The sequence below is a fragment of the Electrophorus electricus genome, chromosome 14 (assembly GCF_013358815.1).
Source record: "Electrophorus electricus isolate fEleEle1 chromosome 14, fEleEle1.pri, whole genome shotgun sequence".
Taxonomy (NCBI): domain Eukaryota; kingdom Metazoa; phylum Chordata; class Actinopteri; order Gymnotiformes; family Gymnotidae; genus Electrophorus; species Electrophorus electricus.
Genome location: NC_049548.1, coordinates 11639285 through 11710421, shown reverse-complemented (window position 1 = coordinate 11710421; position 71137 = coordinate 11639285). Strand labels below are relative to the sequence as shown.

The window sequence follows — 71137 nt, the reverse complement described above, 5'->3', positions numbered from 1 at the left end:
GCAACCTGAAAGCAACACCTTCACATTTTAGTGCAGTGATCCAAAGAGATCAATCTGATCAATTCTCAGAAACAGTGGGAGGACTCTGCCATGTTTTCTCATACATGTCTGCCTGCATAACTTATTCAGCAGTGTTTTACCTTTTTGGAACCACTATACCTATTATCTGTAAGAGAACAGGTGTGACTGAAGAGGTGACAGATAGAACACACCAGAGCCTTGAAAGACGATGGATATGTAGAAACTGCAAAAAAAAAAAAAATTGAAATACAATTTCATGTAATTCCGTAAAGTTCACCTGTTTGATTTCATGTTGGTTTGATCTTTGGTCTGATAAAATCATATAAACATTATAAATTATTATAATGGTCTTATAAATGCTGGCATAACAGATAAAATCTTAAATACCTCACATTAAAAATCAAACTAAGATTTACAGACAGTGTCAGTATAAAGTTGTGTTTAACAAAACAACACTGTAATCTAAACATTTCTATATAAAATAAACACGTTTAACAGTAGTGAACACTTTGCCCTGAATTATATGCCCAAAAGGTTCTTCCAAATGTAGAAGAGGAAGTAGGATAACAATGCAAATAAGATTAGATTTGTAGAGGCTACACACAGCCACAGTCTGTCACAGATTAGATTAGATGTCAAACAATGTGTCTATTTTCTTGCTGTTGCCACCATCCAGTTCTCTGTGAATGTACAGTTTTTCCAAATGAACTCTGCTTGACAAAATGGAGTCACTCGAATCACTGAACACGCCAGAGACAAACATACAGTTGGGGAGCAACGTCCAAATGATGACATGCTTCAGGTCCAAGGGTTTCTGGGTGATATTCCCGGAGGACATAGATCTGCCAGATCTTAATTCAGGCGGAACCTGTGTCCCCTCTACAGTATTACCCTTCAGACCCAGTCTGTCAGCCACAGTACATTGAATTAATTCTAAACCATATGGAGTCTCATTACAGCTGCAAGGTATGGGAACAACCTCGAGCAATATGGTTTACAGCACCACAACCAGAACATGCCTTTGTGAAGGATGTCAAATGAGATAACCCTCTCAAGAAAACAGTTTTACAGGTAACATCCACTACATCCACATGGGTCAAACTATACATGTGTTTATATTGGGAATTCAGAAAAAAAATGCCTTGTGAATCAATAATCTGGCCTTTCTGTATCTCTTGGCCACAACAGCAAGCAAGTGTTGGCTGAATATAATATGTTTCAGTCTGTTGTTCTTATTTTTGAGGTTTTCATAGAAAGCCACCTGCCAAGAAATAGCTATACAGATTAATAAGAATTTTTGATTAGCAGATCATGTATGTTAACTTTTCCCAAGATGGCAATTTCATGTTCCTAGCAGTCAGCACAAAGGTCAAAACTTGGCACCATCTGTCTCATTTTCTTAAACAAAACAAAACAAACAAACAAACAAAAAAACATTGTGGATATGACACAAGAAAGATTTCTATATAAAACAGCATTTGATGGATTGATGTTTGTGCATTAAGAAGGTAAGTAAAGTGAGCAGATACACACCCATCCTTACAGTGCACAATTAGGATGCCTAAGGATACAAATAAAATGGATATGACTCATGACTCTATTATTCATATTAGTTCAAGGAGAGGCAGGGATGACACATCACAAATTGCACTGCACAATAAACTTTTAATGAACCTCAAACTTTAACAAATTCACAAATAAAAACACGCATACCTGTATCACCAGATTTTACTAATTAGTTCACGCACATGACAATGAAAGGGACCTAATTAGCAAAAGCAGGGTTAAGTGAGGAAAAATCTGCAGAAGTCTGCGAATATAAGCAGTTCATTAAAAATGAGCAAGTTATAATTTTATTTCCAGTATATTCCATTGTAAAATGACAAGGGTTGATGTAATTTATTATTAATCAGTTATCAGTGCTTTGAATGTGATAATGATAGTAGAATTTGTTACCAGTATCTTAAACTCCAAAAGTTTTTTGTTGAGTTTTTTTGGTTGGTTGGTTATTGTTTTGCATGAGAGGTCAGTGGAATTTTAATGGCACAATGCAGAACATACATAATATACATCTGTCTGGTCTTTAGCCTTTGAATTCCTGACAATAAACAACAAGAGAGCTTTAAAAAAGCTTTAAAATGCTTCTAAAAGCTTCTAATGTTTCATTTCATCATCTGGTGCCAACATCAGCACACAAGTAAGCAGAATGGGACATTTAATTTCTTCTAAATTTTGAAGGCACTGTAAACATTTTCACACGTTAGTGAATTACAATTTAGAAAATCAAAATCGACAGATGTTCAATACATTTTTATTGAACAGCTCATAATTGTCCATAATTGTAAAAATAAAAACCACAAATGTTATAATCAAATGCTGGTCTCACCTCATTTTTGAATGTAGTTTTGAAATTATTACAAAGTTTTATAGATTCATTCGTTTTCCCAAGACATTCTTGTTATTATTTTAGAAAACAAATGGCACGGATGTCTATACTCTTGTATGAGTGAGTTGTAGTTCTAGATGAAGCTTTACACTATGTACTTGACAGTGTAGCATAGCAACAATATATCAGAAAATCTCTGTCTTCTTATCATACAAAGCAAGAAAGTTATGGGAACTGAACTACAACATCCTAAAAAGACCAATCTAGTAAATAAAATTAAGTGTGCTTTACTTTGTTATATCCATGGCACTTTCAAAAACCATGCAGGGTTTCACCTAAAATTGATACCCAAATTATTTCAACTGGTTTTATATACAAAAGACCAATTTATGTGATTTGTGTTAATGCTATTTATAGTAATAAATTGTACAATGCCATTCTTGTAGGGCAGAATGACTGTACAAAAATCATTATGGCAATGAGTTAGAACTGAGACATTAGTAAGACTGGGTGTTAACAGAGGCAAGAGTCCATTTAATTGTTGAGGCGCAGTGTTGGAGAGCACTACTGACTCCCAGCTCCTCCATCAATGACACCCCCTATAGCGAGGGTCATTTCCCCAACACAGTTACACTCTCTTCACTCTCTCTTGCACAACCAACCAGAGAGGCCATTAATGAATAAGACACCCCATACTCACAGGGTTGACTTTGATTCAGCAGGCAGTGAACACCCCAATGAAGGCTCTACAAACTATTCACTTCAGTCCCCAGCAGCCATTTCCAACCTATCAGTAGCCATTACTCTGAAGGGTCAAGGACAAGCAAAGAAACACTGCTTGTTTATTCCATCTGTGTACTCTGCAGAAAGTAGGGTTTTGGAGCAATAATCAGCCCTGTGAAGTGAAAAGTAGACAAACATTTTAGATAAATGTTCAGTTACCATCCTGGTTGTGTTGAGCTGTACGTGAGTATTTTCTACTGTATGAACCCTATCCACAACTGCTTCAGTGCTGTCTGATAAGACAGCAGTAGGAGATCCCGTCATCATGCTGGTTTACACTCTGGAGCAGACCTGCTTGATCACTTCACAGAAATTTGTGCTTTCCTGGTATAGTGATATCTAGCCTTCCCCAGATTTTATTGCACACGTCTCATGAGCTCTTAATGGTTGCCAGTTGGCCTCATGAACCCCAAACCTGTTCCACTGATTTCTGTCTTGTATTCACACTGAAATTTTATCCATGTTCTCATATCTTGATCATACTGTATAATCAGTAGTGTAAAGGCCCGAGTGCCGCAGGGCAAGGAGCAGAATGTTCAGATTCCCTCGACGGTGATAGACGTTTATTGTGAAACACAGACCACAAGGGCACTGACATAAAAGGTGTAAACGTAGTACATGCAACATCAGGAAACACAAAACGCTAACGAGCAACGATACACGTACGTACACCTCCACATCCAATGACTGACAACACAGCGCACACCAACGTCAGTTTAAATACACAGACAATATACACACCAAACCATCAGCAGGTGTGCACAGACACCAGAGGCATGGCTACAAACAAACACAATTACATTGCATTCCACTGCACACGGTGGGACGAACCACGTGACCAGTGGAAAGAGGAGCAGTCCGTGACAAGTAATATCTCCAGACCCCAGACATAGTTCTTTCTGTAAGGTGATTAACAGAGATTAATCCTACTCATATAAACTTCATTTCTGATAAACCATCACTTGGTTCCTGTAATGGATGTAGATGTGTGCTGATCATTAAATAATTTATTAATAGAGGAACAATCCAAAATCGTAGTCAAAAACCAGTGCAAAAAACAGAACCAGAGAGAAATAGTCCAAAAAGCAACCAAATACAAAAGGAGAAATAGCTAACCGGTCAAAACACAGGGAGTACTAGACACAATGAGCACTGCTCAGTACGCTCAAAGGACAGCAGCAATACTTCACAAGGAAGCAGCTAACATACAGGAATTAAATAGTGCTAGAAACAAGAGTTTCACATTAGTATTCAGGGGACGATGATCTCCCCTGGGGATTCTGGGGAATGTAGTGAAGAGCCCTAGTATTAGCATCGTTGGTTAGGGCTACTGGACCAGAGGGCTGCGTGACAGTTCCACTTTTAAGTTTTCGTTTAAGCTTAAGGTTTGTTTTCCACTGTTATGATCAGCTTGTTCACTAGAGGTCTGAACATGGACATAAAGCTGCACTGTGACCTCGTCTATTTTAAAAGTACAACATAAATAATGTTCAACATAATTGTTTTTCAGCACTCTTTATTGGTCTTCCTAAAATCCACAGTTTTGTCCTAAAGATAACAGGAGCTGCAGTCAGTTGCCCAGTTTTAAAACATTCATGTATCTGAGTTGTGAAGACTCCTAACTAATTACTGAGGCTTGAGCATCATTATGTTGACATATATTTTATATGGCAAATGTCAATGTTGCTCGGATAATGACAGAGGAAGCGTTACTCTCACACCATGCCTTCTATACCTCATTCCAGAGCTCTCATAAAATGATCATGAATGCGCTTGCCCTTGCTTTTGAAGTTTATTTACTATTTGGCTTTTCCAGGCTGAAAAATAACCCTTCCAAATGCAGAAGCAGTAAAAAAAAGAAGGAGAAAGGGAAAGAAAGGACAGAGTATGCTGGCAGAAGCCCCTAGAAGGAGACGCCTCGGGGTATTTCAGAGGACTCCTCTAACTTCAAAGTCTCTGTTCTTCCATAAGAAAGGCCATAGGGGATGTGGCATCAATTTTAGATGATGGGCAGAGAACGAAAGTGAGGGCAGCTGAATGTATAACGGAGTAAAAACCATAACCCATGTGATGATTAACATTGCGGCTGTATAAGCTCCAAAAGCATAGCGTGTGGCACATGGAGTGATCTAGGTTGGTTCTGCAACTTTATCGCAGGGAGTGAGATACAGGCATCCATAGGCCCTGGCATATCAGCATACCCATTCAGAACTTCACAGAACAGAACCCTAAGGCAGTGTTTCTCACACACACACACACACACACACACACACACACAGAGAGAGAGAGAGAGAGAGAGAGAGAGAGAGAGAGAGAGAGAGAGAGAGAGAGAGAGAGTGCATATAATAGGACTATAATACTTGAGATAACTTGTTTTTTAAACCTTAGCTGACTGGATGTGTATTTGTATGTGGTTTAAGTTTCAAAATTAGTTTTAATGTGATATTCTTTTTACTTTTAGTCCTTTTACTAGTGAAGGAAAACATCCACATCATCAATGTGCCAAAGAACTCTAATTTGACTCTCTCTGTAATGCTGCCAAAAAACCACAGAGGCTATTGCAGAGTACCGGTCCCATCTGGTCCTACAACGGCTCGTGTGCAGTCGATTCCTAGACCTACCTTCTTTGGTTCCATAACTAAACCTGGCAGTTATAAATACATGTATCATGGTCCCATTGCAACTACAGTGAGCAAATAATGCTATCGATTTTGAACTTTCTCAGCTTACCGATGGCTTTCCATTTATTCATACCTTAACAATACCAATATAGTATAGAAGGCGATCTTCATAAAATGTCAGAGATATCTTATATACAATGCAATAATTTCTTGCTCAGAGCAATAATTAGGCCAAACAAAAGTATTCACGTGACCTGTAATTGTGCCCGGATAAGGTACTGTAATGACAGATATGCAGGACACAAGAGAACACCTGCCAGCACCATTTAAACACCGTATTTAATCTTCCTCCTTCTTAGCTGACACAGAGCTCAATGGAAACCTACTTGGGGAGGCAGGACGTGGTTCAGTATGAAGGGGAGCAGCTACCAGCCGCCAGTGAAGTTCAGAGCTCATTTAACAAAGTTGGAGACCTGTTCACCTCGCCACTGCATCCGGTTCAGGATGACAAACGAGCTATGGAAAGCAGAGCATATCTTGGCTACAGCAGCCCCCATCCCTTTCCCCTACTCAGCCATATATCGCCAACATCCCTGCCTGGGCAACAACAGCAGCTTCTTACAAAGACCCTCCATAAATAACAATCTAATCACATCACTTTGAAGATTTCTAAAAAAAAAAAAAAAAAAAAAAAAAAAGCATGCTGTATATTATAAAGCTGAAGATGTGATGTAATGTTAGGGGATGTTGCCACAAGCTAAGTAGGCTATTTCATGGACAGCTAGCAGCCAATGAGATGACAATATCATGAGCACAGATGCTGTATCCATAACTTATGTTCCAACAAAGTACACCCTTATATTTATGGTACAATTTGTAAAACAATGTTGTGGGAATGATTTGCATGTTATAGCCACTAAATACTTGGTATCTCAGTTCACTGTAATTAGTTGACCTTATGCAAGATATTGGACCCTTTCTATGTGTTAGTGAGTATTATTAATGAGTATAATATTAATGAGAATAGAATGAATGTAAGTGGGGGTTTTTTATGCAGCTGAACATAGAATAAGGAAGAACTGACTAATACAAACCACCTTTCAGGCATTAAAATTAAAATCAAACTAACTTGACTTAACTTGACTTAGTTAGTCAATAGCCATAGGAATTATTACCTACCTGATTGAGAATTAGGATGAAATAGTAAAATAGCCTGGCTACACTGTCAGGTGTGAGCAAAATCTTAAAATATTAGATACATGCTGCCTTTAATCATCGATGTTTATAGTATGGTTTAGCCTACCTGTCAGCAATAGCCAAGCCTTTCTTCTACAACAAAAAGCCACAACCACTGCTAATTTGGAAAGAAAAAATATATTAATATGGCATCTGTAACTACCATCAACGGCTATTTTACATATTCTTGTACATTAGCTGAACTGATGGGAATATCATATGCTATCTATTTTTAACATGTCTATCACAGTGGTTAATGGCAGGAGTTGGGTAGCTTAAAAGCCACTGAACCAGAATGCCATTGAAGGGGAAATGGCCTGTCTTAGGGTCCCAAATTTGAACAGGTCTCACATTTATCCATCAAATCAGCTTTTATTACTAATAACCACATAATAAACCTCTCTGAACACTGCATGATGTGATATTTCACATAGGCCTGCAATTTGGTCCCTGCAATATGGACACCTAGTTGAGGCCTTTCTTTAACTCAACACATGTGATTGTGGAGGGATTTAAAGAATCCCCTAAGCAATTTGTAAGCAATTTGTCTATTTCTAATGAATAGATAGCGTCAATTAGACAGAGGTTGTTTTTCTTTGTTGTGCTTATTTGTTTTGATGTTCTAAGTGCACATCTTGTTGCCCAATATTATTAAGAAAAAAACAACTTGGGAAAAGTAAAGAATAAATAAGCATAGGAGAAATCACTGACACCACACTACATTATACTGTCCTCTCTGCGGGGCCGTCATCTCCCTTGCGCTCATGTAATTGTAAATGTTAATCTAGTCAGAGGCCAGATAAAGTGCTCAGAGCTCCAGAGAGTGGCCATTGCTTAACAAGCTAGCCTTCTCAGAGCAAGTCTGCACCAATGTTTTACAACTGGCATCTCCACCCTACCATGACCTCTAACAGCCCATTGTAGCCAAAATTGGTATATAGCTTCATATCCTTGCTTCTTCAGAAATGACCCTGCTATTTTTTTGTGTTCATATCCTTTTCTTTTCTATGATTTCTAATAATCTTACTCTTGTTCTGGGTTTTGAATACAAAGTGAATATAAAGTGCATATATATATATATATATATATATATATATATATATATATATATATATATATATATATATATATATATATATATTGCATATTTCACTCAAGCTTTTGAAAAAAAGATTTAATAGCTTTTCTAGCAGGCCTCAGTCTCAGTCTTTGCACATATGGTTCCCCCTTCACTGACACTGCTGACACTGCTGATACACAGGTCCCAGATCAGGCCTCAGTTGGAGGTGACATGATAGTATTCCTTCTAATAATTTGCCTGATTTTCACATTATTACAACACATACCTAAATAAATGCAAAGAAAACATTGAAGATGTTTCAAGATTTCTTTTAATTTAGGTAAAGTCTCTAATGAGGAGATTATTGTCAGAAGAGTCTTTATACCAAAGGCTGGGTCTCAAAGGGACAGATGAAGAATACAAGCATTCCATCCATGATGCACTTTTATTTAGGTCTTGAACTACAGTGACCTGGTGCTAAGGGGGAAAGAGGTTGTCTGTGCATGTGTGTGCATGTGTGTGGGTGTGTGTGTGTGGGGGGGGGGGTGTATGTGTGGGAGAGAGAGAATGTATGTAAGAGATTTGGCCTTGGTGTGAGTGCTGTTCTCAAAGCAATTTCTCAGAGCATGAGTACTTCCTCACAGGGATCAGTCTGTGGATGATTACTTCTGCTTCTTACCACAATAGAGAGCTAAGGAAGTCCTGCTTGTTTGGCTCCGTTTCCTGCCCTGTGCACCTGAGCGCAGCTGCTGCAGCATCACTAATGCAAATTACAGCCATTTAAGCACCTTCTAGGGTGAGAAGCTTGCCCCAGCCAAGTTGCTAGCTAATTAGAGGTTAAAGGACAAATTCCTGCAGTTTCTAATCACACAGACTACACAGACAAAACACTCCAAGTGAAATAAGAAACTGCAGTAGGAACCAAAGGTTATTCTCTCTCTCTCTCTCTCTCTCTCTCTCTCTCTCTCTATATATATATATATATATATATATATATATATATATATATATATATATATATATATATATATAAATGACTTTTTTCCTGAAATCATCGTTTCTCACATCCAATATGTTGCTCTTCCCAGTCTTATTTGACTTATGAGTCAAAAAGAAGGAATAACATAGAGATGAGAAGGTAAACAATAGATGTGGTATTGGTGAAAGATCTTAGGTACCTGTCATGGGACGCTTCACTCCCCCCCACAAGTTACGTGGTATGGCCTGCTGTGTGCAGGGGGGGGGGGGGGTTCACCCATGTCTGTAGCCACACCTCCGTGAAGGCACGCACCTGTACGGGGTTACGTGTTAATGTGTGTTTGTCTATTTAAACCCCCGTCAGTGAGTGCCTCACCATTGGTCATTGTTTGTTTGCTGATGTATGTTAGTGCGTGTATAGTCATTTGTTAGATGTGATTGTAGTCTGTGTTTAGTTAAATGTATGTCATGTCTGCCATTAGTGGTGTGTCTGTATGTGTGTGTATGTGTGAGTGCCATTTTTCTACATGTTTTATGTTAATGAATGTTTCACTTCGAGGGAGTCTGTACGTCCTGCTGCACACCCAGTCGGCCCAGCGACAACGTAACAGTACCAGGTCTATAGTTTGACTGATTTTATATAATGGCCTAGTTCTCAGTTCACATAATACAGCAAAATCTGTAATTTTGCAAGTATTAATGAGCAGAAGGGAAGTGTTATATATGGGTTTCAGTGGGTAAACTGAACTCTGCCCATCAGCAAATTGAGTATGTGGAGGAAGCAAGATCCTTGAGTAAATAACCTTTAACCTCTGATTTCCTGTCAGTTGGGGAACCCAAAGGCTGAAAGAAAGCATGTAAATTCAACAATTTGTTTTAGGTTTTTAAAGAAAACCTATTTCATTGCACAGTATGATGTCAATTTTTACCATAAAGCAGGTTGAATGAATTATTTTGTCATGCTTTGATTTTATTCTGAAGCTTCTAACTGCTAAAGCAATAGTTAGCAATAGTTAGCTCCTCTGACACACAGACCTGCTCATCTCTGCGTTCACAGTGCTCAGCCAAGGATCGATTGAGCATTTGAATTTAATGGATTTTTATGTATGATAATAGCCTGATCATCTTTTGGCCAAAACCATTAGTGCCTACTTTCTTGAGTGATTGTTATCAAGTCTAACATAGTTTAATCACCCCTCTGACGCATCGATGCATTTTCACACACCTAGGTGATTGCAAAGATATTTTATTTAATTAAAGAATAAAGTTTAAGATTTCCTGTGTGTGTGTGTGTGTGTGTGTGTGTGTGTGTGTGTGTGTGTGTGTAGTTTGGCACTTCACTATATTAAGAGAAACCTTTTGGTCATCAGCTGTGCAAGCAAAGTGCTCCTGAATTAGTAGGAGGATGAACCATCTTATATATGAAAATGTAGATATTGAACATTTATTACATGCATAATATTCATCCAGTGGGGTTCTAAAGTCTCAAGAGTATAGATCAGTTCTTTTTCTTTGAGTTTCCTAATTTCATTGCTGCCATAGTAATGAAAGTATAGAGACAACTCTAGGAGTAATGCATGAGGAGAATTCTATTTTATTACTGTATATAAGTAGTTGTCTACTGTATAACTTGTAAGAGATGTAGTCAGCTTGATATTGGAAAAACCAAGAGAAGACTTGCTGATCAGTTTGTTGAATACCTTCAGGCCATCAGAATTAAGAATTTGTCATTTCCAGTGGCAAGGCATGTTAATACTATTGGACATTCCATTAATGACATATATATATATATATATATATATATATATATATGTGTGTGTGTGTGTGTGTGTGTGTGTGTGTTTGTGTGTAATTATAATATATAATTATTATAATATATTATTATTATTATTATTATATAAATAGTCAACCGCATGCCATTTTCTCATCTGTATGTCAGTGTGTGACAAGACTCTCAGCCTAGAAACAAAGGTCTTTTGAAAGGAGGATCTTCACAGAAGAAGGACAGCTCTCAGGAGGAGGAATAAGATAGATGAATAAGGATCCCTCTGAATTAAAAGATTCATAACTAAAAATGTAAAATCTATGAAAAAGTTATATTCAGAGAATTTAAGAGGCAAGAACTGAAAAGGGATCAATTATTATTGCATTCTCCAAAGGAAGACATAGCCATGTTTTTATAAAGATTTCTTCTTAATATATTTTGTTCTAAATATAACTGCCAATTGACTAATTTTCTCAAAACTAACATTTCCATGGTAAAAGTGGTTATAGAATTCCTGGTATCAATATCAAAAGCAAATTGATGAGATTCTGGCTTAATTGAACATTTGATCATTCTTACACGAAAACAGCAGTTTGAGGGCAGCAAGAAACAGAGACGACACACACAAGACTGACAGCCCTATATATGGCCCTGTCAGAATGAACCTAACCTGCTCCAGGCAAGGCGTTCAATGCAGCTTGCCTAATGAGTGGATTGAAATGCATGCTCATACACTGAATATCTATTGGCAGCTAATTGAAAAGTAATCTCAGTCTTTTTCTCTCACTATAGCCATTCATTCAGGGGATGGACCATTCTCAGTCTGCTGGCCTCAGGCCAAAGCTAGCAGTTATTCTGAAAAATGAAGAGCACCAGAAAATGATATTTAAACCTACATATTGGACTGTCCTTCTCTTTCTTTTTAGAATAGAATGTTAATTATGATGATAGTCTTATACTTGGGCTCCATGTCTCAGCAGGTAGTAGCTAATACATGAGTGCGGCTTCTCATCACTCTCCTCCCAGCTATGAAATCACTGTGTATTAAAGGCTAAAAGTCCCAGAGTCACTTTAGGGCTATAAAACTGCCAACAGCTCCGTCTGGCCCTACATTTTCTCTCTCAATTCGCTCCACCTCTCCACTGGCTGTGGGCTTCTCTTACCCAAGCACCACCACCCCATCTCCCCTTCCCCAAACAGATCCCAATCACAGCACTGTACACTTGTAGGAATGTTCCTGCGCCAACAGCCCTACAGCACTCAAAACCAAGGAAAAGGGGAAAGAAATATGGAGGCAGTGGGGACCTGACCTGATTTACTGTTATTGCATTTTAATACAGGCGAGTCCCGGATCTCCTACCGAGATGTCTCTGGGAACAGAGGGGTGATTCTGCTGCTGTGTATTACCATTTCATCATTTATTCATGTTGGTCTCTAAACAGACACTGAGGGTGGGAGGCTGGACTCATTGGCAGCTCCAGTCAGAAACAGATGCCTACTGAGGTCTCTGATGCAAACAAAGGCCTGGGATGTCAGATGCTTTACTACAACAGTAAATTGATGATGATTTATTTCAAAGATGAACTTAAACTGTAGACACGGATGTATTTCAAATTGCACAGGGGGGCTCCTACAAGCTACACAGTGGGTCAAGGGGCTTTAGGATTGTATTTCAAACCCACACAAACAGGCATTTGGCACTGGCATGTGGGTTAGGGTTACACTGGGCAGTTTTCAAGGTCTGCCTCCCTCCTGATACATGCACTATAACAACTGGAAGGAATCTTAACTTTCCACAAGTCATTCTGAACTGAAGGTTTGCAATTAAGTAATTAGGAACAATTTGGCTTGGTTATTGAAGTAATGTTAATTGGTTTTGCTCAGTGCAATTTAAAGCTGTCTGATGCGAAAACCAATAAGAGGTAAATTAGGTATAATGGTGCAGACTCGTAATGGTATAGACCCAAGTCTATAGCCTATCCTCCAATGTGACAGTCATTTATCATCATTTGAATGGCATACCTTATACATCTGAAGACGAGCTAAACTTATTTCAGCTTTTACCTTTCCACATGGCCCCGGGCACCAATAAGGAATTGCCTGACTGTGAGATGAGGTTGCTTTTATACTTCCATGACTGTGTTTTGTCAGTGTGGTTTAACAATGTGATCAATTATGGCATCCCACTGGAAGAATTAGTTGGATAAGGCCAGAACGTAACAATGTCAAGAAAATCCGGTTTAGAGACCATTCTTTTTGTGGATACCACTGAAAAGGATTTTTTCAATTTTAGTTCCTCAGTTGCTCAGCATCACAAGAGTTAATTCGGCTCTGGATAGATAAGAAATGAAGAGTGAATGATGGAAAGGGAATAAAAGATTTGTCTCATGAAAACATGCCATTTGATCAGTTAAGCTCATGCACACTCTTCAACAAATCAACCATAATAACTTATTTTTAAATCTCTAATTTGACACAGAACATTAAACCTGACACAAAACATAAAGCCTATGTAACATAACAACCACAAGTAAATTAAAACACCTAATTCTAGTATTGTCTGTTCAGAGTAATGAAAAACTGGAGATGTTTTCTTTCATTTTTTCATAGGAAACAAGGGCACATACTCCAAAAAGGCTCCATGGACAAAAATATTCTGCTATAAAATGAAGGATGTGAAAAGAAAAAAAAAGTTTGCCCCATGTGGTACACTCAGAGGGTGATAGAGGCAATTCTCTTCTTACTTCCTATCTCATCTGAGTTCAATATTAACAACGGGAAGCATAACTAATTGTAGGTTATTTGTATACCCAGAAAATAAAAGGGAAAAACTCACTATTTTAACTGAATTGGATATGATGTATAACCTGCTTTTTGAGACTTTCAAGAAACAGGTACCTTCTGGATAGTAGTTATCTGTATACTCTCATATGACGAAATTAGGAAATGCTGTCTGGCCGCTTGTTCTCTGGAAATTAATACAATATCCATACGGATTAGTATGAATTTCAGCCTTTCAAAACTTATATAGTAATTTTAACCATAATAAAAGCACCAAATAATGGTGATTTGATTTGTATGCTGTTTTTGTGAATGCTCTGCCCTACAATTTGTTAAGTTCATTATCTGATTATATATGCATGCAGAGTGAGGGTAGCCTCCAAAATCAATATTAGACTAAACCTTTGAATATTATCTGACAAATATTTCACTCTGCTAATTGTAATAGAGCAACATAACAGTGGCTGCAGAGCATGACTATAATTTTGCATTTTCCTGTAATATGGGATATGGGATTTAACAAACTTTGCATAAAAACATAATGATAATTCAAATAAAATATAATTGCATAATTTGTTCAGACAGTAAAATTTGAGAATGTAGCCAGAGGTGAGATAATGTTGGTTAGTGATTTGTGAATTCTTCTGTAAATTATACTACCTTATATCTGATTTTACAACTGAAGCAGTTGTTAAAAATCTTCATCTCATTATTGCAAAAAACAGAAGTACTGTATTGAACCACATTGCCCTCTGCTGGTTATTCAAAGGAAGTATTAGATTTACTAAGCATTTCAAATCCTTGAATTATTATTTTTGGACATGTGCACTGCTAGAACATTATGCTCTCATTTTTCTGAAATAGTCAAACTCAAAATATTATGTTTCATAATATGAAGCAGAATTACATTTTTAATCTAAAATAGTAGCCCTTTGTTCATGCACTAATTGCACATTAATAGAGATCTTTCAAGAATGCACCTTGGCGGTAGAGATGCTTTGTCTGCCATAGCAGTGTTGGATACATGCAGTTCTGTCTATCTACCAAATTGCTGCAATGTTGGCACATGAGCACTGGGCCACTGATGAGCATTGGCTGGGGAATAAAAACAGCAAGAAGGAAAAGCATAGCAAGCAAAAGATCCTTTAGGAATTATTGAAGAGTGGTGCTGGATTTTAAATAATGGATGAGCGCCTCATACAAAGCCAGAATTCCACAGTTACAAGGACAGCAGTGTAGTGAATACTAAGCAAGCTCCAGTCTGCTTTCATACAGTCTAAAATGCAGTTACACTGGCTTGGCTTTGTGGTGCTCCTTCACCAGCTCAGACACAAACCACACTCGTCCCACCCCTATGCACGGCCTTGCTTCCCTATTCTCTCTCTTCCGCACCCTGTTTGCTCAAATGATACAGGCAGAGTGTGTCAGCGGGTATTGCCTTGTCCCTAGATCCCCTTGCGATGCAGGACGCAAGGACAGCAAGAGGAACTAACCCACACGTCCAGCTGCTAAGACCAGCAAATACAGCTCACAAAGTCACAAAGTCACCAACATTAGGAAGTCTCGGCTGTGAGTGGAGAAGAGATGTATTTTTGACAGCTTTGCCAGACCTTGTGAGAGATACAGGTCTCTGTCCTGTCCACTGCCATCTTCATTACACAGCAGCTCTTCCTGATGATGCCCCCACAGGGGTATGAGAATAGAGGCAGGGGTATGAGAATTGAGACGGGTGCTGTTCTCTGACTCAGCGGACAATACGCCAATAGACTGCAAGTCTCACTTCTTGAAAAGTGGCTGATCCATTCCCATAAAACCCAACTCACAGCTGACTCGTTCCCAAGCTGAAATTGGGCTGGTGACAATGGAGCTGGTGTGTTTATTAAAAGACCTTTTCAGGCCCTTTTCTATCTTTTGTAGGAAGAGTTTTATCCCAGTGTGAAAGAAAACAGTTGAGCAGGAGAAGTTGTTTCCGGAAGGGGTGGTAATAGAACACTCTGCGCCATTGAAAGAACTTGTCAGGGTGTCTAATGAAGACAAAGGCATGGGTTCGGGAAAGGAACATGTGGGTAAAGGAAGGTTAATGTTCTATTAATGAAGACCTCCACTGTCCTTGGCAAATCATGTGGGCTCAATAGCATTATAATAGAAAAGTCAAAGCATTCCACAGGCAGTTATCAGTGCTCTTCTTCTATTATGAATTGGTAAAATGTCAGGTTTGTACTCTATACACTGGGTGTCTCATCTATTTTTACAAAGTTTTCTAGGAGACTCAAATATGTTTTGCATGTGTCTGGCCTTGTGTTTAGCCTTTACACCAGGACTTATTACAATGACAGAATGTTTTCACCACTGTCCCTTAACATCACACTTTTCAGGATGTTTTCCTGCTACAAGCATGTGAAACCCAGGAGGATGTGTTAAGTCATATTTTAGCATCACCACAAAAATGGGCAGATCAATTATTAGCTCAGTTATTACAATTTTCATGATTAAACTGCCTAAGAATTATTAACTTCTAATAGCATATATACAAGGACTTTTGTCATCTGGTGTTACATTTCTAAATGTAAATGTAGTGCAAGTGCAGTCAATAGATAGATAGATAGATAGATAGATAGATAGATAGATAGATAGATAGATAGATAGATAGATAGATAGATAGATAGATAGATAGATAGATAGATAGATAGATAGATAGATAGATAGATAGATAGATAGATAGATAGATAGATCTATTTCCCACAGGACCTAGGCTGTGGATGATAAAGAATGGAAACTATTGATAACTGTCAGGTCATGACAGCTGAGTTGCTCATTCATAAAGTCCTGAAAACATCATAGAGATGTGGCTGCTTTCTGTTTTTTGACAGTGAACAATCAGTCATTCTCCCAACAGCAATGTGTGCCAGTCAAAGAGATTAATCGGATTTCCCTTTTCCACCTTAGGTGTAGCTTTATAAGATATAGTGTGGTCTTTGTTGTTTCTAATATAAGACAGCATTCCTTTACATACATGAATAATACCTCTTTACTGTACAGAATATATGCATCACATGAATGATTCAGAAATGCTGAAATAAGGTTCAGAGTTCTTTATTTTCTGCCATTTTTGAACATAGTAATTCCAAACTTTGGAAAACCATGGTTGTTCCAAATATGTAAAGCATTCATTTCCCACACTGTGGATACTCTGACAAAGATAGACTTAGATGTGTAGACACAAGTATTAAAGATATCCTGCTGATATAAAAATGTAACAGAGATGCATTATATGATTCAAATTTCAGAAAGTAATTCATATTGAACATCAAAACAATTTGTCTTACTTTTCCAAAATTTCTGTGTTGATGTAATATTTTAATTATACTCTAATGTGGAAATGATGTAAACTTGAACCATTCCAGCATAATGCTAATCAACTTTGTCTCCTGCATTTGGCCACATGTTCTCATCCACATCCCACCGTATGCCGTGTGGAGCAGCGCACCTGGGAGAGAATCTCTTGGCATGCCTGATCCACTGCTGGCAATCTGCTACAGTTATATCCTAGCATCCAGCATGTACTGCAGCAAGTAAAACCATCTGGCCATGTGGGTGGTGGTCATACACCTTCCACCTCCACAAGGAAAAGAATTCCTCTATGGGACTGTGAAAAGGAGAGTAAGATGGGAGAAAAATATATATTTCTTGGATGGCCTGCGAACCATTGTGTTGCTACAAAGGCATGGTGAAATGTCACATTGTGCGAAACAATTACAAATGTCTGCATATGTTGCCGCACTTGCACTCTGTTCTCAGGTAGCATAAACCTCCCGTACAGGCAGTGCAAGAATGCTAGGAGATGTTTGTGTGTTGTATCATCTGATTAGTGGTTTATGCATCATCAATCCATCTGAGGATATTGTTGCACACACTGTAATATCTGCTCCCCTCTGGCTTGGGATGTTCAATGTTGCTCTTTCCCAAATCACATTCTTTCCTCCCCCATGTGCCAAGCTAAAACCACCTTCATCCACAAAGATGAATACAATGAATGTTTGACTGGCTTCAAGCTCCCATTACCCTCTTAAGTGAATTAAAATGAATAAAAAATTTACATATCCATTTATAAACGTTATACAAAATTATGGATGTGTGTGCTATGCCAATTTTTATTTCATTTTTCAAAACCAGTATTGATTTATATAGACATCTTAGCTGGACATAATGATACCCAATTTACTTAGCATAATAAGATTTCCTCCCAAAAGGGACAGTATACAACTGCTTCATCCTGATTTTATGCTTTATCAGGACTCTTGCAATAGTCGTCGCACTTGCATCTTCAATATTTTCAAATGTAATGTCAACACTGTATCCCAAATCTGAGTTTTATGACATTGTTTGTGATGACCATGTCAACTTTTGCAGTTCTCCAGTAGAAATCCTACATCTTCCTTTTCTGTGAGCTAAGTTTACACACATGGTTCTGGAGTATTTGACCAGACTACTACTCAGTCAAATGCCTTGCTTTGTGTGAAAATTCTGACCACAGACATCACTAATGAGTAGGGCAGATCTTTAATCATTCCTTCATCACTTGCTTCAACCATACCTACTATTCATTCCCTGTTAGCCACTTCTCTGTTGGTTTGTTTCAATGTTTACACACAAAGTTCAAAACAAAAGTCAAAAACAAAACACCTGCGTTAATTAATAATTAGCTGTTGCTCATCGTGGGTTGCTATTTGGAAGTTATTTATTTATTTCCTTTAAAATATCATTGGAACAGGAATATTTGCTAGCAAATTCTAATTTATTTTGGTCTTGAACATAGTTTGAACCATTTTGAAGAGCATATTTAAATATGTGTTAAAGATGTAGTAAATACTAGTAAATCATATAGTAAATACTAGTAAAATACTATGTAAAGATGTAGTAAATACTAGTAAAATGCTCTGCCGGTGGTTGAATTTGAGTGAGATATGAAGTATATATGAACTTTGAAAGATGGGGTTACTGAAAGCATTTTGTGCACAAGCAATGAAAATGGATATACAATTTAGCCAACATACACCATTGTTGTGCTAGGTGTTTTAAGTGTTTTGTAAAAGTAAATTCAGTATAGATGAATGCATGGAACCAACGGAAAAAAAAAAAACCTGTAAAACACAGTTCTAAAGAGGCCAAATGTCACCATGTCGCCAGTAGATGGCAGTATGTACAGATAAATAGCATTTTTAACCAATTAACAAATTTTAAAGTTTCCCAATTTATGAGGAAAAAACACCAAATGCCAAATAAGATTATTGGTGAATACCTGATTTTTGTAACCTTTTCTATGTCTTAATTATCTAATTTTTTTAAATCTCTCAATTATGTTTTTATTTATAATTTTTTTTTTATATGTGGGTGAAGCCACTGAGAGTGGGATGATGTGTCCAATCCCTCCTCATTTGAACACTAGAGTACTGCTCCTCCCTCTGGGCAGGCCTTCTCGCACACACCACTAGACCCTTACATCTGATCCAGAATGGAGCTGCGTGACACATCAGTCCTCTCAAGTTCACACAAGCCACTCTATTGCTGTGATCCTGTACTCGCTTGCATCAGATTTAAAACCCTGACACTGCCCGGCAAAGCCAAAATGGATTTGCTCCCTCCTCCCTGAAAGCACTTGTCTCACCCTGCACTGTAACTCACACCTTTGTGCCTCAAGTACTGCACCCCTCAAGAAACAGAGAAATCTCAAGATTCTTTTCTGTACTAGCACCTAGATGGTGAAATAACCTTCTACTACCTGTTCAGAAAATTCACCTCCGTAAAAAGCATTTGAACGATTGCTTTGCATTTCAAGGCACTGGATTAATGATTAATCCTACACTTTGTTGCATAAATACTGTGGTGGTGATACATTTATGTTTCATTCATATAATATTTTACTCATGTATTACACTTTATTTGTGTTTGTAATTAATCTATTAAGTATTATGAAAGTTTATGCTCTGGCTGTGTGTGTAAGAGGGCCTCTGTTCCAGACTTTGCAAGGGACTACACTCAAATATGGTAGACCTGACCCTGACCTTCACCAAACTGGACCAGATAATGCAGGCACTGATAGCCCATGAAAGAAGCAACAATCCACCTGTTTGTTTAAATGGAGTTGTCCTATGGCTCTTCCTGTAGATAGTTGGTTACATCATCTTTATCTCAACAAACATGTCAGGACCTTTAAATTTTCATATATATATATATATATATATATATATATATATATATATATATATATATATATATATATATATATATATATGAACACTTGCCTGTATTTCCTTGTGTGCATTCTCTCTGGCAGGTTTCAATGGGATCCTCAATGGGACCATTAGACTCTGGCATAATGTTGTGGACCTAGCAGCTTAAACAGCCACTCTGGACCCATTACGCACAGTAGCTGCTGCCTTTCCAATTCATCCTTGCACTCCTAGAATTGAACAGATTCACTCTCTATGAGTTCACTTATTCGGGGGAACTGCAACAGTGGGAACAATAAGGCCATTGTTCTAGGGCAAGACAGATGTTGATGGTTGGGTGACAGAACTGCCCAAAACCTATCATGCCTCATTTCATTATTTTATATAACCAGCTGGAACATTTTGGGCCTGCTAATACCTGCCCCATGTTGCAGCAAACCTATTTGGCTATAAATTTAGAGTGACAGTTGTGCTTGAGTTCAGATCTGTGTTGAAAACAAAACCACTAAACAAAAGTGCTATGCTGTCCCTAGGACACCGACCTCAAATCTATTTAAATTACATTGGAACACTAACCCTTAGTGGTGTTTATAAGTAAACATCGGTGATTGTATATTTGTTCTCCCAATAGGTTGAGGCTTTTGCTTGTAAGTAAAGTGATGAAAAACATTAGGTAAAAGTCTTACATCCCATATCGCTCTCAAAAAAGTGGAATTATAAAATCTCAGTATAAGTTTCTCAAGTCCAGTAGAACAATTCGATCAGCATGCTTCTACTTAGAGCATGCACTTAGGAAATTTATAATCTATGCACCATTCCTGTAATGTACCCTTAGATCTCAGCCCCTTGGCATCACACTTCCAAGTAAAAACCAATAATATTAACCAAATAAAGAGTGCTTATACTAACACTAACAAGTTAAATCCTGCTGCTACTAACAGTAACCAGTTAAAGTCTGTTCATGGTAACACTAATCATTTAAAGCCTGCTCATATTAACAGTAACCACTAGTCATCATATTTAATATCCAAACAATTTTTATGACTGTATCTGGTTCTACCATATCTGTTAATTCACCAATTTAGAAAAAAATTATATATATATATATATATATATATATATATATATATATATATATATATATATATATATATATATATATATATATATATATATATATTTGCCACATTTTCCAAGAATATTGCAGTAACATTAGTGAGGTATGGTGCTCTTTGTAGTTCTACTTACTGGTAAATTAGAGATGAGTAAGAGCAGAACTGATCTCATCATAATCTGCCCTCTCTGGTTAAGTGGATGGGAGGGGCAGTAGCTCTCAAGTAGGTAGTGTCTCATGAGCAACAGCTCTACTTTCTACTCTTCATTTCAAATACCATTCATGAGCACCACTAGTTATGCCAACAATATGACAGGGGTTTTTTTTAGATATTGTTTTTCCCACTCTGTTTGACTGGTTCATTTTTGCAGAGCTTTTAGACTGTAGAATTTGTGCAAAATGAAATACATTTAATCAGCTACTCTTCTGACAGTATCATTATTATCAATGAATACCAACTTCAATGTGCAGTGATTAAAATATGGCTCAGGCTTTACTATATACACACTTACCTAATTTTCTCATTTCTCCCCAGTTGCCTAGTACCTGCTTGTCTCTGTGTGTGTGAGTGTGTGTGTGTGTGTGTGTGTGTGTGTGTGTGTGTGTGTGTGTGTGTGTGTGTGTGTGTGTGTGTGTGTGTTACAGTGGACAGCGATAGGATGTGGGGATGGTTGCACAGTCACTGAGATAAATTTAAACCCTAAACATCATATAAAGATTCACACAAACAGCTAAGATTTTCTGAGTGGGAGGGGCACAACTCCAATGGGAAGCGTGAAACTCAGACTTGTATCCTCTCTGTGACCTGTTGTCTAAGTACTACATTCAGCTTTATAGCAAAATCAATTGTGAAACCAAAGCATCAATACGACAGCAGGCATAGTGCACACAGGGCAGTAACATTAGTTTAAATGGGAGATGAGCTATAGCCGATCTTGTCACGGTAGCCTTTGCCTCCCCTGAAGCAACGGCTCTTGCCATGAGGGTAAGAAACTAAAGCTTAGGGGAGCAGGCAGCCTTTCTGAAGGGGATGGGGTTTTTTTTTTAATTGCATTAGAACAAAAATTCATTTTTGCTATATTTTGATATATGTTGAGAAATGGTATGCTTAAATAATTTCCTTTAATTGTTTAATTGTTGGATTCAGTGCAGGTGAATATATATGCCATTATGTTGCCATTATTTGGCAGTATGCTGGGGCGCGCACTTAAATGCTAAGTCTAAAGACTAAAAAAGGTCAGTGTTGCGAGCAGTTTTTGAATATGCTATTTGCTAGTGCAGTGCTAGTTGAGATAGATGCCACTAATAATATTGCCCTTGTGTACTTTGATGATGTGTGCTGGACCTGTGATAATGTGTGTTTATGCAAACTCTGAGCATGAGCATTCAAACCTATTAGTAGAGTACTCAGATCCACTGCACATTGGTCCATAAATGTTTACTATAAAGTGATCAGTTTCTTTATGTGGTTATACTACAGATATAACCCTACAGGTTAACCTGTTAGTGTTGTAGTGTCAACATCCAAAAAGAGACAAAACATTTCCACGTCTGTCTCTTCTTGGGAAAATGGGAGGAAAACAATCGACAAGAAAAACACTTGGGGGGTGGGGGGTACAACACATTTATAAAATGCTAATATAACAATTATAAAGGACACTACTAACTAAAATAAACACACATAGACAGTATAAAAAAATTCTAAACATTGATGTTTAACTAATTGACATTGTGCAGGGAGGCACACCAGATTCTCACTGTGCCCTCCCCATTCTCTTTCTCAAGCTATTGGCCTGCCACCACATAGCTCCTCCCGCTCCCCAAGCGTCAGTCATCCCTGGAGACCCACATAGCCCCAACACAGCACCTGAACCTTTCCTTGGCAGCAGGCAGCCCCAGTATAGAGCGAGGACAACAGCAACAGTGCTTCACTCACCCGCCTCTGCTACTCTCCATGTTTTCCATCTTCCCCTTCATCTGCAGAATCGTCAATACTGATGAAGGTGATGATGATCATGTGCGCTGCCCCCTGCCCATGGAGTTTCGCCAACCAGAGCTCTGGTGCTGCGAGTTCAGTTCCTCCAGAACCAGTGGCTTGAAGGCTACCAATGAAGGCCACATTGCCAGGAAGCCCAAACTTTCTGCCTCTGTTCTACTGCTCAGCACCACTGCAACTGTGCAGAGTATATATCACTATAGCGTGGTAGGTGGATGTGTGCTTTCTTTGCCATTCCCATTGTCTCTGTCTTGCCAGGAGCAAGCCCAGCTCCACTATTGCGCTTTACTATGCTGCTTTCAACGCCATCCTCCCCAGTCATCCTCCTCACTCATAGCTGGCTGGTCACGTCAGGCAGAAGGCAGGCATAGTGCTCAGCACCTCTTCCTCCAGGCTGTGTCTCCTTCACCATCCTCTCTCAAGTTCTTTGATGAACCATTCAGTTTCATCCAGCTCGGCAGCTCCATGCTTCTTCTGATTGAGAGTGTCAGTGCAAAAGAAGAGATAGAAGACATTTTTTGCTTGCGAGCAACTGTTTTATTGAGGCTTACACATAGAAAAAAAGCAGAATGGGACTAAAACTAAAATGCTAATATAACAAAAAAAGGACACAACAAACTAACAATTAAAATAAACACATATGTACACAAATCATTGACTGACTAAATTAGTACTTATTGTAGGCTATTGTTTATGTTGTTTAACAAACTAGCACTTATTGTTTATAGCACTTATCAAGATAGACCTTATGTATTTTGTACTTCTAGGTATCAGCATTCATCCATGTATTCTACAGTATTCTAGTTCATTGGTATGTCTGATTCTAACCTACTGTACTAGGATATATTGTATGAGTAAATGACAAAGCACTTTTGTAAATCGCTCTGGATAAGAGCGTATGCTAAATGCCGTAAATGTAAATGTAAATCAACAATTTTAAAACAATTCTAAATATTGTTTTTTTTAACCCATTTGCAGTCTCTGGGGTGCATGGCATACAGTCTCACTATGCTTTCTCTCTCTCTCTCTCTCTCTCTCTCTCTCTCTCTCTCTCTCTCTCTCTCTCTCTCCCCCAATCTCTCTCCCCCACTCTCTCAAGCCAGTGGCCTGCTACCATATAATTGTTTCAGGGATTTAGCTTGGCCACATGACTGTCTTCACAAGAAATTGCAGTTTATCAACTAGCTGTCACACTATTGAGAAAAATAGCAAAACGTGCACAAAAGCTATATCACAGAATGTGTGAGGCACATGAGGTTTGCTATAATGTTTCTCATGTATCAAATATCACCACAGTCTGAACAGTTAACATGGCTAGTCAGTTAGTGGGAGGTGTGCACTCCTTTACATCACGTATGGTGACATTTGTGTGAAGTCAGCATTAGTGTGAATGTACAGCAGTAGGGGGTGCTGCCCTAGTAGTGCAGCTGTTTGTCAAGCTGACGGAGTTGTTCCATGAAGCCGGTGTTTGGGCAGATATGCCTGTTCTGTGCTATGGCTTTGATGGCTTCCACAAGTGTCATGTTCTCGTGGATCATCAGGTATGCCAGCACCAGCGTAGATGACCGACTCAGACCCATCGCACAGTGCACCAGCACCTTACCTGCAAACATATATAAAACATGACACAAATACCTGCAAATAGCTCAGCTCAGACATTACATAAACACCAGCAAGTAGCTCAGTTTAAATACATCTTACCTACAAAGTAGCAGAGATCAATCATGATTCAAAGACTACACAAATCTACAACATAACATTTCACAAATACCCTTCCCAGCAAACAAATTTAAAACTATACAAACACCATAACTACAAAAACTTGCAGATCCAACAGTGCAACAACACCTTACCTACAAAAATATGAGCAAATGCATCTTGCCTTAAAATTACATAGAGATCTAATCCCTCACAAAGCAACTCAGTGCTGGAAAATGGATGACACAGCAAAGCAGTAAATACTAATGGCAACTGTTTATGTGGGGCATGCACTTCACCTTTACCTTGGATGGGTTTAACACAGAGATTTGAAAATGAATGTATTTTACAGTTAAAGGCTAGATTCTATATGCACATGAAATTTCTTCTCCTCACCTCTTGGAGTGCTCACAGCATTCTTAATGAAGTTAGCAGAAGAGTAGAAAAACGGGCTCATGTCAAAGGACGGCATGTCAAAGGCCTCCACACCATGGTAGGCAATGTTCATGTCTCTGTAGAAACTGGGTCCAGTGTTTATGTTGTATTTCCCATGGGCTGCATTCAGCACATGTGAAATATTCAGGTCCTTTAGCATGTGTTTGTCTTTCGCTGCATACCTGAAAGACGGATCATTTAAAAGACCAGTTTGGCTGAAATAGTCTAACAATATGACAGGCAGTGTTTCTTGTGCTTCTAATCTTCTATTTATTGTTAGTTAAATGATCAAACCAGTTTTAACCAACCATCCGGAAGATTTACCCTTCTGTTGGGTTTAACCTATATGTAGCATAACCAGCTAAATAGGTGCTTTGTAAGACAGTAATTAGTTGGATCAGGTGTAGTCATAGTTGTAACCAAACTCTGCAGAACACCAGGTGCCTAGAAGCATGTTGGTGACCTGGTAGTCACCAGGAGAGAACTGGTGAGCAGTCTTACATATCTCCTATGTAGATCCCTGGTCTGACTTCATCGAGATGGCCGCTGGTGCCAGGTTTAATCCACAGTAGTCTCTCTAACTCAGAGGCAGGTGGAGTCTCATACCTGCCCTCCCCCTGACCGAGGTATCTGCTCCGTGGCATGGCCGTCACCTATTTCACCTTCTGTTACTGCTTCCAGCTGATTCTGCTTTTACGTTCCTGGAGCACATTAAGGTACACAGTAACTCTGTGAGCTTCTAATTATAAGACGTTGCCCTTATGTCAACAGATGCCCTTTCTTCTAAGAAGTTATTTATTTGTAATTGCTGTGTAACAGTGAGGTTATCATTCTTAATGCCCCACCATAATCAAACTGTGCTTGACTTTTAAACATTTTTAAACATACGATTATTTCCTTTTATGCAATCACAGGAATATCCAGCACTCTGTAGCATAGCAAGATCAGGGAAATATTGTCCATCCAGGCAAACTGACCAATAAAATCATTCATATTTTTAAAGTGTTTGAATTAATTAAAATCTGACTAAAACAATTTTAGAATATAAAATGTATGTCCCTTTGCATTGCAGCAAAACAATAGCATTTTTTTTCCCAGCATGATCAGTCTTACACAACTCACTGTGTAATGCAAGAAGTAGCAGCTCAAATATCTCACTGTCTCATGAGACAAGATTTTAGTGCATACAGGTATCTAACATGTTTGTAAGTTACCTGATTTTTTTTTTTTCAAATTCCAGAACACGTTAATGCATCATCTCCCAAACAGACCAAGTTTTTTGAGAAGGAAAGAAAGTTGTGAATCGGTAATGTAGGACCTGTGGTAGGAGCAGCATGTCTGCCAGGTCGTTCCTGTGTGTGTGGCTATGTGTGTATAGTTGTGAGTGAGTAAGAGAGAGAGAGAGAGAGAGAGAGAGAGAGAGAGAGAGAGAGAGAGAGAGAGAGAGAGAGAGAGAGAGAGAGAGAGAGAGAGAGAGAGAGAGAGAGAGAGAGAGAGAGAGAGAGATCTAGCCCTGTAGGAGAAATACCCCATGCTTCTCAGGACAATTGAGTGCCAGAGTGAGGTCCAGTTGTGTTTATTATACTTTGACTTGAACCATTTCCTGAGCGTAGTCGGGTCACTGCTTGGCTTGTTGCTGTTGTTTTAAAGTGTCGTATCTGAAAGACCAAGCCCTTTGCATGTCTTTTTCCGTACATGCGCCGCTATTTAAGGCTGCTTTCCTGTTGGTTGAGGTATTTGGGGCTGCTTTCCTATTGGCTTAGGTATTTTGTGACAGCCTTGTAAACTAGCTGCCTTCATTCCTATCAAGCAAAGCTATTTATAAATAAGTGAGGTCTCTCTCCATATGCAAAATAGCACATTACCTCTATGTACTCCTAATCTCTAAATAAAGTATCATATATTTTTACTGGAGAAAAAAACTGTTCTAGTGCAGTGAATTTTATCCAGAGCTTTATTTTAGAGATAAGAAACAATGGCATTTATTTTTACTCACATCTTTATTCCTGTTTTCTCAGTGATCTTTTCTCTTTGGTCCATTTTGAGTAAGTTACAAAAGAATGTAGCAAAGGTCATACTTTGTCTTAATTTGCCTTCATATTGCTATATCAAATTGTACTCAAGTAAATGTGTCTCTGTGGTCTCCAGACAGTGTCTGCAGTATTGAGTACAATTCCCAAAACACTTCAAATGAGGCCAAATAGACTGTTTTACTATGATATGATCAACTTGCATTCACAATTAACCATACTGCAGTCTTAAAGAATATACGAGCATTTTTTCAAACTAATCTTCTGCATCCTTGTTAGACAATTACCACACAATATCTATTTCCCTGTACATGAGGAAGAATGGATAACTCAGAACACACTTATAATGGAAGCATAGAAGCAGTTGTGGAGACAGCTGCTAAATGTGAGGGAGGAATCTGTGGTAAGACATCATTGCTAGACTACTGTATACAGAGGCTCTGCCTAATCACTCCACACACCCATAAGGAAAATTAAAATATGCAGAATTATATAATTACTGTGTTGCATCAGCATGTTAAAGAGAAATAAAACTACAGCTTTGGTAAGTAATTTACTCATGTTTACGTTATCCTAAGATACTTATCATTAAAGTGTAACAGTTGTTGCTTTAAATGTTTGTTATATGGTCATGCATTTCAAATGTCTATTGAGGAAACCAACAACTGCCCTTGAGATTCCATTATAAATATCAATAGGCTTTTAATTATTTCCTCAGCACACAGAAATCCATCAAATTTATGGTCCATGATAATTAATACGCTGTAGATATTGTCAGTAATAAAGTTGAAGAATGATGGAATATTAATTTAAGAGCAGTATCATCAACTGACACTGAGCACAATCATTTGGATATCTGATTCCTATAACTAGTCTTTACGTAGAGTGTACTTGGCTCAGTCTCCATACTGTGCTACCCAAAGACGCAGATGTTTGTGTTATAGTGCATCACATAGAAGACTGTGACATCTACATTATGTCTTAGTTTTGAAGACCTATGTAGTTAATTTTATGTTTACTATTATAACAAGCCCGTGCTTCTATTATATTGATTCAGCTAGTTTTTTTGCCATTATCTTATTGGCTAAGTTATTCCATGCATTTATCATTTTTCCACCAAAAGTTGATGCTGCTGCACCATTGGCTCATCCATTTTATGAGACATTGTTACGTCCCTCATAAATCATAATGACTTCTAAGAAAAAGGTATGCATTCCTTGTGTATGCAAAACCATGAAATATTTGGGTCACGTTACCATGTAGATCTATTATGGTCTGTATTGTTTGTTTGCTTACAGTAAGAGCTTTCAGCTTCAGTCCTGCCTGGGACTAGTGTCAGGTTTTCATAACCGAGCATACCATATCCAGCTTTTTAAGGGCATGACAATGAGCCTGATGAGCTAGATTAGCTGGGTTAGAGTATGAAAACAGAAACCATACAGAACAGTGGGACTGCAGGACAGGAGCTGAAAGCCCATGGTTTACAGCAGAATGCAGGTCTTTCTCTTTCGCTTTAGCTGGAGATCTAAGTCCAGGAGCAAGGCCAGGAAATTCCTGTTGGGGTAGATGGCTCGCTTCTGGATGATGCGCTGGATGGCTGATCTCAGGGGCATGTGGTGGTACAGCATCAGGTACGCCAACACCAGGGTTGACGAGCGGCTCATACCCATAATGCAATGCACCAGCACCTTTCCTGGAGAAGGCATTAAGTACATAACAGTTAAATTCAGTATTTTGAAATTTACCATATATTGAGTTACCAGTGTATTAGCTATTCCTGTCTAGATAACATCAGTTTTGGTTATGCTAGAAGGGGTTAGTGACAGCTATCATACCACATTCAGAGCCACTAAGGTCACTCTTCCCATTCAAGTACTCAATAGATCAATAAATGATCATGTGATATGACTTGTTAGGATGTACAGTCAGTGTGAAGATTGGGTGTGTAAATAATGAAATGGTAACTCAGTTTATATTTGCTCCTATTACTGTTTGTGATTTTAATGATTAATATCAAAAGACAACAACATAATGAACAGTGACATCTCAGCACAGTGGTCTGAGCTTGTGACGGATGACTGAAGGGTTACTGCTGATTCCAGGAAGACACCATAAGCAGCTTGCCCGGGTTTACACTGAAACAGCTCACTGAGATAACTGAACCCCATGTTATGCCATGGTTATGATCGTAATCACCTCGGTCCTCTCTGCTAAGATGTATACTCTCACTGCATCTTTCTGGGATAAATAAATGGTTAAAATGACTCAGGCGTCTATTCTATAAATAAATAAATAAATAGCAGCCTCTTATTTAAGGGGTCAGAGTGCAAAGTTTAAGCCCTGAAGTTTAATGCAATAATAATAATAATAATATTATTATTATTATTATTATTATTATTATTATTATTATTAATAATAATTCATTTTAATTTTCTTATAAATAACCCAGTTTCTAAATTGTATCATTGCACTTTTATAAATAAAAAGAGCAATATCTAACAATCCAAAGAATTCATAGATTTGTGTCTTGATCATACATTGAGTGAGCACAGTAACATAGAAATATACTACACACTTCAGTACCCTCTTACTGTATCTCTGATTTTAACAAATGGTTCTGTTATTAGCAATTATCTCTTAATTTTAAAGATATGGGGATATGACTCCGGGTTAGGGTGATCCCCTTCATTTCATGTCCCAATATTTAGAATTAGGGCATTTTACTGAGTTGCTTCTTTACTGTAGTGGGTAGAACTGTAGAAGGGTCTGTGATTCCCAGGTGGGATTCTCTCACCATCAGGCGATTTCAGGCCTTTGTGGATAAAATCTGCTGCCAGTCTAAAGTAAATGTCCAGGTCGAAGTGAGATGAGTCCTCTGCAGGAATCCCACAGTACACGAAGCTGCTTCCATAGAACTTCTGGTCCCCAATGCTACCCAGCTTGGAGTGGGCGGCGTTCAGGACATGAGTGATCCCGAGGCACTGCAGTGCCGTCCTGTTCTGGGCGATTCTTCTACAGATGGAGGGGAACCATTTCAGAGGAGAGAGGAGATAAATGGCTCTGCAGGACAGCCATGTTCTGGCCAGCTTTATAGGAAAGTGTGTCCACACTGCTCCAGCATATGGTTGAGGAGCAGTGAAAGTTTTAAAATATCAAAATATCAAACATATTATACACTGTCTACTTCATTTACCAGATTAAATAACCTATAGAATATTTAACCATCTAAGAAAATTATTCAAATGCATTCAGTTTCAGATTACAGTTAACCTGCATAAAATAATAGTCAGTAGAGTCGTCCAAGTCCACAATCTGAGTACTTAAAGTTAATATTACTTTCAAAAGCTTATATTTAAGTTTTATTTTGTTGATGGCCTTTTTCACATAATCAAAGACCTACTAACGATCAGTGTTGTTCTATTTTATTAATATTTTATCTTGTTCTAAGGAGATATATGCGAGATTTTTAATCATTTTCAGATTGTTGCCCAATTGTTTAGACCTAGAAGATTGATATTTTGTATTTCACCAAGTAGACAATAACATGTATTACATCTTTATGTTGCTTAATCAGCATTATTAACTATGAATATGATATCAGATCTGCACAGTAGTTCCCAGTTAAGTCCCAGTTCCTAATTAATGGAATCATCAGCTGCATGGTTAAATAAAGATCACGGTTCCCACAGGTCATGGAATTTCTGGAAAATTCCATTTAAGAGGTCTATTCCAGACATGGGATTTGATCATTTTTTCGGACAGGTCATAGTATATCAGGGAATGTTGTTTGCAGCTTTTTGCAGCAAATGTTAGATCCTATTTATGAAAAATGTTATATTTTCACAGATTTCCTATATTGTGAGTGGTTGTTATGGTTACTTGATCTTTTATGCACCTATTTAAAAGTGACCTGTTTGTATATTAAGTCATGGAGATTCGGCTTTTTAAATCAATGAAAGTCAGGGTAAAGTCAGGGTAAAGTCAGGCAATTTGACATTTGACATGGAACCCAGAAAGTTGTTTGTTGATGTTTGTTGAAACAGCAAGTTTCTCTCATATATTAAGACCTCATGCTCATACACATTGTATGACCATGAGGTCTTAATATACTTAACATACTGTTTGTAGCAGCTGTATTTCAGTACAAACAAGTAAGTGAAAACTGTATATAGTGAATGTTGCTTGTGGTCAGAGGTGGGAAGTTCAGGATCAGAAAGCAAAAGTCCTCCCCACGATTTTGTTTGAACCACCAATATTTGCTAATTAACTCAAACCAGTAAATATAATTAATTAGTGAAATCAGATGGATGCCACAGACACAGCAGGACTTTTAGATACTTTTTGAAGCGGAACTCAGCCTACGTACCTCTACATACAGCTGAAACTTCTCAGCTGTCTGTAGTTCACTGTCAAACAGGAGACGGGGGTAGTCTGTACGTACACATTTCCAATGTACAGGTTCGGCCAGACCTCGTCTATCTGGTGAAGATCCAGAGTACAGGAGTCCAAAACTTTCTCCAGGTCTTTCACTGACAGGTACTCCGTCCTCTTATTCCTTCGAGCTGTCATTTCAGTGGTGATGAGGCCACTCTGGGTGAGCGTAGTGCCAGAGAAGCCATCGCCGGTGATGGTGGACAGCAGGTGCTGCCTGCTGCACCACTTCCACATTTAGTCTATCAGTGTTGTATTACTCATACGCACATGGGCTTTAGAGCCCACATGCCAAAACCTTTAGTTCACATGCATACGAGCATATACACGTAGAGGACAGGCACACACAAGTACTTTCTCAGACACCTAAACACAGCTCAAACACATTCACCCTCCTGAAGCATCTTCTGTATGCTCAAATGGAATCCAGCATCAAAGACTATTGTATCATATGGGACTGAACAAAAACAAATTGGTGATTTAGATCCATCATCTTTATTGATCATCACTGATGGGGAGGGAAAACTGTAGCATTGTGTTAGAAGCCTACTACACGAACTAAATGTAATCATAGGTTCTGTGTTATGTATGCCTGTCATTATTTGTAAATGCCTGTTCACTTTGTGCCATATAATGTCATGTCCAGCGCTCGGAGCTGCTTCAGGAATCCTCGGTTGGGAAAGATCCACCTGTTCTCTTTCACAGTTTTAATAGCCTCCAGGAGGGGGAACTGCTGGTGGATCATCAGGTAGGCGAGGACCAACGAAGCAGACCGGCTCACGCCCACTGCGCAGTGCACAAGCAGCCGTGCTGAACACACACAAGCGATCAGAAATTCACCAACTCTCACCGAGTGTTTCATTGCTAACTGTATAACATACCTACAATGCTAAGGCCTTTTCACAACTGACATTAAAGTTTATCTATTCCTCTAGTACCAAGTCTCTGACCCTAACACCAATATGTTTGAAAGAGATAATGCACAACTCTGCCTACTCAGTAATGTGCGTATTACATAGTAAATAGTGCTTCACATAAACAGTATATAGTTTGATAATTTATTTTGTAAAGCAGATGTTTCTGAATATGTAGGTGTTCATGTAGCCTCCTCGGTTTTCCTGCTTATATTCAGATGATGGCATCAGACTTAGAGACACTTACCTATAACAGTTATGACTTTTTATACTGCACATTTGTCCCATATTAGGCCAATACTCTGGACACTGACAATATAAAAATATAATAAATATACTTAGGTAAATAACGATTGGATCGCAATGTGCATGCTCTGAAGCGGTAGCCACAGCTAAAGTAGCAAGAAGGCTAAATGCATCTGCTTATGGATGAGACTGGATCAAATCAAACATGATTTGTGCCTTTGCAGACTGGAAGAGCAGCCAGGAGGTTTACCTCCAGGTGAGCTCAGAACCTGGTGGATGTAGTCAGCACACGGACGGAAGTAAACTGACAGGTCAAATGCTGGCGAGTCGTCTGCTGGCACTCCACAGTACTCTACAGACGAGCCGTAAAACTCATGGCCGCCCTGGCAGTGCGTCTTCCCATGAGCCGCATTCAGCACGTGGGAAATCCCTAGCTTCCACAGGCCATAGCGATCATTGGCTATCGACCTACAAGCAGTAATCAGTATGATCAATACCCACAGATACATTCACATGAGCAGAGTAGAGGGTCATGTTAATGTATTCTTGTAGAATCTGTATTATATTCTTCATATTTGTGAAGGCCTATACCAACAATATAGGCACAGTTTCTGTATTCTCTGCTACAACTTGCGAATGATATGACTCTTCTCTGTCCTGGGTCCCAGATGGTGAGAAACCTCCACTGGCTGTACAAATATCAGAGTCCGTTAATGTCTTCAAACATAGACCAAACTAATCCTGAACTTATAAATTATTGTCTTGAAATTTCTGAATTTCACTACTGTGTTTCTTTGTCCCGGGTATCAGTGCTTATTTTTGTTTGGTACTGCACTTAGAATTACAAAATAAACACATTATTTCTTTCTATGTATTAGCAGTGACTCCAGTATCTAGTAGTGTTAGTGGTTTTTGGACTCTAATCTATTTGTACTGGCTAGAATGCATTAGTAGATGACAAAGCACCTTTATAAGCCATTGTGGATAAGAGCATGTACTAAATGTTATAAATGGAAATGTCAATGGAAAGGTAACTGTAATAAAAGGTGCATTACACCTGTCAGCCTAAATGTCTTACTTGCAAATAAAAAAATCTGCACATGACTAAGACTGTATTTATACATTTCACTGCATTAAATGGTAGAGGATCTCACAGAGTCACTCTCTCAGCTCCAAAACATATTGGGTGCCTCAAAAAATCCAGTATGCCCTCATCCTATATATATATATATATATATATATATATATATATATATATATATATATATATATATATATATATATATATATAAATTGCAGAACATCAAATTAACTGCTGTAGCGTACTCAACATGCCAACTTATTCAACTTGAAATTAAATTAAGTAAAACTTAAGCTGCAAGTTAAGCATATTAAACATATAATGGAATGTAAATTTTAAGATACTTTCATTATTTTAAGATATTAAGATATTCAGGGGATATTCTCAGACTCACTTTTTCGTTTCAAATTTGACATGTAGAAAAATGTTAAATAAATAAATAAATATATATATATATATATATATATATATATATATATATATATATATATATAAATAAAATAAAATAAAATAAAAAAGTTAAAAAGATGAATTCCTCTAAACCTAAACTCCAACCCTAGTCCTAACCTGAACCATAACACAAACACCACTCACATGTCTCCCAAGAACAGGTTGGGCCAGACTTGATCCACATGATTTCCACTCCGTTTCCCTCCGAACAGGAACCTCTCCAACGCCTTTATCGAGAGGGTTCCCTCTTTCATGCCGTCACACATACTTATGCTGACCCTGCACTAAACTTTGTCACACACTGCACAGACTACGTCCAGATGGTGCTGATATTAGTACATTGACAGGGGCAGGTGCAACCTATTGCACTGAAATTAAACCCCTAAATGCTTGTAGTTAGAGGCGAAGGAGTAGCAGCAATCATAAAAAAGAACGCCAAATTGGTGCCAGAACGAATTAACAAATGTTCAATTTAAAAGTAAGTTTTTCTCTGCACGTCCCCATGTAACCAGTGGATGTCAGTGTTTTGGCAGAAGGCCTGTGCGGTGTCATCTGACGCATGGCACACGGAGTCCGCCCTGTTTACAACCGCAAACGCAAAGCTGTCAAATGTGTGACACAGCCTAGGGACGGTGGATAGTAGTCAGGACGCAATGATTTACAGCAAATATCCAAATACAGAAAAGGCCTGGACACCCTTCAAAGACTCAAGTAAAAGAAACCACCTCCTGACACCTACCGTTAATGCTTTAAATTCTCTCGAATGAGATATCTGGTGAGTATGAGCTAGCGAAATTCTTTTTCTTATAGAGCATCAGCTCACAATAGGTAATGTTAAGTTACCTATTATGCTAACTATACAGCTAGCTAGCTAAATAATAAGACTTGTATTTGCATTAAAAAACTAGATTTTGTTAAATATGTAAATAAATATTACTGAGCCAAGTATATGTTTTGCGACAGCTGAGATTAGGTGTAGCTAACGTTATTGATGGGTAGCTAGGTTAGCTACTTGTGGTGCCCAGCCAGTTAGCAAGCTAGCTAACATAGGTAACCTGGCTAGCCAACATTGGCTTGGTAACCCCAGGTGTTTGCTGTTGCAGGATAACCAGCTAAACCAATAACGTTTGTTGATTTAGTGATAAGGGCATTATTGCTCACTCAGGTTGCGGGCTTTGTAGAAAATGAGGCTTGCTGGCGGATTAAGTTAACTATGTGTTTGTAATCTTAGTTGTCATTCAGAACTGTTCTCCACGTTGGCACATATAACTAGTTATGTCACGCCGTTCAATTAAACTAGCTAAGATACAGTGGCCGAGAACTGCTTGTTTAGCATGCCGACTTGCCGAAACGTGTTGTGTGTCTTGAAATAGTGTTTGCAATCTCAATCGTATGAGAAACATTTTTTACATTTTTAAAAATGTGAGAAAATACATTTGTGTCATGTTTGCGTTGTTTTAATTACAGATAAGGAATATATAACTTAATTGAACATGGGGGTGAATCTAAGTGTTTTTTTGTTTTTTTTTATGTCCATATGCTTGTTCAAAAATAAAATTCATTTTATATGATCATGTCCAATCACTTGTGCTAGTTTGGAGACAAGTTAGTTTATAAGATCCTCTTCTGAGCCCCTAACATGCATGGGTTACGTGATGGATTTCACTCAGTGCTTAGATTGTGTGACATATTAGAACCATGATATTTTCGCTCAGTGGGACAGGACTAAACTTTTTGGCGAGGACACATTGTGATATTACACCACTGAACAGAAGCTGAAGTCCTTTTGGTTAAAACATTGCATTAAAACTCTCTTGAGTGTGTAAGTATATGTGGGAGTTTCATGTTTTTCCTGTAATATTTTACCCTGCACCTTGTGAGATTTTGGTGTGTGCAAACAGTATACAACATAATTGCTACAGCCCTGTGTAATATCACTTAAATGTCAAATTATTCAAAACTGTATCTCCTCTTAATAACTGCATTATTTCAGAGTTGACTAATATAGTATTTTCTCTTCTAGATAATCAAAAATAAATACTTTAGAAAGACTGTATTAAATATACAGGCCCCAAAGTAGAAATCTATTGCAACAAAAACTAATAAACCTGTGATCTCTGACACACAAGTTAGAAAACCTGTGATCATTGAAAGAAAATTAGTATACCCATGTTTTCAAATTAGCATAATTCTCTAAACATGGTTATTAAATGAAATTTGAACAGCAGAATTTCTGAATTTTGGATCTATGATTGTGAAACTTCACAAAGATGGAAAAGGACACAGGAAGATCTATCACCAATTAAAATCAGTTGAAACACAGTTGTAGCAATAATCAGGAGGTATAGCAAAAGCTATAGTACCACTAACCAAGACTATAGAGACTGTCCTAGTAAAATGACGCCACAGACAGTGTGCTACTTGCACAGTCTAGCTCTGAAAAACGCAAGGGCAAGTGCTTGGCACAGGGGCTATCAGAGTTTCTCTAACAGCTCAGACAGTGCAAAGGACATTACATAAAGTCATTCTCTGTGGACAGCATCCAAGAAAAAAATCTTGCTTGCTCATTGGCACAGAACTGCAATATTAAAGTTTGCATGAAACATGAACATGGTCAGAAGCCTGAAGAATATTGGGAGCACATTCTTTGGTCAGATGAGACCAATATAAACTTGTTCAGCATGTTTGTGACATCATTGTGTGTGTGCATATGTGTGTGTGTGTGTGTGTGTGTGGGGGGGGGGGGGGGGGGGTGATATGGGGCTGCATGAATGCAAATGTCTTGAGGAGATGATGGTATCATCAATGCCTGTGGATATAGAAAAATTATGGCTGAGGGATGACTGTCATTCACCAGAAGATTGGCAGAAGAGGAATGTTACAGCATGATAATAATCCAAAGCTCAATGACAAAATCAAACAAGATTTTCTAAAGATGAACAAAGTGAAAAGATGAAAATAAGAGAATCCCTTTGGGGTATTTTTAAATGAAAGGTAGAGCAACACCACCCCTCCACCAAAAAATATCCGGACAAAAAAGGTCTCTGAATAATGACAGAACATCTCATCAGATGTGTGTGCAACCCTGGTATCCTCCATGCTGAGGAGGAGTGAGTCTGTCATCAAAATAAATATGGACATGCAAGGAATTGGGGGGGGATTTTGAATCTCAGTAATGAAAGGTGTACTGACTTCGTGTTTTATTGGTTTCCTACTATGGGGCCTGTATTTTTAATATAGCATTAGTTTTTAATTTTGCATAAGAACAATTATCCTACTATTCAACTATTCAGAAGTAATGCAGAAGTAATCCAGTTTTGTTGTACTTTTATCATATACTGTATAGGCTATGGTGTAGAATTCTTAGGAATAGAGAGGCACAGAAGGCATTGTGGGTAATTTTTTAAAAGAGGACTCATATTTCAGCCTTCTGCAATATCAGTATTGCTTAGGTCAAGACTATAATAATGATTAACAAATGATAGATGATATTTGTATTGGGGAGTTACTGGTGGGGGTAAAGTTCCTGTCCTCTGTGTTCTGTGTAGAAAAGGGTTCAAGGAGTAAACAGACACCACCCTAAGAGAACTACACAAACAGCTGCATATCACATCACCATATCAGTTCAGGGCTAACTCTGGCCCTATTACAAGTGTGTGTGAGAGAGTAAGGGAGAGAGGAGGGGGTAGGAGAAAGAATGAAAGTGTGTGAAAACTTTGTTGTTGGGGTGTGTGCAAACTTAGGAAGTAGACTTAGGAAGTTGTCAGTGTATGTGCATGTGTGGAAATGATTGTTTTGCTTTGGGAGTGGTTGGTTCAAACACAAAAACATATGTTGGTTCAAACACAAAAACACAATATGTCAGGGTTTCTGTTTATGGAGTTAGGGACAGGTCAGAGCATGTGAGAACTGGATTGGTTTGTGGATGTCTTCCAATGATGTAGACTCTAATGGCAGTGTTTTTCAGAGTGGCTATTGATGAAATCTGAGGGAAGGGTGATCTGTTGAGCAACTCCAGGTCCTAGTCTGTTTCCACTAAACCAGTTCTGACACTCTTTATTGTGTAAGAGTTGAGTGGAGGACCATTACCCCATGGAAATGGCTGAAAATTTAGAGTAACCTTATTCGGGCTGATTTTTCTTGACTGAATGGTGTCGAGAACGTTTGTGTAGTCAGGACAGATGGACAGTTCTAGATAACTAATGAGGCAGCACTCAGAGCAATGTCCTAGGCTGTGGACTGAATACAATAAGCATCTGCAATCTCCAAAAAGAATCTGAAATCTTTAGAATCTGTAGACATCTTAAAATTATTAGGCTTTTTGAATACAACATGATTTGAAAAGATGTAAGATCTACCAATGTGGACTTTGTGTCCAAGGTGTTGCTGATGAGGGCATTGTAGTTTTCAGTAGCAGCCTTGCAGGCCATTGGCTTGGCTATCAACATGTTTGGTCAGCAGTTCGAATCTTGGCTAGTATGTGGAGTTTTCAACATGTTTGTCTGTGGTTTAAGTTAAAACAACAGAAACCAGAGTACTGCAGCATGGAGCTTTGTTCTTAAAGTATTCATTTTAACTACACTTTAGCAGGGTCAGTGCTTTCTGTCCTGTTGTGGTTTGGCTTCTCAGAGACTGCAGAGATGGCCAGTTTCCTTTCTCTTTTTTTCAGTTCTTTTTCTTTTTTCTTTTTTTTAATTCAGGTTTTACAGGTTAATCCATATTTTAGGGCCCAATGGCACTCTAATTTAGTTCTGGTTTTAGTCCCTGTGTTCCAAACAAACAGTTGGTTTTACTTTTTGATATCCTAGTTCTGTAGCTGTTCTGTTCATAGGCTGGTAAATAGCTGTTATAAGGTTAGGAAGCCTCAAAACCAGCTGACTAAGTGGAAGTCTTTTCCAGGATTCAGCTCTTGGATTTGTAGTGCTGTAACATGCAGTGCTGCTTGAGGACTGGTCTTTAGATGCATCCTTATGATGTGTCTTTTTGGTATATTGAATAATGGTGGATTTAATTATGCCCTACATGCATTGGATTGAGTTTTCCTTTAGGTTTTTAGAGTCCTTTATCATAGCTCCAAGATTGTCCATACTGCTGAACATTCTCTCTCTCCCCCTCTCCCCCCACGTCCCTTATCCTCAGCTGGCTCTGCAATCCCCATTAAAGAGAGTGTTCTTGGTTGTTAAGTCTAAATGAATTACTTGGTTAAATGCTAAAGGCTTTTCATCAGCAGTGTTATAAAGTCCCTCCACTGAAGTGAGATCTGGCACTGCTTACGTTATAGCCTACACCCTGCTGTGTCAAGCCTGCTGCTCATGGGCTGACTGGCTGCAAGGCTTCAAGCTACACTGAGGAATTGAGGAATTTGAGCAATTGGGGAATTTTTTAGGAATGCAGTCATTGCTCTGGCATCAAGTGGGTTGGTATTGTGTGATTTATTCTTGCTGTAATGAATGTGTTCATCATGCGCTGTTGATGAACACATTTGCTAAAAGTGTGGTCACTTTTACCAAATAAAATACCAACTATTATGTGGGTTGGATGTGCTCATGCAGATGATTTTGATGGTTAGCCTACACAGTTGAAAACCAATTTGAGTGAACACAGATGTCATTATAACGTTACATGAGCTGCACTCTGGTTAATGTGTGTTTCTGCTGCTCTGTATTCCATGTACATGCGTGTGTGCATGTAGTGTGCGCACAGCGTGCTCCGTCTGTCTGAGCTGTGGAATGGCAGGCTCCGGGCCACAGCAGGGCGTGCGGTACTGGAGTGTGAAGCAGGTGGGGCGGTGGCTGCGTGAGGAGGGGTTCTGTGACTACGTGGACCTACTGTGTAACAAACACCGGCTGGACGGCACCAGCCTGCTCACCCTGACCGAGTATGACCTACGCTCACCTCCACTCGAGATCAAGGTGCTTGGGGACATCAAGAGGCTCATGGTGTCTCTGCGCAAGCTGCAAAAACAGAATGCAGATGTGCTAGAGGAGCTGGGCTACGCCTATGATGGACACTCCCCACAAGGAGGCACTGGTAGGTATAAGGAAAAATTTCCCTATTTTCCTTAACCCTGTCCCACTGCTCCCACTGTCTGCCTTGCTTGGGTCTGGTTGTTCCACCTCATGGCCCTGGGGCACTTTATTCAGAGATACATGAGTATATAGAGAGAACAAAATCATTGAATAAGTGGAATTATGTAAATTTGAATAAGTGGAAATATGTAAATGATATAGCAAGCGCAATATTTTCGAATATGACATGATATGCAGATCTAAAATGAGACATTCATCTATTGCCAACTCTGGACCATATTTGACATGGATTATCAACTATCTAAAAATAAACAACAAAACAGCAAAACATGAGAGCAAAAGAAAAAAATGGCACTGCTGATTAAAGGATAGGTTATTTACAGTAAAGGGAGCCACACTGTAGGGAACTAACAGTAGGTTTTAGAAATAACATAAGCTGCATAATAGCTAGTGATTGCACTGATTCAATACCACATATTGGAATTATGTCGATATCAGCAAATAAATTCTGCATTGGATATCAATGAAGAAATTTTTAAGTAAACTGATCCATTACCATCTGAATTTAACTGTAGTGTTTTCCTCACATTAACTACTAACACTATTATGTTTAAATGCAAATATCTATGCAGTCATACACGTCTGGTGATCTCCCTTGCTAACATTCTGATAACGCAGTATGGGGGAACAGGTTATCTGCCCTCTAGTGAGAGCATTTAAATGAGACAAAATATAATTTTAGGACTGTGCACTGCCATGGATCCCTGACCAACGGGGATTTGTTTATTAATCCATTTAAAAATAAAACAAAAAGATGACTTTTCCAGTTTGGCTGTAAAGTAAAGGAAGTTCAGAGTCAGGAAAAGAAGCAGAAACCTGAGACAGTGATCTGGAGAGGAATAAGAATAACCAATAAGTAAAGATCTTTCCTTCTCTAAATCCAGATAGTTAAATACTCTGTGACTTTAGTATATTCAAACTACAAGAAAAAACAGGAAAACTGCAGTTTGTGTTACCCTGCTGAGTTTTAAGGAGGAATGAAAATTTTGAATAAGAAGCTGAAGATTAAGCTACGGTAGCTGTCCATAGATTTTAAGAAAAAGAATAACCACGTAGAAAGAAAAACCATCTTGTGATTGTTATCAGATTAAATTTCTTAGTTTTAAGCAGAGGTCAAGTGAAGACAGACTCATTGTACAGCTAGCCTAGCTCTGTCTGCTAACTTATCCTGGTGTGTATGGGGTGTCTAGTGGTTGGAACAGTGATTTATCACTGAAATTCACAAGAAGACTAATTATAAGATCAATATTAAGTTGATATTAAGTTGAATATTAAGTGGAATTGCAGTTGCAATAAGTTCAGGCAGACGTACTGAGCATAGAGAGAGAGAGAGTGTGTGTGTGAATGCATTTGTGTGTGTTGGAGTACAGCACAGTGTGTACAGTACATCTATTAACCAAGATGATGCCTGTAGAAATAATTCTCACTAAAAGAGACCCTGACTGTTGGGCAATAGAAGGGAAAAACTACTTGCTTTAGTCTTGTAAACAAAGCTTTTTTGGGTTTTTTTTTGTTTTTAAATATATAATTATATTTATATTTATCTGTCATTTCCATGCATTATATCTGTAAACATAGTTTATATATAATATATCTCACCCAAAACAGTTCCCCCAAACAACTGAACCACAGCTCCACAGTGGTTTTTAATGAAAAAATATTGCATTGGTATTGATGTTGGCCGACATTCAGATGCATAATATTGATATTGGATTGGTACAGAACAAATTGGTGTTGTGCCAACTCTTATAATTGCGTTGGTACTGAAATTCAGTTTCCAGCAGTGCTGGGGAGAGGATATTGACACTGTTGAGTAATGCTTTTCATCTGTGAATGACTCTTATCTCACAAATAGCTGAGCAGCTAACACACTGCTTCAGGTGCCATTAGTGAGTGAGTGAAACGTTTGCTGGCTAAACATATAGCACAGAACGTATGTTTACCCCAGTCCTGTCTAACTGGTAGGTGTTAGTGTTCATGCATTTGGAGAGCCATAAATCAGATATTTGCAGTCTATCCTTGGATATCAGGTTTTTGTTTTTGGAACCGAATGAATATCTGGTCTGGCTGGTAGTTCTTATGGTTCAGCCTCGATAATGAGTGGTAATTGCCCATGATTAAATTTGATCTTGTCTGGCTAGTAGTTCTTAAGATCTCAGCCTCGGTAAAGAGTGGTAGTTGGCTATGATTAAATCTGTGTTAAGTGGACAATTATAAATAAATAACAACATTGCCTATACCTGGTACAGGTTTATAATTTCCGAATAACTGTTTGCTAACAGCCTCATGTTGTTCAGAAGGAGGACTTTCATAAAACAGGTGTATATTGGCATGGCCCTGTACAAACTTTGAGAAAATCTGATGACGTCTAAGGACTGTTGTGAGCTCATAATTGGGGTATTAGAACACAACTTGTTGTGTACTGTATGCTATAGTAGTTTTAGCTCTAAGCTAGTCCCAGTAAAGTGACAGTGTGTGAGGTTGTCTTTGTTGTATGTAGTCAGTGATGTAGGCATGTCTGTGTGCGTGTCTGTCTGTGTGCGTGTTTGTGTGTGTGTGCTCAGGTCCAGAGTGGCTATGTAATGGAGACTCTGTGCGGGACTGTGACAGTGTGGCTGATGCCCTCGTGGCAGAACAGTGCCAGTACAGCAATGGCAAGCACAAGCACCTGACACGACGTCTGGACCCAGAGTACTGGAAAACAGCCCTCAGTTCTATCTATGTCGTCCTCGTTTTTGGTTTCACCTCCTTCGTTATGGTGATTGTGCATGAGCGTGTTCCAGACATGCGCACCTACCCTCCACTGCCTGACATTTTCCTGGACAGGTAAGTGGGTAACCTGGGTGGGCAAGAAGTTAACCTGAGAGGGTGAGTGAGTAACCTGGGTGGGTGTGAGGGTTTTACAGAGCATAGAACGGCAATCCAGCACAAAACCTGTATTTGCTCCTAGTGGTGGAAACATTAGCCACAGCAGTCTGTTCCAATTACACTTCTAATGTTTTTAACATTAGAAATTGTGTATCAGTGTGCTACATAGTTTGTATTTGTATGTGAAATCAAAACTGTTTCTGTCTGGTCTATTGCTACAGGACAGGAACATTGTTATAAAATAATACTATAAATTCCTTTGCATTAATTTGCTTTTTAATAATTGTGGTTTCTGATAAAAATTACTGCAAGTTGTTAAAAGGTGGATGTTCTCCTTTTGGAATTTGGAACTGTCCCTGATCTAACACAATGCTGTGCTTCATCATAGATAGTTCCAACGCCTGTACTGACATGAATGCTTGATGAATTTCACTACTTTGCATTTGTCTGTGTACTCTTAGTCATAATCACAAGGTTGACATTTGTTGGTTACATTTGCTGATTGGCTAACCACACACACACACACACACACACACACACACACACACACACACACAGTAGGACAGTCCTTCAGTCAAGAAACAACATTAAGCAAACACCATTAAAAACCATCACTAAAAAGGCTCTGTAATATGAGAATAAATGGAAAAACAATCATTTGTAGGCCAAAGCAGTTGAATGCTGCTTGTATTGATGGACTGTACAAAGTAGCCGATGCAATGTTGAAGAAAAAGCTTGATGGACTTCTGTAGTCAGTTTGTGAGTAACATTTAGTTCAACAGTGCAGAGGTGAAATTGTGTGGAAACTGAGAGATGGGTGCAGAGGCAGGTGGTGGGAGAGGGGGAAACAGACCTGTTAGTCAGCGACCTAGCATCTGCTAGTCAGCAGGCTTTCTCACAGGAACACACAGTTTGATTAAAAGGTATTTTTGTTTCTGTTGTGGTACCACAAAACTAATATCACTTTGTCAACCTGTGTTGTTCACAACATGAGAGATTACGAAACAGGACATGAGTCGTTAGCATATCATTGACAGCATCTTTCTGTGAGAGTTATCTGTGCTCAGATGAATAGTATTCAGACACACTACTGTCTCTTCCTAGATTTGCATGCAAAATATTCACAAAAAGATGGAAAGCCCCTGCACAATATGCCTTAATTACGCTCTGCCGTGCATTAACACTAGTGTGTTTATATTACTACATGGTGCAATATACCCATATATTTAACCCCACTGTTGAACTCTTAAAGTGTCATGGTTGAAGATTGGTCTGCATTATTTTAACCAAAAATGAGGTTTGTTCGAGTGCTAGAGTGCTCAGTGTCTCTGTAGAGCGGATTAACAATTTTCCTTCTTTCTACAGTGTACCCAGAATTCCCTGGGCCTTTGCCATGGGTGAGGCATGTGGAGTCATCCTTTGTAATATCTGGCTACTTGTACTGCTACTACACAAACACAGGTAAACACACAGCATACACTCACAATCCCTCACACAATGCACACACATTGTTGACATACATGTCTGGCAGTCACAATACATCTTTTTCATGAGGGTGAGTATGTGTGCAAAGATGAACAAGTCTGCAAGTGTGTGCGTATCCATGTGTCTGCAGGTGTTGTTTTTGTACGTGTGTGTGGGTGGGGGGTGGTGCGCAAGATAGTGAGGATTATGTAAGCGCCTTTGCTCTTGCACATTTGGATTGGTATACACCAGCTGTGTGTGTGCGCGTGCGTGTGTGTGTGTGTGTGTGTGTTTTCCCTGTGCCTTCCTGTGTCTTTCTGTTATTGAAATTCTGTTGAGAGGTGAGAAGTGACCCTGTAAGAGGGTGAAAGGCATGGTGAGGAAGATTCAGCTGGAGAGAACAGAGAATCCAACAAGCCCACTAAGGAAACTTCAGGCCTGCAGGTTTAGATCACATCCTGGCTTTGGCTAGAATGATGTATGCAATAAGCTACCTCCTGGGAGTGGAGGGCCTGTAGTGTGGAGCTCCACACTACAGTGACTGGGGACCCTACAGCCTGGTAACATTCTGCTGACATCACTGAGTTTTAAATGCCCCACTTAAGATGGCCTGCTAGTCACTGCACACAGCCCTGAGAGTCCATCTCTCCTCCCTACTGGTCCATGTCTAGGTGCTTATTTTGAAAGGTCTAGTTTTAAATATAGCAGAATGAGAATGCAAGGGAGGGGAGAAAAAGAGCAAGGGAGGGGAAGTTTTCTAGTCTAAATGATTGTAGGAATATGGGTGATCTGTAAAGGTCATGTTCTGAATTCTATAGATCATGTTTTAAATTCTAAATGATCCCTTTCTCTGTGTATGTGTGTGTTCATACACCTGTGCATGTGCATGTGTGTATAGGTCCATACTTCTGAGACGGTTGTGTAGTCTGATGGGAACAGTGTTCATGCTGCGCTGTGTCACCATGTTTGTCACCTCACTCTCAGTACCTGGCCAACACCTGCAGTGCACTGGGAAGGTAAATACAGGAATAAATGCACAGACTAATTTCCAGGAGAATACCTGCAGTTTAGCAGGGGAATAGTAAAAGACTTAAAGAGTAAAAGCTTTGGTTAGTGAGCAGCACTTTAAATATGAAAGAACATACCATATTTGTCAATTATTAAGTTGTGTTTGCATATGCATGCATGTGTGTGTGTGTGCGTGCATTATAGATATACGGTGATATTTGGGCGAAGCTGCAGAGAGCAGTCGCCATATGGAGTGGCTTTGGCATGACCCTGACAGGAGTGCACACCTGCGGGGATTACATGTTCAGCGGGCACACTGTGGTCCTCACCATGCTCAACTTCTTTGTCACTGAATGTGAGTAACACAACTTCTTGAGCATGCATGCGCCAGCAGAGACACTTTAGTGTGTGGAAAATATCTAAAAATAACTAAATGTGTTATCCACATACAAAGAAGTCCAGAAAGGACATGAGAAAGCAACTTTTGTTACCAACTAATTCAAGACCATGACTTATTTTTCTTGTGATCTCAACAAAAGTTGCTTTTTCAAGGGCACAACTTGCTTTCCTCATGGTCTTAAAATGCATAATTAGGAATACAAGCTCTAACTCATGGATGAGTGCATGCGTTTTTACGTTAATCAGGGACTGACACAACAGGAAACACAGTCAAAGCTGCTCACACATTCTCAATTAACAGAAATAAAGAAAATTCCTTTTCTCTGTTTACAAGTCTAATAAATTTCCACGTTTACCACCTTAGTTACTGGTGCTGGATTATTTGTAATATTATGGTATGTGTATTATTAACATGATTTCAAAGACTTTATCATGTTAATACATGTGTGATAATATTGTAAATAATAAGATATATGTGAAACGATATTATATATTATGAGTGTCATTCGGACTGGATAAATGTGGTCGGATTGTTACAAGGAGAGTAACAGTTATGACTGAGGGGATCGTACTACTGGAAAGTAACATACCAGATGTTGAGGGCAGCTACAAGTACCTTGGAATCCCACAGGCAATGGGAATCATGACGAGGCCACAAGGAAAACAGCTATAGCCACAAAGAGTGAGGCAAGTCTTGCAAAGTCAAGCTGAATGGGAGAAACCTATTAACACCCACGCTCTTCCAGCTATCAGATATCCCACTGGCATAATCAGCTTGCCAAAGTGGGAGATAGAAGCCACTGACATCAAGACAGGGAAACTACTTAAAATGCCTGGAGGGTTTCATCCCAAATCAGCAACTCTGAGACTGAGACCAAGCGGAAGGAGAGGGGCCAAGGATTAATGAGCATCAGAACCACTAAACAGGATGAAACAACCAAGATTCAAGCGTACACCAGGATGATGAAGTGTTTACTGAGTACCTCAGATAGCAAAAAGCCAGGAAGGATGGAAATGAGGAGGAGCAGGAAACATCATGGGAGGAAAAACCCCTGTACAGTATGCATCACTGGCAGATAGTGGAAATGGCTGATATGGTGAGATCCTACCAATGGCAGGAAAAGGGTGGGTTGAAAGACTGCATGGAGACACTAATCATGGCATCACAGGAACAAGCTCTGAATACAAGATCAATAGAGCCTGGGATCTACCATGCCAGGCAGGACCCCAGATGTAGGCTGTAAAGATGCCCCTGATACAGTCCAGCACATAACAGTGGGATGCAAGATGCTAGCATGCAGGACGCTCATGGAACGCCATAACCAAGTGGCTAGGTAGAGTATACATACTATGTTCCCATCTTGAGAACAACTAAGATACTACACAAGAATCTCAAGCTCCCAGGCCTTTGGTAGAGAACCCAAGCTTGAAGGAAAAAAAGACTGCCCGGATGGGGAGTAGGGAGGTTTTTTTGTTTGTTTGTTTTTTAAATGTATAATACAGGCTGCAATCTACCACACAATTTACATTCACAGCATTTAGCAGATGCTCTTATCCAGAGCGACTTAGAAAAGTGCTTTGTCATTTACTCACCGAATACATCTTAGCCAGTACAGTAGGTAGGTACACTACAGGAGGTTAGAGTCCAATATACCAATGAACTAGAATACTCTTGACATACAGGGATCAGTGCTGATACCTAGAAGTGCCAAACACTTAATCTGTATCTCAGAAAGCGTTAAGTGCAATAAACAATAAGTACTAGTTTGTTAGTCAGCATCGGTGTAATAAACAATACCGTACAATAAGTATTAGTTTCAGTTAGTCAACATAGAAGCACGCTCAGTGGTCATTTATATATTCCACAAATAGATAGGTCTTCAATCTTCTTAGGAGAAGACCAGCAAGTAGTGAGTTGCAGTAGATGCCAGTATAATATCTCATTCATAATTATTGTTAAAACTAGCATATGGTAACACCTCTAGACCCAGTAAACCGTATTCTTATTACAAATTAATTGTTGAAAAATGACATGATGGTGATTCAGATGTAATGAAAATCTCTATACACTGATGTACTGAGAATCTCTATACACTGCCATAGTTTGCATAAGCTCTCCCCTTTCCAAAATTACATTTCTTGCGTCTTTAAGGTTCTGTTAGGCCTTAGCTTACCTGAAAATAATTTAAAGTGTAAAAACAACCATTTGGTATCTTAAGATCACAAGAAAAATAAGTTGTGAATTCAGTAACAGTACAGAAATAATAAGTAGCTCGTGACCTTTCTGGGCTTCTGTAAAATTCTTTGTAGACATATAACAGTTGGTAAATAATACAGTGCCTCTTGCGATCGTGTCTAGCTGTAGTTGGATTGTAAATTCTGAATCTGAGTGTTTGATTAATATTGTGGATGTTTCTGTATTTGATGGAGTTGTTTTTTCTGTCTCACTATTGGATTAATAATATTGATTCCAAAGTCTTTGATAGGTGGTGTTGCTGTCATTGCTTTAGTGTTGGTGTTTGTCTCCTGTAGACACTCCGAGGAGCTGGAACTTCATTCACACACTCTCCTGGGTGCTCAACCTGTTTGGCATCTTCTTCATCCTGGCTGCTCATGAGCATTACTCCATCGATGTCTTCATCGCCTTCTACATCACCACACGTCTCTTCCTGTATTACCACACGCTGGCCAACACGCGCGCCTACCAGCACAGTCGCCGTGCTCGTATCTGGTTCCCCATGTTCTCTTTCTTTGAGTGCAACGTTAATGGCCCTGTGCCCAACGAGTATTGCTGGCCCTTCTCTAGACCAGCCTTCCTCAGGAGACTCATCGGCTAAACACACACATAAACACATCATCACACGCAAACACAAAACACACACACGTTCATGCACAGGCTAACTCACTCTCTGACTACTCATTTGAGTTGTACATTGTGAGGATAGAGATACTATCTTAATCATTATAAGCATTTGTTGCCATTTTGGCATGAATCTTTTTCTCTCACTGTCATAGTGGCCAGCAAAATGTTTTGTTCTCTATCTCACTCACCCACTCCTCTCAGACACACACACCCACAAACGCACACAAAACTGTTGATTGTCTGCAAGTTGGAAAATAAGGTTGGAGTCTTCCCACTGTTTTGTGCACACTGCAACTTGGAGGCTGTGTGTGTGTGTGTGTGTGTGTGTGTGTGTGTGTGTGTGTGTGTGTGTGTGTGTGTGTGTGTGTGTGTGTGTGTGTAAATATATATATATATAAACACTAAACATACTAATTTAAAAAACAGTGACAGGTAGGGCAAAAGTTCAGTCTGAACTGCATGACAATATTTGCAGTTTTCATTTTTCTAGATCCTAAAGGTTAGGTTGTCTAGTTTAACAGATAAAGGTACAATATTTTTCTGTTCACTCTTAGTAGAATATTGAAGTTGCATATGTGCTAATGTTTTATTCCAATGTGTACGTTGTTAATGAAAGATGCTAAATTTGAAGCATTTTTCAAGTTTTGCTACTATAAAACCCTAACCCTAACCCTGGGACTGGGACAACTTTATGCCACAGATCTTACACGGAGTACATTTTAAGAGAAAAAAATATATATAACTAGTGGTGGGGTGACCGTGCAGGTTAATTATAGTTGCCATGTTACACTGAAATGTGACTAGCAGGGTTGTAAACCTAAAAACAAATGCAGAAAATCAAAAATTGTTAACTGAACATTAAGTATATTTCAAACAACAAATCTGATAAATACATTTTACCGATCATTATATGAAAATAAAAATTAATGGAGGTGTTAAAATAATATGACAAACACAAAAGCATTAAATTTGTGGCCAGCCCAGTAACCAAAAGCTTGCAGTAACTGTAAACACTTTAACTGTTTTAAAATAATTGATTCCTTGTTTGTCCCAAAGTGATTTCAACCTTGTTTACCAACCTTTTGAAGCAATATGAAACATTAATGCTTCCAGAACTCCTATAGTTTACACTTTCATTGTCTGAGTAATGTTTCTGTCAGCCTTGATCATTTCCATGTGTTTAATTTGTGCGATAAGCCTTTGTACTAAGGATTTGCCATTTTGCTTGGCAGTATTAGACTACCTGCATATGCTTACAAATTATCATTTGTGCAAGATTTTTTTATTTTTATTTTAGGGGGGATGTGGTATTCAGGACACACAGGTTTTTCTCTCCAATTTTTTCTTATCTTTTCAGCCTTGCTGTTATACCATTATGTTTGAGTGAATTATCTGTGATCAGCTGCCAAAATTTGGGATATAAATTGTTGAGTCTCTGTCCTAATTAGCATTCCAAATGCCAACGATATTTCATAGCATGCTTCATCTCTTTAATACACAAGGGTTTTTTTTGTTTTGTTTTTTGGTTTTTTTTGTTTGTTTGTTTTTTTACATTTTTGTGAGATGTGTTAACTCTTGATGTGTTAGTATTTAGAAGGTCTCTTATACGGTCTTAGAATGTTTACAGTTTAACAAAACTCCTTTCTCCCCTAAAGAGGACTATGTTTTCCTCTCATTCTAGCGCGTGACATTAGAGCTGAGCTGACAGGATATAAGGATGGATCATTGGATGTGTGTGCAGTTGTGTACATGCACAAGTGTGTCTATCGATCTCTGATCCTCTTAAAGTGGAAAGTCTGCTGAAGGTTCTAGTGGAGATCCGGTTTGGTTTTTTGCACAGATGTACAGAAATACAATAAGTTAATTTATTTGTTGTAGGTTTGTAAATATACAGGATACAACAAAGTCAACCCCCAACCCCCCAGCCAAAAAAAAAAAAAAAAAGAAGAAGAAGAAAGCACAACAATTACTTGCCTAGTTAATATGTAAGGGAGAAAGTGGACATGTGAGTGCTATTGGGCGCCAATGGACCCTCCCTAATGGATGATCTACATTTGCCAGTTGAAGGAGTCCCACCATTCCTCTAAGCCCTCTGAAGGCTTGGGGTTTAGTTAGGTTGTTGGGGGAGCTCTGACCTCACCCTTGCTGAGTCTCCTTTTGTAGTTACATTCATGTTTGATATGTTGATTGTATGATTCAATATGTTTCTGATATTGCTAATAAAAGTTTAAACTTAATCTTGTAAAGATGCCTTTTTTATGAAGCTAATCAGTCCTCAAATGAAATCAGTTTCAGCATGACAGTCTGAGTAACGGGGGAGGTGGGGGGAGAAAAAAATTGCTTCTGGGAAAGAGACCTGTATGTGTGGATCAGTTTTTGGTTTTGTTTTAAATGTGTGTTAGAGGCTGGGGCTAATACCTTAAAAGTTAACCCCTATTAAGATCAATCTTGCTAGTTTTTAATTAATGCTTATTTTAAAAACAAACTGATGAACCACTCATGAAAACGGTAGAGTAATATCATTGAACATTTTTAAACATGCGCTTTATAACAGAAAGGAAAACAATATGTCAATTACATCTGTACGACAAGATTTAAAACTCCTAGACTCGTCCCTATCCAGACCATACACATGGCATGGTACTGTTATGCATCCCTGAGACTGCTCGCCAAATTCCATCAGGCAGATTTCGACACTCCAAAGAGACATGGGGTCCTAGGCTCGCGCCCGACGTCATGAAGACGCGCCGCGCTGCCAGTGCGTCTCCTTCAGATCACCCTCGAGCCGGCGAGTCACGGGAGAGCTGACTTTTGCCACTCGCAGCTGAACCTACCGGCCCAGAATTACAGGTAGGACTTTAGGCGTTGTCCCGATACCACATCCGATGGTTAATCAGTTGTACAAATCACTAGGTGTAGCAGCGGCAAGTAAATGCACTTTGACTGTGAGGGTGAACGGCCTGTTTGACATGACAGCCGTAATTCCCCTGATGCACACCTAGTCAAGACATCACTTATTCTATATTTTTTGCTTGGTCATTGGTTTAGCTCCTATTTTAGCTGACTGTTTCCTTAAAGTACTTCTGAGTGTAGCACTGCAAATCCAGCTAGCTAAATGAAAACGTGGCTCGCCTTTGTGTGTTTTTCTTCGTTTTTATCTTGATCTGACAATAACCGGCCAATAGTGATCAAAATTAATCTAACATGCCTAGATCATGGTGTAACTATATACTGACACTGTTTTAAGTGTAGTTAGCTTCTTGTATACAGGTATAAAAAGCTAGGTCAGGTAGCTAGCTATATCCGTTAGCTATTTACGAGCACATTAACGTTGCCAATACAAAATGCATTACAAAATGTATCGTTCGTCTCATTAGTCGTTGAGCAGTTCATTCATCAGGCTTCTGTATTCAGTCTATCTTCGTGATACTAATTATACGAAAAGTGCACGAGCACAACTCGTAAGTTTACAATGGTTAGACACACAAGTACAGAATGGGGCGTCTATATACAGTCATTTCGGGAAACTGCAAAATGATCCCAACCAAAAACTCCCAGAAAGATGTAAAGCCGTAGGGTGATTAATAGAACAAAAGGAATTATGTATTACGGAAGGCGCTTTTGATTCATACGTCTGAGGTTGCTGCATTGTCTTTCAGATCTGTAGAATGTCTACATTCTGTGGTTGTGTAAACATGTATGAAATGCTCACTATATTTTGTTTTGTTTTTTGTTTTTTTCTCCCCCTGTCCGTCCCAGCTGAAATGGCGATTCCTCCAGCATACGCTGACCTTGGCAAATCTGCAAGGGACATTTTCAATAAGGGATATGGTAATGGCTTTGCTGCTCATCACTTGTTACTGACCTCACTACTGGTCTCACTGTAAGCTGTGGAGACCACTGTACTTTGTTCTAATGCAGCTGATTGTGCTCTTCATGGGCTTTGCTCAGTCTGTGGATGTGTAAAGTTTTCTGCTTTAGAACAGGGATAACAGTGTTGCATTGTGGTACTTCATCTAGGCAAGCAAAAGGTCTTCTTAAATGTGATTTTGTGAAACAATACTGCACATACAATAATCTCCATCAATACACACATAAAACAGGGTATGAAGTGTGTGTGTGTGTGTGTGTGTGTGTGTGTGTGTGTGTGTGTGTGAGCAAGCAAGCAAGCATCCCACACATCACAATGGCATTCAGTTCAATGTATTTTCAGTTAGTCATTCAAGAATAGAACTAATTTTACTTGTTCTGGTGGAAGAAGAGTCCTTGCTGAACATCTGCATTTTAATCAATTTTCCTCAGATTTGACTACTATCCTAAATTTTCTCTTTTTTTCCCTGGTAGGTTTTGGGCTGGTGAAGCTTGATGTGAAGACCAAGTCAGTCAATGGAGTGGTATGTAAAGCAGTAGATCTATGAACTGGCTTCATTGCTCTTTAAGCCCTAGGCTCACAGCTTCTTGCTGTTTTGACCCTGAATGTAATCAGGAGTTCAAGACATCTGGCTCGTCTAACATGGACACGAGTAAAGTAATCGGGAACCTGGAGACCAAGTACAAATGGGATGAGTACGGGCTCACGTTTACCGAGAAGTGGAATACAGACAACACACTCGGCACGGAGATCACTGTGGAGGACCAGGTGTGCATGCACGTTATATATAAGAACCAGATTATCTTGTGTATGTGTGCTCTCTCTCACTCTCTCCCTGGTCAAGAGGCTGTTGTGTGTATTCTTTCTCTCTATATATCTGATGTATGTGTGCATGTGCACACATATATGCCAGGAACAGGTGCACACATGTATGCCAGGAACAGATGCACAACATGCCTACACCAGGATGAGAGAGATTCACAAACATTCATACATACTAAACACAGCACAATTGCATAATGTCTGTGAGCTCTTCTGTTTAAGCATGTTCTAATTGGCTAAACTGGGTCTGTAAACTGCTTTACCCTTTATAGATAACCAAAGGCCTGAAGCTGACATTCGACACAACATTCTCTCCAAACACAGGGTAAGGCAACCCTCTTCACTGCAGTTCTGACCACACATGGCGGTTTAAGGCAGAGGCATTCAACACTACCTCAACACTATCTTGGACGTCAAACCCAGCTCCTGTATAGAATTTTGTAATCACTGGAAGTTAATGATGTCCATAAAGGGAGGGTGAACACCTTGTAACATTTGGCCATTGAGGCCTGTGATTTAAATGCCTTGTTGTATTGACTTCAATTAATGACAAGTAAAAATTCAGGGTGCGGAGTTGAATAACACTACTAGTTAAAATCTCTGGGTGGTACCTCTCCTCTGTGGCAGGAAGAAGAGTGGTAAAGTAAAGACAGCCTACAAGTGTGAGCATGTGAATGTGGGCTGTGACGTCGACTTTGACTTCGCTGGCCCATCCATCAGTGCTGCCGGTGTCCTGGGCTACGAAGGCTGGCTTGCCGGCTATCAGATGACCTTTGACACCGCCAAGTCCAGAATGAAACACAATAACTTTGCTGTGGGCTACAAGACCAGAGACTTCCAGTTGCACACCAATGTGTGAGTGTTCTTGCATACAGGAGGCCTGTCTAGAAAGATCCTTCCAACCATTGGTTAGTTGGATGAGGTGGTGTGGGTTAGGGTGCAAAGTAAACTACATGAATGCTACTCTGTGGTTGAAGGGAGAATGTGATATAAAACTGCATTAACACTGGTGGGAAGACTGACCCAGCTGGGATTAGGGCTGCAGCTATCTGCTCATCATGGGTGTCTTTGAGCTCAAGCATCAGAAAAGGGTGGACATTATTATACTCAATGTGTTTCTTTGCCCCCTGACGTTGCATGAAAAGTTGTGGTTGGATGTATTCGCCTTGGAGGATGCATGTGACAGCTCTCCCCCTCACTGTTTGGCAGCTGTTGTCTGATGGATGAAGGGTGGGAATTGGATATGAATAATTAGAGAGAAAAATCAATGTGAAAATTTGAGGGGGGGAAAAAAATAAAATATACAAGAAATAAGTAAATGTGTTTGTGTATAGGAACGATGGTGCTGAGTTTGGAGGCTCTATTTACCAGAAGGTGAGTGATAAGTTGGAGACAGCAGTGAACCTGGCCTGGATGGCTGGCAGCAACAGCACACGCTTCGGAATTGCAGCCAAGTACCAGCTTGATTCCTACGCTTCCATCAGTGTGAGTATCTCTGTCTCATGCACACACTCTCCAGTGCCTCCACCAGTATAACATCCTCACTCACCCCTTAATATAAACCCACCTCATCTGTGCCTTTATCAGTGTCGGGATAAAGCTCTCTGTAGTCTGTTGTGGGGCTCCACCATCATTAGCATTGAGTTGCAAGGCTCTCCTCCCTGCACCTGTACTGATCCACCTGTCTTTGCTCTGTAGGCTAAAGTGAATAACTCCAGTCTGGTTGGAGTGGGCTACACACAGACGCTCAGACCAGGTGAGTTTCACCCTTCTACATTTCATTCTGCTGTGCAACCCAGAACTACACTAAAATAACCTTTATATGAACACTTGCAGAGTGACATACTGATGGGCTACAGTTGCGCGCGCGTGTGTGCGTGTGTGCGTGCGTGCGTGCGTGTGCGCGTGTGTAGGGGTGAAGCTGACGCTCTCTGCTCTGGTGGATGGAAAGTGCATCAACTCTGGAGGCCATAAACTGGGCCTGGGGCTGGAGCTGGAGGCATAACAAGTTCCATCATGAATACTGCACACTCTCCCCTGATCTACCTGTGTCTCTCTCTCTCTCTCTCTCTCTCTCTCTCTCTCTCTCTCTCTCTCTCTCTCTCTCTCTCTGAAGAGATGATGGATATCTAAGGAAAGTGGGTCATCTGTCTTAGGTTCATGTGGAAGTCAAAGACCCCTAGTGCTCCACACACACACTCACTCTGGCTGTGCGCAATCATTAAGCACACCCCCCTGCAGCCTTCCTGACTTGTATTGTCTGTGGTTCCTTCTTTACTCTGTGCGCCTCACTGCCACCCTGCTGTGTTGCTGAACTACATCTCTCTCCAGACCAACACAAGGTTTGGGTTTGCACCTTTGACATCTCTCACCCCACAAGCAGGCTCTGAACAGACTTTGTTACCCGTATACACCTGTTTGCTGCAGTTACGGTCTTCTGAACATAGAATTACTGTAAACTTACCTTTGTGTTGTAGAGAATCAACCTCCTCTCTGCTTTTAAAGGAAAAATGTGTCTGTTTAGCACATTGATTGTACCACCCCTGCTCCTGAGGTTTTATATTTGCATAAATTCCCATTTTTGGCTTCATACAGTTTTGGAAAGTGTTTTCGTACTTACCAAAACCATTGGCCGTTTTTGCTTTTGTCTGTAGTGCTCTCCAGGTTTTCATTAAATCGGATGCAGTTGTATTCACATGTGGAATGCCAACTGTAGATCACTTTTTACTTGGTTTGTGCTTTATAGGAATGCAATCCAATAACATTACTTTTTATCCATTGAAGAAGAGATTTAATTGAAAGGATATTTTGCATTGGTCATATTTTTCCATGCTCACTGATGCATGTCATTTAGTGCTTGATGCAACATAGAATTTTAAGCTTTATAGGAGCCTTATTGCAGACTATTTTGTTTAATATTCAGAATACAACTTGCAATAAAAACCTTTGGTGTGAACTACTGTCATTTCTTAAATTTATTTAATAAAGCATTGACCTCATTTAAGGACTAAACAATATATAGAGTCTGCTACTCTTGATATTGTGTACCGTTGTAGGGAAGAATCAATCCATCTGTTTATATTTGACCAGATTTATGTTCTTCCTTACAGACTTTTTGTTTACCCAATAATCTTCAGACAACCATTAAATGGATTTTCAGTGATGAAAGCTGGACCTTTTTAAGGAAGTTACAATGCAAACATTAGCTTTGCAAAAAAATAGGCTTAAAGCATGCTGGTTTTACTAACAAGCTATTTTTTTGCCCTCTGGCCTATTATTTCTTAAGTTATGCATGTGTACCTCTGTAAGCATTAGATATTTACAGGTTTTACATGTTGTCACTGACTTTGTGTGCATGTAGTATTTACTGTTGAGTTGTTTTTGACAAACACCACATGCAGACTCACTCCTTGCATAGTCTGAAACCTCACCTGGGAGTGGTCCTGTACAGAAATGGACTCAGACAGGTGCATATTATAACCACCATGCAATAGGCCACTGTGCTCAATCCCAGTTCTCAAAGCACTTCAAACAGGCAATCAGGAAAACTGAAAATGTGGTACATTTAGAGATATGGTCCAAGAGAAAAACATGCCCTTTAGGGAACACTGGGATATTCTGTAATATTGCAACCATAATGTATGTATGTTACATATGTATGTATATATCCGCAGCCTCCATTCGGAGTTTGCGTCTCTATGCGTCCGTCTGTCCACATGCATCCCCAGCCTCCATTTGGAGTCTGGGTCCCCATGCATCTGTCAAATGTGTTTATTCACCATCTCCAAAGAAGGTACTTTAGCCATTAAATTTTAAAGGTCCTGACATGTCACTGATCATTAGAGACAACGAAGATTTAACCAATTGGCTATAGAAAAAGACATATGGCACTTTGTTTACATTTCTGCCTAGTCACAAACGGTTGGATCATTGCTTCTCTGAGGGTCTATCAATCCTTGCATTATCTGTTCCAGTGTGGTGAAGGTCAGGCCTCCCAAATCAGAGTGTATTCCCTTGCAAAGGCTTAAAAAGAGGCTCTCTTACACACACAGCCAGAGCACTTTGCATAATACTTAGCATCTTAATTATAAACAAAGTAATAACATGAGTAAAATAATGTATGAATGAAATATAAAGAAGTGTGTATATTAACACACTATAATATATACGCTGTGTATGTAATCATTAGGGATACCTGCGCTTTCCTTCAATCAGAGGCCAGGTGACAGCTGTGATCCATAATAGATTGCACCACTAAAATTCACTTAGGTGAGTGTGTAAATGTAAGATGGATCATTGGGTTAGATTAGAATTTTGCAGCCTTGAACCAAGGTTGTGTGAAAGAAAAGCTTTGCTTTTGAATCTCTTATGATACATTCCAGTTGTGCTTGTTTCTGATGTAAGTTTCTTTAAGTTGAACGCAGCCCTGTGGGTATGTGGAAAGATCCAGTGACCAGGAGGGTGACATTAACTGCTCAGATTAACAGAGCTCAACATTGCAGTCAAAAGACAATAATGGAAATACAGAAGCACTGCTTGAAACAACTGGAGATTTAGTCTCTCCCAGCCAACAGCCCTCTGCATTTCTGCAGGTGCAATGAGCCATTAGACCCTTATTTTAGTCATTTCCTTAAGATGAGAGGGCAAACATATCAAGAATGCCACAAGTCCATGCATTCACTACGCTGTGATTCAACCTACAGGCTAGTGGTACAGCAGTGGGGATTTCCAAGGCTTATATAAGGCACCATGATTATAGAGTAGAAATATGTAAATGCCAGAGATCACTTGGACACTACTCTATATATACTTCATAGTCCAGTGTAACTCAATGCATTAACCTGCACAGACACAAGATCCCATTCCAATAGAACATACAGGATAAAATTAATGAGGGGTTTGAACTTGTGATCCATTGAATACTTTCAACAACTGATTAAGTCACCTGATAAATTCAGGCTGTTCTGAGGGCAAAAATAGCTTCAACAGAATATTGGGGAGTCTTTCCTGCTGTTTTGTTCTGTCACTGATTTTTTTAATGTTGCTGTCTTTGTACTTTAACTAATAAAACATGAAGATAATGTTTCTTATTATTGCCTTCAGAAAGTATTATAATCTATGAATATATAACCATATATTGATATCACATATCTTTGCCTTTAGAGCAGCCTCGGTCCTTCCTGGGATGCAAGTCCAGGACCTTGAGTAGAATGATATTGTATCATTCTTCAAGGAGGAAAAACCTCCATCTTTGAAGAATGCTTAAGATGGAAACTTTGTATGTCTCTCTCCAGTACATCTCATCCAGTGAGATTGGGCATAATGTTAGACATTTGACTTCATCTGGATGTTGATGAAAACAATCAGGACTTTGTTTAGCAGCATGTTTGGAGGAATTATCATTCTGCAATATGAGTAGAACAGTCTTTGGAACAAAGTGGAGGCCTGGTCCAGTAAAATGCCCTCATTATATGGACCGCAACCATATTTCATTGCTGGCAACAAATGATGTGGAACAAAAGCAACTGTAGGCCCTCTTCAAATGTAAGCATATCTGAATGTAGCAAATTGATTTAGCAATTGCCCTTTTTGTGCACCTTACACCAGGTTGTGGGTGCTTGTGCATTACACTTGTGTATATGCAGTTTTTTAACAGTTCCAGAGTACCAGTGCCAGGGGTTCCAGCCTTGTGACATTCACAAAATGCTGTCTAAATGAATATCAGATTCAATTCTGTTGTAAATGTTGGAGGCTATAGATTTGTACCAAGTAGAAGTTGGTGTTGGTGTTGATATTGATATTGATGACCAAGTTACTTAAACATGAGTTTATAACATAAAATACAAAATCAAGTCAGTAATAGGAGCATTTCCATATTATACTCTTTTCTTGCATTGGTACACTATGAGGGATAAAAATAAATAGTTTGGCAGAAAATGATATGTAGAGTTTAGGCAAACCTATATGGAGATTGAGAGATATAGGAATTTTCTTGTAATTATGGCATTCCTTTAGCCATTAGGGTCATAATCTTAGAGACTGTGCTTCTATCTGGAGTCATGCACTGAGAATCTCACCAGCAGCCAGCAGTCATATCTTCCGGGGGCCATGTGAATGTTAATCCAAAAACCTTCTGAAAGTAGAGCTCTTAACATGGAGCCTCACACAACTGTATGTTATTTATTTGGAAATCAACATCAAGAATTGAATCTACAGCCTTTGGGGAATCACAACTTGATGCAACATTTACTGTAATTCTGCTTTGGTGTCTCTGATTTGTGCTTTTATGTCTAAGAGAAGGTTCTGGGCCATGTTGGAGAAATGTAAAGGTCAGTCTGAAGGTTACTATTTAAAAAAAATGAATAATTGAGCATATATACATTTGGAACACATAGGTACCATTGGATCATGCAGAGCAGTTTTGTTTGGAATTGCTCTTTTATGCATGTTACAATAAATTAGTCTCTCTTGCATGTATTTCCAAATGCATTTTCATGATCCTCCTGATAGTCATGTAATTCCAGAGTTTCATATATCCCATATTTCTACATAACAAGTGGTGTCTGCACATACTACTATATCCAAACAGAAGCATTTTTTTGGAAAACAGTGTGCATTCACTCAATTTCAAACAAGGCTATGATTTATCATCAATAATGAGTGTACATGAGGCACACATTAGACTTCATAAATACACTTAAGTTGGTGCATCCACAAATGTGATTTCCGTAGGTATTACGGCAGAAATGAACACGCATGTGAGAAATAACATCCCAGAACCATGGACTCATGTTTCTAGTTTTATTTATCAGACATAGTGTTTTCCAAGCTGGTGACTGTAAATGTTTAGGCAACAATGTTATCCTTGACTTTTAAAGGTTTTTGCAACTATATTAAAATTGAGACGTAAATTTAGACTTAAACATACAATTCATTAAAAATGCTTAAAAATAAATCCAACATTACTCTGGTTCCAATCACTTAAACATTGGCAAGCTAAGTCACAGTCCTGTCAAGTCTCACCTTATTTCTCATCTGTGTGAGGTTTGAGTAGAAATGTTTAAGTTCACTTGTTGAGTCTGTTGAATGGCACTTCAAAATTTAAACTACACGTTCTCAGTCTGACTCCTGGGTTCCCCATGCACTGCAAATTGCACTGCAGAAAAAATACACTCAAATGCAGATCATGGGGTCCACATGAGAGAGACTGGGAAGACTTAGTTAAACTTAGCTAATATTGAAGCAGTGTTGTAACAACACCATTACAATGTGATTGCATTTAATACTACTACGAAATGCCAAGTGATAGTATTTGAACATTAACTGCAGCATTTGACTGTACCAGCATAGATGGTTTTATATTTTGAATGCTAATGAGAGGCCATCTCCTACAGTTAACATGCTCAGATTCACTCTGATGTCCCTGTGCAGTTTCTTGTTTAGCTTATCGATGCTCTGGGTGTCCAGATCATCCTCTGCTGGCTTCAAGACCTTCCCGCTCCATAACACCTGAAGACAGAAGTCACGTCACATTAACCTCAACCCAACGCAGGTGTAATCGCATTACCCAAAGTACCTGATTGTAGAGCCTAAGGGTGATGAGGACCAGGGCTTGGGGCCAGTTCTCTCACCACATAAAGAATGTGGATGATCAGACTCAGGTGAAAAAACAGTGACCTGGTCAGAATTAGGATCAGAAACAGCAGAGGATCTTCTCTGCTAGTATAAACACGTCATCCTGCAATCACTCACGTTGTCAATGGCAATGATACCTCCTTTCCTCAGCAGCTGCAGAGATTTCTCATAGTAATTATCATAGTTCATCTTATCCGCATCAATAAAAACGAAGTCAAATGTCTCCGCCTCCCCTGCAGCCAACAACTCATCTGGAAGCAAGACCACAAGTCCAACATAAATCTATTAACTACCTTAATTAACTCATCCAAAAGCTTTATGTGAGTTTTATATGGAAAAATGAACATATTGCATCTACAGGTGATAGCTGTAATGCCAATGATATCTGCAATGCACAGGAAATTAGTTCACAGTTCTTAACTTTAAAATTCATAAAACGCATGCCTTACCCAGAGTTTTTAGTGCTGGCTGCAGCCGTAGGTCTATTTTGTGTTCAATTCCAGCCTATGAGAGGAAACAAAAGATTGTTGGATTTGTGTCTCTTTAATAGCCAAAACGACACAGAAATGTAAAAATAGCACTGGTACAGAGAATGAGAGCGCTGCTGTAAGTAATGATCCAACTGCCATTCAAAGTAACCTATGCTGCTTCAGACAATGCAGACGGTCTACATGCTAATTACCCCTCAAAACCTACAACCTTATTATTTACACCTCTACCATCTACACCCTCACATCCTAATAGACTTCACCCAAAACAGACGACATGCTCACATCACATCACACCCTAACAGCCCACAGTTGTGGCCAAAAGTTGAGACTGACACAAATTTTGATTTTCACAAAGTTTGCATTAACTTTAGATTACGAAGAGTGATCAGATTATTTTCAATCAATTGCAAAATCATTCTTTCACATGAAAACAACCTTAATCACAAATCCCCCATTTCCACTACATTTTAACCCTGCCACAAAATGACATGCTAACATAATTTAAGTGATCTTCTCAGTAGCTCAGGAGAAAGTGTTAACAAGGACAAGGCATCTGATATCACTCTGTCATGGAGATTGAATTAGAAGTGCAGACTGGTTGCTTTAAAAGGGGGGTGGCTGTTGAAAGGATGGTTACCTCTAAGGAAACATGTAGTCATCACTCCTTAAATCAAAAGGGCTTCACAGGCAAGGATATTGATCCAATAAATGGTTGATTTAGGTGCATCAAGAACTTCAAAGTGAGGTTTAATTGCTGTGAAGAAGGCTCCAGGATGCCCAAGAAAGTCCAGCAAGTGTTAGGACTCTCTCCTAAAGAGGATTCTGCTATGCACTCTGGTCACCACCAGTGCAGTGCTTGATCAGGAATGGTAGCAGACAGGTGTGAGTGCATCTGCATGCACTGTACGAGGAAGGCTTTTGGAGGATTGCCTGGTTTCAAGAAGGGCAGCAAAGAAGCCACTTCTCTCGACAGACTGATTCTGCAGGAAATATAGGGATTGGTCTACAGAGGACTGGGGCAAAGTTACTTTCTCTGATGAACCCCCCCCCCCCCCATTCAGACTGATTGGGGAATATGGAAAAATTACCATATGGAGATATTTTTAAAAAAAAGAAAAAAAAAAGGTGAGTGCTACCATGACTCCTGTGTCATGCCAAGACAAGTGTGGGAGCAATGGGTTAGATTAGAACAGTAAAGACCATGTGTGGGTTTGCTTCTCATCCAAGGGAGTGGGCTCAGTCACAAACGTGCCTAAGAACACTGCCATGAATAAACAATGGTATCAAAACATCCTCCCAGTGCAACTTCTCCCAACAACCCAGGAGCAATTTGGTGATGAACAATGCATTTTCCAGCATGATGAAGCACAATGTCACAAGTCAGAACTTATGACAAGTGATAACTTGGTGGCTCTGTGAATAAAACATTGGAAATTTTGGGTTCATGGCCAGATCTCAATCCCATTGAGAACCTGAGGTCCATCTTCAAAAGGTGGTGGAAACACAGAAATTGTGATACATTCCATGCACCGATTAGGCAAGAATAGGTTGCCATCAGTCAGGATTTAACCTTGAAGCTTCCAGGGCAAATTGCAGAAGTCTTGAAAAAATAGGGTCAACTTGATGTATTTGTCAGTAGAAGTAAAATACTTATTAATTGTTTATAACTGTACTTCAGTATACCATAGAAACATCTGACAAAAAGATCAAACACTGAAACAGGAAGCTTTGAGAAAACTAAAATTAGTCAGTCTCAACTTCTGCTATGACTGTACTGTGCTATGACCTTAACAACATCCAATTTGAAAAATCTAGCTCATGGGCCGTTTTAGATTGGCACTAGAAAGTAGTCAATGTAGTCTATGTAACTGTCACCGTAAGCATGATAAATTACGTATGCTACTACTAAAATACACATAGCCTATGACACACTCATATGGCAGGTGATCCCCTGGAAGCGTCGTTAGTGAGCACGTTTCATATGAATTAGCCAGACTAGCTTGTTTGAATTTTTAGATACATATAGGCAGGCTAGTAAATATGGAAGTAAAACATGTTTTCCCATTTTTGTAATTCGTAGATACATCCAGAAGTAAGGGCGGTACCCATAAACAGCTACCATTAGCAACACCTCGCCTTTTTCGTAGTGCATGATGGGTCTGCGGCTTCAAAAAGTAACGCGGCCTCTACAGCTCCCTAGCTAGCCTTCTTGGCTAGTTGTATACGGCGAACCTTTTGCAGTGTGAAAGTACTTATCATTCATAGAATAGCACAGTGGATGTGCGATTTCAGTCAGGGCCTTATTCCTAACTCGCTAAACTATTAAGTCAAACGCTTGCAACACCAGGACACGTACACACTGATGGTAAGCCTTAATCTTCCTGCCACAGATTTAGATAAATAAATGATCTTTTGAATTATATAATTGTTTTACTTCTGTAAAAAGAAAAGAAAAGAAAAATAAATCGGTATATAATCGCCTAATCTTTCATAAGTAAACAGCTACGCAGAATTCCAAATAGTCAAAGCTAATATGAGACTTTAATGTGTTGGGTGAAAAGTATTATTTCGAGCTACCCATATTGTTTTTTATTTATTTATATTTCTGTAATTCATATACGACTGTAGCTATATTCCTTTTCTACTTTTGATAGATTGGATATCTGTGAAGGACCCTAACTCGGTAGTGCATCGTAGATTTGCTCTGATGAAGAAATAGGACAGTGATTACTGTTTCAGGATTAGTCCAGTAGATGGCGTAAAATAACCTGTCCTGTGGTTTAAAAAAGTTCAAACTGTAATTATTGTTCAGCAATATTATATTATGGCTATGGTCCACCTATTGGCATTATTTAAGTTATTAAGTGACCCAATTTCAGGCTGCACTGGTCTCCATTTTGCTCATACTCATACCAACAAAGAAAACATTTGACTTTGTTGAAGATGACTCATGATCCTTTTAAATAATAGGTCCTTTTAAATAATGTATTTATAATATAGAAATGTAATGAAGTGTGCAGTGTGGAGAAAATATCACTCCCCTCCTCTAGGTTGTTCTAGGTAGCACCTTTGGTGCAGCTCAGCTCACCTCTTTCCAGAAAGGTCTGCCGATGTTCACGTATTCCTCACTCACGTCACATGCCACAACTTTACCATCCTCAGGAAGTGCCAAAGCAATACTTAGGGCATTATAACCAGTGTACACACCTACAGCACACACAAGCACCTTTCAGACTGTTGTATAGTGTGTAGCTACAGTGTAATGACGCGTGTAGAGCAGTGGCAGTATAGGACTGTAGTGTGGTCGTACCAATCTCAATGGCCTTCTTGGCTTGAATTGATCTGACTAGGTTTGCCATAAACTGAGACTGCTCACATGCCACCATCATGGCATTCCACCTATGGTCCATGGTAATCTGCAAAATATACACACATGCACATACATATAAAAACAAGTCATTACATGTCATTGCACATAGTGAAAGGTTTGCTTTTGTTGATACTAAAGCTACACAAATATTTAATAAGTAAGAATAAGGGCTCTATCAGTCTTAAATTTCAAAACATCTCAACCTAAAAAAAATTGCACATGGGACTTGCTGAAGTGAATAAACTGGAACCTGATTGGTTCTGTGTTCCCCCCACAAATAGAAAATACAGCAGCCTTTACGCCGTCCATGATCATTAAATCCATTTTCTCATTATATGCTCCAATTCCACAAAAAAATGACTGTCATTATATCCTTTGTGTCCTTCTAAGCAGCAGAACTTTAGCAAACATGGAAACTAGAGATGGTACTATACCATTTTTTTTTCTGTAAGAGTCCAATAACAATATCATGCATTTGAGCGTCACTTGATTATCAATACGGTTCCAGTGCTTTTCATTAAAAACCACTGTGCAACTGTGGTTCAGTTGTTTGGGGGAATTGTTTTGAGTGGGATGTATTATACATGCTATGTTTACAAATATAATGCATAGATTTTGCAGATAAATACAAATTATTAAAAAACAAAACCGTTTAAGGCTAAAGTATTTTTTCCTTCCATTGCCTTACAGTCAGTGTCTCTTAGTGAGAGATTTTTTTCCTTGGTCATCAACTTGTGGGTTCTTAGCTGTACTGTACTCCCCCCTATTTTTTTCCCTCTCTCTCTCTCTCTCTCTCTCTCTCTCTCTCTCTCTCTCGAAATTTACACTATAGTTTGTCTGCATTTTTTCCCCCCTTATTACTGAATGCAACTGTAATTGCATGTCCAGTTAATATTGACCTTATTTTTGGTCTTCTAGTGAGTTTTAGTGGTAAATCACTGTTTTACCCACTTCACACCCCATATACACCAGGCAATAAATGAGCACAGAGAGAGGCTACCTATACTACTAGTCTCTCTTCACTCAACCTCTGCTTAAAACGAATAGACATTTGATCTGTGACATTTGGCCAAATTACAAGATGGTTATTCTTTCCAGCCAAAATAATATATAGACTATCTATAGATTATCTTAATCTCTATTTTATTCAAAATTTCCTGTCCTCCTTAAAACACAGCAGGTTAATGCAAACCACAGTTCCCCCCCCCCCCCCCCTCCATTCGGTCTGAATATACTAAGATCACAGAATATTTAACTTCATGAATTTAGAGAAGGAGCATGCTTTACTAGCTTTGTAATTTTTTTCTCCTCTCCGAGTCAGTTTCTCTCAGATTTCTGCTGCTCTCCTTTTCACAACCCTGAACTTTCCTTCACTTTTTAAAAATCTTTTAAAGAAGGGATTAATAAACAAATCACCATTGCTATTGGACAGAAGGCAAATAACGTGTTCCCCACATTAGGTTATCAAAATAATACCAACGGAAATCGCACGTGTGAGTGTGAATGGATATTTGCATTTGAACATTGCATAAGGTTTTAGTAGTTAATGTTAAGAAAACATTAAATTTAAACAATACAGTGGTGTATAAACTGTGCTCAAACTAGCCTGCCTGTTATCATGTGACCTGTTCAAAATAATCTGACTATCACCACATAATGCCATCCTGCAAAGTGCTGCTTTCAGAGGTATCTGATCAGTTTCCTCAGAAATTCATTCCCCGGCATCCGATGCAGCAATTCTTTCTGATATCAAACCAATTCCGATACATGGTACCAGATCTGTCCCATCTCTAATGGCAGCCAAATATTCTGCTAAAAAACAATTTTCGTGAGATGTTACATAAAATTAGGCATTTGATGATTTCAGTCTGATGTTTACAAAAATGCTTTTGATGAACTGTCAGCAGAAAAAGCTGCACTCCTAACTGGTGGGGTGTGATGGCATTTGACAGAGAGATGTGGATGGGTAGTGCTGTTATGCTGGACTCTAAAGCTTTATGCATGACTACCAGATATGCATCTCAAGTCAGGTAATAAACAAACTGCCATCTTCAAGGAAGGGGAAAAGAAGCAATCACAACATTGTCATTACCAGACCAGCATGCTTTAACTAGGCAGTCAGAAGGACTCAAAACAGCAGTTAGTATCTTTATGCAATAATCAAGAGCCAGATACCAGCCGCAGCTTCTTGAGAGCAGGGTGTTCCCTCATAGAGTGGTTGAGGACATACTGCATCAAGGGGTTGTCCTTGTTACCAACGTGGCTCTTAAGATTAGACATACTCCTGCCTCGGCCTTTACCTTCAGGGAAAAAAAGAAGACAATGTATAATAAAAAGTTACACAGCACAAATGGTTTTATAGGCCTAAATCTGACTGGACACAAAAGGTCACTGTGCTACAAGTTAACTGAAGTGAAGGTTTTAATTCAAAAATAGGATTTTTGCTTTGCATACGTTCCTTAGACGACATGGATATATATATATATATATATATATATATATATATATATATATATATATATATATATATATATATATATATATTAAACATCGTGAATTTATTATAGACTAAGCCATAGCACTAACTAAACAAAATTGGAAGCAGGCTCTGATACTAACCATGCTTTCGGTTTATATTAACTATGAACAGGCCAAAGCCCCTGCGGCTCTACTTACTGAAATAATAACCAGCTATAAGGATCACTCCTAGTGTAGCGGAGCCTAACAGAGCTTCTTTCGGAGTTTTGTGAAACGACATGAAATAAAAAGAATATCTCGAAGACGTGATCGTGGAAAGCAACAGCAGCAAGGCGAGAATCTCTTTACGAAAGATCACGTTACCGCAGGTGCACGTATATAATTTACACAGAGTGTCGAACATTGTCTGAAAAGCGTTCAGAACGTGTAATGCGCTTATATTACATACATTAAGCTACCGGAACGGTTACGCAGTCAAATCGTCATCCTGACGCGACCACTTATGTTTCTTAGTTTGAGACACCCATCGCTTTGCAGTGTAATAATTTCACAGCATTAAGAATATAATTCGATCTTCTGCATAGATTTGTAGCACGTTATTCTTTGTAAGCATGGCCTGTTTAGTGTACTCAATAGACTGGCAAAAGAGCCAAGCACACCCATCGTGAAAGCGTTGCTGAGTCTACACATCAGTTCGGAGTATAAACACTAACTTCCGGCACCCAGCAAGCATGGAGACAGCGTCTTCAGGCCATTTATCCAATCCAAACTGCACAAAGTTTTCACGGTTTCTAGCGAAATATTTCCCCTGCATTATGGTGCGTTAGGTACAACCCACTATATGGCGGAAAAAGTGCAACTCACCGCTTCACTTGATTTAGGCCGAATTTGCTCCCTTAGAACACCAGTCCTCTGCGTATGATTTGGTCGCTCTCTGATTGCATTGGTTACGTCTGTGGGTGGAGAGATTGTGCATTGTTAAATAGTTAATTAGAAAATATGCCTTAATTAGAAAATATGCCTTGTTAATATTCTCCAGAAACGCTCAACTTTCTCCAGGTCATGTAAGATGTATCTAGGTTAGTATAACTTAGTTTATGAACATCTTACAAGACTTTTTGTGCTAATCGTTTACCTTATTTTTATTACATTTATTTTTTCATCTTCATGGGAAGGCAAAATTAGTTCAAAATTTTTGCAGCTAATTTCATTCAGGGAAAACGCATACACACTAATAACCCAATCACTGTCTTAAAACTATTAGACCCACAAAATGTGTGGTGGTGTTTTTTTTTAAAGTTGATAATACCATTGAAAACTATATCCTATCTTGTCATTGACAATTTGAGTTAGCCATCCTCCAATTGTTCATAAATGATTAGTTTTTGATTACAGGACTGCTCATACCATCAGTGATGCTTCAAGTTGAGGGTGACAGACAAATTGCATAGCAATATATAGCCTCCAGTAACTAATAAGAAAACTGATTGTAGACCAGAGCAGGGAGAATTGTCAGGAGTACTGGTGGCCTGGATGTTGCCATGGGATCCTGAATTTAAGCAACACCAATTTAAGCAACACCAATCTAAAAAAAATAAATAAAAAATAAATAAATAATATATATATATATATGTGTGTGTGTGTGTGTGTTTGTATATCTATATATCTATATCTATATCTATATCTATATCTATATCTATATATAGCGCATCTATGTAGCAGAAGGCAGTTTGTTCGCCAAAGGGCTGGAGAGTGATACAATAATGAGTGTCTGCAGGCAACAGTGAAGCATGGTTGAAGGTCCTTGCAAGTTTGAGGCTGCATTTCTGCAAATTGAGTTGGAGATTTGGTCAGGATTATTGGACTCCTCAATGCTGAGAAATACAGCCAGATACTTATCAATCATACAATACCATCAGGGAGGAGTATCATTGGTCCCAATTTTTTCTGCAGCAGGACAACGAACCCAAACATACAGCCAATGTCATTAAGAACTATCTTCAGCGTAAAGAAAAACAAGAAATCCTTGAAGTGATGGTATGGCCCCCACAGAGCCCTGATCTCAACATCATCCAGTCTGTCTGGGATTACATGAGGAGAAAGAAGGATTTGAGGAAACCAACATCCACAGAAGATCTGTGGTTAGTTCTCCAAGATGTTTGGAACAACCTACCAGCCAAGTTCCTTCAAAAACTGTGTGCAAGTGCACATAGAAGAACTGATGCTGTTTTGAAGGCAAAGGGTGGTCACACCAATTATCGATTTGATTTAGATTTCTCTTCTGTTCGTTCACTGCATTTTGTTAAATGATTAAAATAAACCATTAACACTTGCATTTTTGAAAGGGTTCTTAGTTTAGCACTCCCGAGGGTGGTCTGTTCAGCAGAGCACGTCACAAGGCTAGGAGGATTGTGAAAGACCCCACCCATACCAACAATTGGCTCTTCTCTCTGTTGAGGTCAGGGAAGCGCTTTTGCTCCCTGAAGACCAGCACAGAGAGACTGAAGAGGAGCTTCTTCCCGCAGGCCATTCAGGCCCTGAATTAGGGTGACTGATGAACTGTGGGGACTACTCTGTGTATGATGTCCACAATAACATCATAAAAACTAAAAACTAAATTGTAAAAAAATGGAGTTTGTACATTGTATATATGCATATTATACATTCCCTCTTCGTCATAATATATTTATTTATTTATTTAACCACATCCATTTCCCTGTATCTCTCCTCGGTTCGGACAGAGCAGTTAAAATAATTGGGAACGTTTGTCTCCACTCAAACAACAGGAGGTCATAGAGTTGTGTAAGGGAGTGTGTGCTGTATGTGATTCTTCTGGTCACAAAAACCTGACAAACAAGCTTATCAGGCTACAGGTGGTTAGATTTCAGTCTGTTTTCTGTGTGTGAACGTCACGGAATGGCGATTAAATTAGCAAATATTCATGTAACCTGCGTTAAGATAACATTCTACAAAGCACAGAAACAACAACGGAGGATTGGGTGGTTTTAGCAGTAGTTCATAGTGTATTCCAACAGGTGGCAGCACTGTAACACGATTACACAACTCAGCAACTTACATGCATTTTTTTCAGTGTCACACAATCACCACTCCAGAACAAATGCAACACACTTATCACACCTTCAACAAAAGCAAAGAAATCTAGAAATTTGTCCAAAGACATAGGCATAACAGCATGAATTTGTTTTTGTGTGAATATGTTGGACTGGAGAGGTGAGTAACTCATGTTCTAAAATTACACAGCCACAGGATTCCAGCTCTGTTGTGCCAGTGTATGCACACACACATACATAAATACAGCAGTCAAAGAGTAACTGGGTCATTTCTTCAAGCATCCTAAACATTTACAAACTTTTGGCATTTGAAATCCTAACCCATACAGAATTCACTGTGGATTGCATGCAAGCCATCAATGTGAAGTAAATCCTGACATGTAACTGATAGCAGGTTCTGGCTAATGAGTTAAATTAGTACCATTCCAGTTTATGTGATAGGTACAGAGAGA

General features: G+C 39.0%; 6 protein-coding genes across 8 annotated transcripts; 2 read left to right on the top strand and 4 right to left on the bottom strand.

Moving 5' to 3' along the window:
- Positions 1 to 23869: 23869 nt before the first annotated feature.
- LOC113576342 (dual specificity phosphatase DUPD1-like) lies at positions 23870 to 26453 on the bottom strand. Of its 2 annotated transcripts, none has more exons than XM_027008376.2 (4): positions 26319 to 26453; positions 25606 to 25805; positions 25066 to 25286; positions 23870 to 24574 (listed from the first exon to the last, which is right to left on the bottom strand). In XM_027008376.2, exons 2-4 carry the CDS (start codon positions 25746 to 25748, stop codon positions 24387 to 24389), a joined length of 552 nt encoding a protein of 183 aa, XP_026864177.2. In that variant the 5' UTR covers positions 25749 to 25805; positions 26319 to 26453; the 3' UTR covers positions 23870 to 24386. The 2 variants fall into 2 exon arrangements, with proteins under 2 accessions (XP_026864177.2, XP_035389663.1); XM_035533770.1 differs by having other exon boundaries at positions 25711 to 25805.
- A 632-nt stretch (positions 26454 to 27085) lies between these two features.
- LOC113576341 (dual specificity protein phosphatase 13-like) lies at positions 27086 to 31897 on the bottom strand. The gene is made up of 3 exons (XM_027008375.2): positions 31576 to 31897; positions 29929 to 30146; positions 27086 to 28827 (listed from the first exon to the last, which is right to left on the bottom strand). Exons 1-3 carry the CDS (start codon positions 31800 to 31802, stop codon positions 28616 to 28618), a joined length of 657 nt encoding a protein of 218 aa, XP_026864176.2. The 5' UTR covers positions 31803 to 31897; the 3' UTR covers positions 27086 to 28615.
- A 137-nt stretch (positions 31898 to 32034) lies between these two features.
- LOC113576343 (dual specificity protein phosphatase 13) lies at positions 32035 to 34604 on the bottom strand. The gene is made up of 3 exons (XM_027008377.2): positions 34401 to 34604; positions 32976 to 33193; positions 32035 to 32375 (listed from the first exon to the last, which is right to left on the bottom strand). The coding sequence occupies exons 1-3, from the start codon at positions 34520 to 34522 to the stop codon at positions 32182 to 32184; spliced, it is 534 nt and encodes a 177-aa protein (XP_026864178.1). The 5' UTR covers positions 34523 to 34604; the 3' UTR covers positions 32035 to 32181.
- A 246-nt stretch (positions 34605 to 34850) lies between these two features.
- On the top strand, positions 34851 to 51184 carry LOC113576327 (sphingomyelin synthase-related protein 1). Its single transcript, XM_027008332.2, has 7 exons — positions 34851 to 35031; positions 39949 to 40286; positions 42910 to 43171; positions 44579 to 44674; positions 45576 to 45693; positions 45890 to 46040; positions 48617 to 51184. The coding sequence occupies exons 2-7, from the start codon at positions 39986 to 39988 to the stop codon at positions 48919 to 48921; spliced, it is 1233 nt and encodes a 410-aa protein (XP_026864133.2). The 5' UTR covers positions 34851 to 35031; positions 39949 to 39985; the 3' UTR covers positions 48922 to 51184.
- Positions 51185 to 51696: 512 nt separating this feature from the next.
- LOC113576328 (voltage-dependent anion-selective channel protein 2-like) lies at positions 51697 to 56596 on the top strand. The gene is made up of 9 exons (XM_027008333.2): positions 51697 to 51797; positions 52707 to 52778; positions 53292 to 53341; positions 53434 to 53586; positions 53913 to 53965; positions 54268 to 54495; positions 54975 to 55125; positions 55339 to 55396; positions 55554 to 56596. The coding sequence occupies exons 2-9, from the start codon at positions 52712 to 52714 to the stop codon at positions 55643 to 55645; spliced, it is 852 nt and encodes a 283-aa protein (XP_026864134.1). The 5' UTR covers positions 51697 to 51797; positions 52707 to 52711; the 3' UTR covers positions 55646 to 56596.
- Positions 56597 to 60427: 3831 nt separating this feature from the next.
- Positions 60428 to 68551, bottom strand: comtd1 (catechol-O-methyltransferase domain containing 1). Of its 2 annotated transcripts, none has more exons than XM_027008331.2 (7): positions 68479 to 68551; positions 67312 to 67436; positions 65077 to 65182; positions 64855 to 64973; positions 61725 to 61779; positions 61393 to 61526; positions 60428 to 61149 (listed from the first exon to the last, which is right to left on the bottom strand). In XM_027008331.2, exons 2-7 carry the CDS (start codon positions 67414 to 67416, stop codon positions 60997 to 60999), a joined length of 672 nt encoding a protein of 223 aa, XP_026864132.1. In that variant the 5' UTR covers positions 67417 to 67436; positions 68479 to 68551; the 3' UTR covers positions 60428 to 60996. The 2 variants fall into 2 exon arrangements, with proteins under 2 accessions (XP_026864132.1, XP_026864131.1); XM_027008330.2 differs by lacking the exon at positions 68479 to 68551 and adding an exon at positions 67813 to 67989.
- Between the last annotated feature and the right edge of the window lie 2586 nt (positions 68552 to 71137).

Bases quoted from the DNA above. Each gene is read 5' to 3' on its own strand.
- LOC113576342 (XM_027008376.2), bottom strand. From the start codon at position 25,748: ATGCCACGGAGCAGATACCTCGGTCAGGGGGAGGGCAGGTATGAGACT. The intron at 25,287-25,605 runs GTAAGACTGCTC...TCCGTCTTTCAG, and splicing joins GGGATCTACATAGGAGATAT to GTATGCAGCGAAAGACAAAC. The intron at 24,575-25,065 runs GTGAGGAGAAGA...ATATGTTTGCAG, and splicing joins TGCTGTGAGCACTCCAAGAG to GTAAGGTGCTGGTGCACTGT.
- LOC113576341 (XM_027008375.2), bottom strand. From the start codon at position 31,802: ATGTGGAAGTGGTGCAGCAGGCAGCACCTGCTGTCCACCATCACCGGC. The intron at 30,147-31,575 runs GTACGTACAGAC...CTCCATCTGTAG, and splicing joins AACCTGTACATTGGAAATGT to AAGAATCGCCCAGAACAGGA. The intron at 28,828-29,928 runs GTGAGAGAATCC...TGCCTTCTCCAG, and splicing joins AGGCCTGAAATCGCCTGATG to GAAAGGTGCTGGTGCATTGC.
- LOC113576343 (XM_027008377.2), bottom strand. From the start codon at position 34,522: ATGTGTGACGGCATGAAAGAGGGAACCCTCTCGATAAAGGCGTTGGAG. The intron at 33,194-34,400 runs GTGAGTGGTGTT...TACTGCTTGTAG, and splicing joins AACCTGTTCTTGGGAGACAT to GTCGATAGCCAATGATCGCT. The intron at 32,376-32,975 runs GTAAACCTCCTG...GTGTGTGTTCAG, and splicing joins GGTTCTGAGCTCACCTGGAG to CACGGCTGCTTGTGCACTGC.
- LOC113576327 (XM_027008332.2), top strand. From the start codon at position 39,986: ATGGCAGGCTCCGGGCCACAGCAGGGCGTGCGGTACTGGAGTGTGAAG. The intron at 43,172-44,578 runs GTAAGTGGGTAA...TTCTTTCTACAG, and splicing joins CCTGACATTTTCCTGGACAG to TGTACCCAGAATTCCCTGGG. The intron at 46,041-48,616 runs GTGAGTAACACA...TGTCTCCTGTAG, and splicing joins CAACTTCTTTGTCACTGAAT to ACACTCCGAGGAGCTGGAAC.
- LOC113576328 (XM_027008333.2), top strand. From the start codon at position 52,712: ATGGCGATTCCTCCAGCATACGCTGACCTTGGCAAATCTGCAAGGGAC. The intron at 53,966-54,267 runs GTAAGGCAACCC...CCTCTGTGGCAG, and splicing joins ACATTCTCTCCAAACACAGG to GAAGAAGAGTGGTAAAGTAA. The intron at 54,496-54,974 runs GTGAGTGTTCTT...GTTTGTGTATAG, and splicing joins TTCCAGTTGCACACCAATGT to GAACGATGGTGCTGAGTTTG.
- comtd1 (XM_027008330.2), bottom strand. From the start codon at position 67,894: ATGTCGTTTCACAAAACTCCGAAAGAAGCTCTGTTAGGCTCCGCTACA. The intron at 61,527-61,724 runs GTAAGGCATGCG...TCTTGCTTCCAG, and splicing joins GCCAGCACTAAAAACTCTGG to ATGAGTTGTTGGCTGCAGGG. The intron at 61,150-61,392 runs GTGAGTGATTGC...TTCTGTCTTCAG, and splicing joins GTATCATTGCCATTGACAAC to GTGTTATGGAGCGGGAAGGT.